The 72,089-nt window shown below is 43.7% G+C and overlaps 2 protein-coding genes across 7 annotated transcripts in view; one reads left to right on the forward strand and one right to left on the reverse strand.

Annotated features, from left to right (window-relative positions):
- The window catches only part of RBKS (ribokinase), a 107,905-nt gene extending 105,743 nt beyond the window's left edge, over positions 1 to 2,162 (forward strand). For 4 of the 5 annotated variants that reach the window (XM_056568592.1, XM_056568587.1, XM_056568588.1 and 1 more), the window contains one exon: positions 1,645 to 2,162. In XM_056568592.1, the coding sequence (XP_056424567.1) occupies positions 1,645 to 1,821 (177 nt within the window). In that variant the 3' untranslated portion in view covers positions 1,822 to 2,162. The remainder of the gene's footprint in view (positions 1 to 1,644) is intronic. The other variant, XR_008891744.1, reaches the window with a different exon arrangement.
- Positions 2,163 to 4,286: 2,124 nt separating this feature from the next.
- MRPL33 (mitochondrial ribosomal protein L33) lies at positions 4,287 to 19,054 on the reverse strand. Of its 2 annotated transcripts, none has more exons than XM_056568594.1 (4): positions 18,909 to 19,054; positions 8,220 to 8,238; positions 5,187 to 5,293; positions 4,287 to 4,568 (listed from the first exon to the last, which is right to left on the reverse strand). In XM_056568594.1, the coding sequence occupies exons 1-4, from the start codon at positions 18,967 to 18,969 to the stop codon at positions 4,519 to 4,521; spliced, it is 237 nt and encodes a 78-aa protein (XP_056424569.1). In that variant the 5' UTR covers positions 18,970 to 19,054; the 3' UTR covers positions 4,287 to 4,518. The 2 variants fall into 2 exon arrangements, with proteins under 2 accessions (XP_056424569.1, XP_056424570.1); XM_056568595.1 differs by lacking the exon at positions 18,909 to 19,054 and adding an exon at positions 10,250 to 10,428.
- Between the last annotated feature and the right edge of the window lie 53,035 nt (positions 19,055 to 72,089).

Below are 72,089 nucleotides of genomic sequence, written 5' to 3' on the forward strand. Positions count from 1 at the left end.
AGGCTTCCCTTTTGCAAAACTTCAACTCCCAGAATGTTGGACTATATAGTAGTATATAGAATAGGTCAATGTTTACCAACCAGGGGTGCCTCCAGCTGTTGCAAAACTAAAACTCCCAGCATGCCCGGACAGCCAAACACCTGTCTGCCTCCTCCAGAGGATCCACACTGATCAAGAATGGTAAATCAAGGCTTCCCTTTTGCAAAACTTCAACTCCCAGCATGTTGGACTATATAGTAGTATATAGAATAGGTCAATGTTTACCAACCAGGGGTGCCTCCAGCTGTTGCAAAACTAAAACTCCCAGAATGCCCGGATAGCCAAACACCTGTCTGCCTCCTCCAGAGGATCCACACTGATCAAGAATGGTAAATCAAGGCTTCCCTTTTGCAAAACTTCAACTCCCGGAATGTTGGACTAAATAGTAGTATATGGAATAGGTCAATGTTTACCAACCAGGGGTGCCTCCAGCTGTTGCAAAACTACAACTCCCAGCATGCCCGGACAGCCAAACACCTGTCTGCCTCCTCCAGAGGATCCACACTGATCAAGAATGGTAAATCAAGGCTTCCCTTTTGCAAAACTTCAACTCCCAGAATGTTGGACTATATAGTAGTATATAGAATAGGTCAATGTTTACCAACCAGGGGTGCCTCCAGCTGTTGCAAAACTAAAACTCCCAGCATGCCCGGACAGCCAAACACCTGTCTGCCTCCTCCAGAGGATCCACACTGATCAAGAATGGTAAATCAAGGCTTCCCTTTTGCAAAACTTCAACTCCCAGCATGTTGGACTATATAGTAGTATATAGAATAGGTCAATGTTTACCAACCAGGGGTGCCTCCAGCTGTTGCAAAACTAAAACTCCCAGAATGCCCGGATAGCCAAACACCTGTCTGCCTCCTCCAGAGGATCCACACTGATCAAGAATGGTAAATCAAGGCTTCCCTTTTGCAAAACTTCAACTCCCAGAATGTTGGACTATATAGTAGTATATAGAATAGGTCAATGTTTACCAACCAGGGGTGCCTCCAGCTGTTGCATAACTACAACTCCCAGCATGCCCGGACAGCCAAACACCTGTCTGCCTCCTCCAGAGGATCCACACTGATCAAGAATGGTAAATCAAGGCTTCCCTTTTGCTAAACTTAAACTCCCAGAATGTTGGACTATATAGTAGTATATAGAATAGGTCAATGTTTACCAACCAGGGGTGCCTCCAGCTGTTGCAAAGCTAAAACTCCCAGAATGCCCAGACAGCCAAACACCTGTCTGCCTCCTCCAGAGGATCCACACTGATCAAGAATGGTAAATCAAGGCTTCCCTTTTGCAAAACTTCATCTCCCAGAATATTGGACTATATAGTAGTATATTGTGTAGGTCAATGTTTACCAACCAGGGGTGCCTCCAGCTGTTGCAAAACTACAACTCCCAGCATGCCCGGACAGCCGTTGGCTGTCCGGGCATGCTGGGAGTTGTAGTTTTGCAACAGCTGGAGGCCCACCGTTTGCAGCCCACTGCCCTAGATGACTGCAGTCGGTGACCGCTCCTCACCGCCCTTTATATAGCGGCAGCAGACAGTCCGTCCATTGTCCTTTTTGTCGCGGCGTCTGCCCTCACACCTTCTTGTCTCTTTCCTCTCAGGGCGCCGGGGACAGCTTTATCGGGGCGCTGGCATTCTTCATAGCGCAATATCCTCAGCTGGGCATCGAAGAAATGGTGAAGAGGTCAAACCACATTGCGTCAGTGAGCGTCCAGACCGCGGGGACACAGACATCCTATCCCTATCGCAAGGACCTTCCTCAGGATATCTTCTCGTGAAGGAAGACGGTCCCGGGGGAGCCATGGCGAGCGGCAGACATCCACATAAGGAAACTCCTAAATACTGCGGTGCCCTGAGATGACCCCCAGAACTTACAATAAGGGGCGTTACCTCCCGCCATGACATATAGGGAAGCCCCTCCATTATTTCTAACGCCTCAATAAAAGCGTACCGGGTCCTATTCATCTCTAATAACAATATGGATGTCACTACCGTATGGCGCTACTATGGTGGCGCCATTCAGGATTTAAGAAAAGTTGGGTGACATTGTGGAAACGGTTGAAGGGGTACTCTGGTGGAACTTTTTTTTTTATTTTTATTTTTTTTTAAATCAACTGGTGTCATAAAGTAAAACAAATTTGTAAATGACTTCTATTAAAAAAATCTTAATCCTTCCAGTACTAATTAGCAGCTGTATGCTACAGAGGAAATTCTTTTTTTTTATTTATTTTCTGTCTTGACCACAGTGCTCTCTGCTGACACCTCTGTTCGAGTCAGGAACTGTCCAGAGCAGAAGAAAATCCGCATAGCAAACCTATGCTACTCTGGACAGTTCCTGACACGGACAGAGGTGTCAGCAGAGAGCACTGTGGACAAGACAAGAAAGAAATTTAAAAATAAAATGATTTCCTCTGTAGCATACAGCTGCTAAAAAGTACTGGAAGGGTAAAGATTTTTTTTTTTAATAGAAGCAATTTACAAATCTGTTTAACTTTCTGGCACCAGTTGATAAAAAATAAAATGTTTTCCACCGGAGTACCCCTTTAACATTCTACTTAAAGGGGAACTCCGGTGGAAAAAAAAATTGTTTTCAAATCAACTGGTGCAAGAAAGTTAAACAGATTTGTAAATTACTTTGATTTAAAAATCTAAATCCTTCCAGTACTCATCAGCTGCTGTATACTACAGATACATTTGTGAAGTTCTTTCCAGCCTGACCTCAGTGCTCTCTGCTGACACCTCTGTCCATGTCAGGAACTGTCCAGAGCAGGAGAGGTTTGCTATAGGGATTTGCTCCTACTCTGGATAGTTGCTTAAATGGACAGAGGTGTCAGCAGAGAGCACTGTGGTCAGACAGAAAAGAAATTCACAAATTTCTCTGTAGTATACAGCAGCTGATAAGTAATGGAAGGATTAAGATTTTTTAATAGAAGTAATTTACAAATCTGTTTAGCTTTCTGGCACCAGTTGATTTGAAAATATTTGTTTTCAACTTGTTTCCACCGGAGTTCCCCTTTAATTTAAAAAAATAAATATATAGGGAGCAATAGTGACACCAAGAGGCCACATTATGTATTACACCGCATTTATCTGTATAATTAAAAAAACTAAATACATATTTTAGTCATTAATTTATTTATTTCTTTTGCGCCAATGTTATTCTGCAGTGCAGTGACTGTCATCAGTCCCATTGGGGCCACAAAGTATAAATTATTCAGTATAGATTTGTGTAGTTTAAAAGATAACCGTGAGAACATGAAGAGAATAGTTCAGAGCAGCTCAGGATCATGGTTGGAACACTCTAAACCAGTGTTTCCCAACAAGTGTGCCTCCAGCTGTTGCAAAACTACAACTCCCAGCATGCCCGGACAGCCTTTGGCTGTCCGGGCATGCTGGGAGTTGTAGTTTTGCAACAGCTGGAGGCACACTTGTTGGGAAACACTGCTCAGAGCATTGTTATAGGTCTCCCATCCACTGCCCAAAACATAATACCTGCTGCTTAGCATACTGGGAATTGTAGTTTTGCAACACCTGGAGGCACACTGGTTGAAATACACTGTTTTAAAGGGGTACTCCACTGGAAATCTTTTTTAAATCAACTGGTGCCAGAAAGTTAAACAGATTTGTAAATTACTTCTATTTAAAAATCTTAATCCTTCCAGTACTTATTAGCTGCTATATTCTCCACAGGAAGTTCTTTTCTTTTTGAATTTCCTTTCTGTCTGACCACAGTGCTCTCTGCTGACATCTCTGTCCATTTTAGGAACTGTCCAGAGCAGGAGAGGTTTGCTATGGTGATTTGCTTGTACTCTGGACAGTTCCCAAAATGGACAGAGGTGTCAGCAGAGAGCACTGTGGTCAGACAGAATTTTAATTCAAAAAGAAAAACTTCCTGTGGAGAATATAGCAGCTGATAAGTACTGGAAGGATTAAGATTTTTAAATAGAAGTAATTTACAAATCTGTTTAACTTCCTGGCACCAGTTGATTAAAAAATAAATAAATAAATAAAAAAAAGTTTTCCAGTGGAGTACCCCTTTAAGCATTGCTGTTTGTCTCCCATCGACTGCCCAGACCATGATATCTTCTGCTTAGCATGCTGGGAGTTGTAGTTTTGCAACAGCTGGAGATAGTCTGGTTGGGTCAAGGGGATTTCCTATTACAGTATATTGCCCAACCAGGGTGCCTCCAGCTGTTACAAAACTACAATACCCACAGCCCAATGGGACCACCATACAAAAAGGTAGAAACATTTTTGCTTTATTAACAATGAACATTAGACAAAATAAAGAACATTCTGGAATTTTCAGCGAGTATTGTTCAGATCCTTCAGGAGCAGCGCTCACGATCCGAGCTCAGCAGAGCGGCCCCGGGGCCCCGCTCACAGGACACAGCCGCCAGGTCCTCAGCATTGTCCCAGCAGCTGATCCTCACCCGTGCCGCACTCCTCCTTTTCCTCTATTTACTGCGCAGCCATTAGATGCTGCGGATTTTCCTCTTTTCGTTGAACAGGACGTGTTGTTTTACTGCAAGAAAGAGAAAGAGGATTGTGAAGATTCTGCAGAGAAAACCTGACTGATCCCGCACAATGAAGTTATCGCCATCCGAGCAGCAATTTTACCAATGTATAGAGAACACTACAGTAACTTCTTGGTATAGATGTATTAATTGCCCAGATCCTTTAAAGGGGTACTCCACTCCTCAGCGTTCAGAACATTTAGTTCGGAAAGCTGGGTGCAGGCTTCAGGGGTTGCCACGTCACGCCCTGCCCCCTCATTGCAAGTCTTTGGGAGTGTGACGGCCGTCACACCCCCTCCCATAGACTTGCATTGAGGGGGCGGGGTGTGATGTAACAAGGGGGGATTGCCGACCCCCCAAGCCCGCACCTAGCGTTCGGTACTAAATGTTCTGAATGCTGGGGAGTGGAGTACCCCTTTAAGAAGGGTTCACAAGGGAATATCATACAAGGGAATCTGCTGGTAAAATGGTGACATGAGCCAGATCCTCTGCACCCGATGCTGCACAGGATTTCAGTAATTAAAAAGAATAAAGTGAATATTGATCACACACACTATGAAATCTGAATTCTATAAGCCGTCTGTGCACTACCCCAACCCCAATACAGATACAAGGAATAAACGCACCTATAGGGTCATATTTCCTCAAGATGAGCTTGTCTTTTGCTTTATTCCTCCGAGTGTTGAAGGTGTAACCAGTTCCTGCAGCACTCATCATCTGTACCAAGACCACCCTGCGCAGAAGATGGAGAAGATACGTGACATTACTTATCCTGTACTGATCCTGAGTTATATCCTGTATTATACCCCAGAGCTGTACTCACTATTCTGCTGGTGAGGTCACTGTGTATATACATTACATTACTTATCCTGTACTGATCCTCAGTTATATCCTGTATTATACCCCAGAGCTGTACTCACTATTCTGCTGGTGAGGTCACTGTGTACATACATTACTTATCCTGTACTGATCCTGAGTTATATCCTGTATTATACTCCAGAGCTGTACTCACTATTCTGCTGGTGAGGTGACTGTGTATATACATTACATTACTTATCCTGTACTGATCCTGAGTTATATCCTGTATTATACTCCAGAGCTGTACTCACTATTCTGCTGGTGAGGTCACTGTGTACATACATTACATTACTTATCCTGTACTGATCCTGAGTTATATCCTGTATTATATTCCAGAGCTGTACTCACTATTCTGCTGGTGAGATCACTGTCTACATACATTACATTACTTATCCTGTACTGATCCTGAGTTATATCCTGTATTATACTCCAGAGCTGTACTCACTATTCTGCTGGTGAGGTCACTGTGTATATACATTACATTACTTATCCTGTACTGATCCTCAGTTATATCCTGTATTATACCCCAGAGCTGTACTCACTATTCTGCTGGTGAGGTCACTGTGTACATACATTACTTATCCTGTACTGATCCTGAGTTATATCCTGTATTATACTCCAGAGCTGTACTCACTATTCTGCTGGTGAGGTGACTGTGTATATACATTACATTACTTATCCTGTACTGATCCTGAGTTATATCCTGTATTATACTCCAGAGCTGTACTCACTATTCTGCTGGTGAGGTCACTGTGTACATACATTACATTACTTATCCTGTACTGATCCTGAGTTATATCCTGTATTATATTCCAGAGCTGTACTCACTATTCTGCTGGTGAGATCACTGTCTACATACATTACATTACTTATCCTGTACTGATCCTGAGTTATATCCTGTATTATACTCCAGAGCTGTACTCACTATTCTGCTGGTGAGGTCACTGTGTATATACATTACATTACTTATCCTGTACTGATCCTCAGTTATATCCTGTATTATACCCCAGAGCTGTACTCACTATTCTGCTGGTGAGGTCACTGTGTACATACATTACATTACTTATCCTGTATTGATCCTGAGTTATATCCTGTATTATACCCCAGAGCTGTACTCACTATTCTGCTGGTGAGGTCACTGTGTACATACATTACTTATCCTGTACTGATCCTGAGTTATATCCTGTATTATACTCCAGAGCTGTACTCACTATTCTGCTGGTGAGGTCACTGTGTACATACATTACATTACTTATCCTTTACTGATCCTGAGTTATATCCTGTATTATACTCCAGAGCTGTACTCACTATTCTGCTGGTGAGGTCACTGTGCACATACATTACATTACTTATCCTGTACTGATCCTGAGTTATATCCTGTATTATACCCCAGAGCTGTACTCACTATTCTTCTGGTGAGGTCACTGTACATACATTACATTACTTATCCTGTACTGATCCTGAGTTATATCCTGTATTATACCCCAGAGCTGTACTCACTATTCTGCTGGTGAGGTCACTGTGTACATACATTACATTACTTATCCTGTACTGATCCTGAGTTATATCCTGTATTATACTCCAGAGCTGTACTCACTATTCTGCTGGTGAGATCACAGTGTATATACATTACATTACTTATCCTGTACTGATCCTGAGTTATATCCTGTATTATACTCCAGAGCTGTACTCACTATTCTGCTGGTGAGGTCACTGTGTACATACATTACATTACTTATCCTGTATTGATCCTGAGTTATATCCTGTATTATACCCCAGAGCTGTACTCACTATTCTGCTGGTGAGGTCACTGTGTACATACATTACTTATCCTGTACTGATCCTGAGTTATATCCTGTATTATACTCCAGAGCTGTACTCACTATTCTGCTGGTGAGGTCACTGTGTACATACATTACATTACTTATCCTGTACTGATCCTGAGTTATATCCTGTATTATACCCCAGAGCTGTACTCACTATTCTGCTGGTGAGATCACAGTGTATATACATTACATTACTTATCCTGTACTGATCCTGAGTTATATCCTGTATTATACTCCAGAGCTGTACTCACTATTCTGCTGGTGAGGTCACTGTGTACATACATTACATTACTTATCCTGTACTGATCCTGAGTTATATCCTGTATTATACCCCAGAGCTGTACTCACTATTCTGCTGGTGAGGTCACTGTGTACATACATTACATTACTTATCCTGTATTGATCCTGAGTTATATCCTGTATTATACCCCAGAGCTGTACTCACTATTCTGCTGGTGAGGTCACTGTGTACATACATTACTTATCCTGTACTGATCCTGAGTTATATCCTGTATTATACTCCAGAGCTGTACTCACTATTCTGCTGGTGAGGTCACTGTGTACATACATTACATTACTTATCCTGTACTGATCCTGAGTTATATCCTGTATTATACCCCAGAGCTGAACTCACTATTCTGCTGGTGGGGTCACTGTGCCTGTATAATATAATCATTCCTATCTTGAGTATTTATAGAAGATGAACAGTAAATCCTATAGGTTCCTGGTAAATGATCATCGTTGAGCTCTTTCCCTATATTCAGAGGAGAAAATCCACTAAAGTGTATGGGATTTACTAAAAGAACCAGGTGTCCCCATGGTGACTAATCCTGGGACTCCAAGCCGGCTCCAGAGATGAACCCCCCCCCCCTCCCCTCCTCCACTCAATGTGACCAACCCCAGGATGATGATTTCGGGGGCGATGTGGTCAGGGGGGTCAGTATTCGGTCATACTGTGATACCCGTTCCACTTACTTGGATTTTCCTTTGGCAACTGCATCGGGAAGAAAAGAGAGAAAAGGGTTAATATAGAATATATACGACAAGGGCCCCATATACCCTATTCTGGGGCCACATACCACAACCCGACTACTTATACACTACTACTCCCAACAAGGTAGCGACCAATTCCCATCATAATCCACACATACTACAATACCCCACTGACACCACTCTAATACCCCAGTGACACCCCCACAATACCTCACTGACACCCCCCACGACCCTCTAATACCTCACTGACACCCCCATACTCCTCTAATACCTCACTGACACCCTCACACCCCTCTAATACCTCACTGACACCCCCACACCCCTCTAATACCTCACTGACACCCTCACACCCCTCTAATACCTCACTGACACCCCCATACTCCTCTAATACCTCACTGACACCCCCATACTCCTCTAATACCTCACTGACACCCCCATACTCCTCTAATACCTCACTGACACCCCCATACCCCTCTAATACCTCACTAACACCCCCATACTCCTCTAATACCTCACTGACACCCCCATACTCCTCTAATACCTCACTGACACCCCCATACTCCTCTAATACCTCACGGACACCCCCATACTCCTCTAATACCTCACTGACACCCCCATACTCCTCTAATACCTCACTGACACCCCCATACTCCTCTAATACCTCACTGACACCCCCATACTCCTCTAATACCTCACTGACACCCCCATACTCCTCTAATACCTCACTGACACCCCCATACTCCTCTAATACCTCACTGACACCCCCATACTCCTCTAATACCTCACTGACACCCCCATACTCCTCTAATACCTCACTGACACCCCCATACTCCTCTAATACCTCACGGACACCCCCATACTCCTCTAATACCTCACTGACACCCCCATACTCCTCTAATACCTCACTGACACCCCCATACTCCTCTAATACCTCACTGACACCCCCATACTCCTCTAATACCTCACTGACACCCCCATACTCCTCTAATACCTCACTGACACCCCCATACTCCTCTAATACCTCACTGACACCCCCATACTCCTCTAATACCTCACTGACACCCCCATACTCCTCTAATACCTCACTGACACCCCCATACTCCTCTAATACCTCACTGACACCCCCATACTCCTCTAATACCTCACTGACACCCCCATACTCCTCTAATACCTCACTGACACCCCCATACTCCTCTAATACCTCACTGACACCCCCATACTCCTCTAATACCTCACTGACACCCCCATACTCCTCTAATACCTCACTGACACCCCCTTCACCCCTCTAATACCTCACTGACACCCCCTTCACCCCTCTAATACCTCACTGACACCCCCTTCACCCCTCTAATACCTCACTGACACCCCTCTAATACGCCGCTGACACCCCCTTCACCCCTCTAGTACCTCACTGACACCCCTCTAATACGCCGCTGACACCCCCTCACCCCTCTAATACCTCACTGACACCCCCATACTCCTCTAATACCTCACTGACACCCCCATACCCCTCTAATACCTCACTGACACCCCCATACCCCTCTAATACCTCACTGACACCCCCATACTCCTCTAATACCTCACTGACACCCCCATACCCCTCTAATACCTCACTGACACCCCCATACCCCACTGACACCCCCATACTCCTCTACTACCTCACTGACACCCCCTTCACCCCTCTAGTACCTCACTGCCACCCCTCTAATACGCCGCTGACACCCCCATTCCCCTCTAATACCTCACTGACACCCCCATACTCCTCTAATACGCCGCTGACACCCCCATACTCCTCTAATACCTCACTGCCACCCCTCTAATACGCCGCTGACACCCCCATTCCCCTCTAATACCTCACTGACACCCCCATACTCCTCTAATACCTCACTGACACCCCCATACTCCTCTAATACGCCGCTGACACCCCCATACTCCTCTAATACCTCACTGACACCCCTCTAATACGCCGCTGACACCCCCTCACCCCTTTTATACTCAGTCATCTCACTCACAGTTCACACAAGTGAGGAACATGTCTGCAGCTGCAGCACAAGGGCAGCAGATCCCGCGGGGTCACTTCCGGCACCTCCGCTCTTCATCTCCGGGTCATCTTTATCAGGAGCTACGAGTTTGGGCTCCAAGAAAATGGCGGCTGCCTGGGACGTCTCTGCTCTCTAGTACCTGAACAGAGCCGCGGATTGAGAGATGGAGAGGGAAGAGAATAGAGGGGAAGAGAGGAGAGTAACGACTGGAAGGGAATGTCTGCAAGTGACCGGTGTGTGAGATTATATGAGGAGATTCATTCACTGTGTGGGGAGAGAATCCATTAACCTCTTCATTACTTTCTCTCATACAAAAGGTCCCAGCTTTATTTATTGTAGGTTAAGGGCTTGTTTTTTCCTGGACTAGTTTTTATTTGGGCTTCATGAGTGATGTGACTATCGGGATCAATAATGTTACATTTGTTATAAGATGAATTGGAAATGTTTAAAAAAAATTATATATTTTTATGCATTTCAAACCGTGTTTTTTAAAGTTTATTAATGGCCTCATGGGGATTAAAATTGGAATAATGCCCGTAATCAGAGATCAGACCAAAACTGTATGTTTAACCCTTCAGTAGTAAGGGAATGATGTAACACGCCTGTGGTGTGGTTAGTAGGAGGTGCAGGTACTTATAGAAAAGATACAGGTGAATGTCATAATTACGGGCGCACTCGCTATTTAAATCTGAGAGCTTCGGGGTGCGCCCTAGGAGGCAGGGGCACGCGCGTCGGAGCTGGAAGAGGACGGAAGGGACAGCAGAGAGCGGACATGAGTGAGGGGCTGGAATTCGCATGCAGGCGCATCCCACAATGCGATTCCCGGCCCCGCTGGCTGAGGAGGGCAGAGAAGGAAAGTGCTCATGGCCAGCATGTCTGTCAAGATACTAAAAAACAGCATCCCTTAGAAAACCCTCAAACAATTTACATACAACGGAGGTTAAACTAACAGGCCTATAATTCTTAGGGTCACTTTTTGACCCCTTTTTAAATATTGACACCACATTTACCATGCACCAGTCCTGGGGAACAGTCCCTGTCATTATAGAGTCCCTGAATATTAAAAATAGGGGTCTGTCTATTACATTACTTAATTCCTTTAGAACACTGTGGTGAATGCCATCTGGACCTGGCGATTAGTCTATTTAGATTTTTTGTAGGTGGCACTGTACTTCTTCCTGGGTTAGACAGGAGACCTGTACTTCTTCCTGGGTTAGACAGGTGACCTGTACTTCTTCCTGGGTTAAACAGGAGACCTGTACTTCTTCCTGGGTTAGACAAGTGACCTGTACTTGGGAGTTTACCTTATCTCGCTGTATTTCACCTGGAATTTCATTTTCCTCAGTGAATACAGTGGAGAAGAATTTGTTTAATATATTTGCTTTTACTGATCCCCGTCTATAATTTCCTCCCCAAGGGCCTACACTTTCATTTTTTACCTTTTTGCTATTTATATAGTTAAAGAACATTTTGGGGTTAGTTTTATTCTCTTTGGCAATGAGTCTTTCTGTCTCTATTTTTGCGGCTTTAAATTTTCTAAATTTTTCTCTATAGCTTTTTAATGCTTCTTCACTGTCGTCCTCTTTTAGTAGTTTAAATGCTTTATTTTTGTCATTTATTGCCCCCTTAACATTTTTATTTATCCATATTGGTTTTCTTTTATTTCTGACCCTTTTATTCCCATAAGGTATATACCTCTTACAGTGAGAATTGAAAATATTCTTAAAAGTCTCCCATTTAGTGTCAGTATTCTTGTTTTTGAGGACACTATCCCATTTTATATTGTTAAGGACTTTTCTGAGTTGACCAATCTTTGCCTTTCTAAAGTTCATTGTTTTTGTGGCCCCTCGAGAGATTCCCTTATTGAAGAACAAGTTATAATGTATTATATTATGGTCACTATTTCCTAGGTGTCCTTCTACTTGCACACTAGTTACTCTGTCAGTTCTGTGGGTTAATATTAAGTCTAGTAGGGCGCCCCCTCTGGTCAGGTCTGTTGGTTAATAATAAGTCTAGTAGGGTGCCCCCTCTGGTCGGGCCCTTCACCATTTGGGACAGATAATTGTCTTTAGTTATAGTCAGAAACATAGTTACATAGTTAGTACGGTCGAAAAAAGACATATGTCCATCAAGTTCAACCAGGGAATTAAGGGGTAGGGGTGTGGCGCGATATTGGGGAAGGGATGGGATTTTATATTTCTTCATAAGCATTAATGTTATTTTGTTCCAGGAATGTATCTAATCCTGTTTTAAAGCTGTTAATTGTTCCTGCTGTGACCAGTTCCTGAGGTAGACCGTTCCATAAATTCACAGTCCTCACGGTAAAGAAGGCGTGTCGCCCCTTTAGACTAAACCTTTTCTTCTCCAGACGGAGGGAGTGCCCCCTCGTCCTTTGGGGGGGTTTAACCTGGAACAGTTTTTCTCCATATTTTTTGTATGGGCCATTAATATACTTATATACGTTTATCATATCCCCCCTTAAACGTCTCTTCTCAAGACTAAACAATTGTAACTCCTTTAATCGCTCCTCATAGCTAAGATGTTCCATGCCCCATATTAGTTTAGTCGCGCGTCTCTGCACCCTTTCCAACTCTGCAGTGTCCCTTTTATGGACAGGTGCCCAAAACTGCATATTCCAGGTGAGGCCGTACCAATGCTTTATAAAGGGGGAGTATTATGTCCCTATCCCTTGAGTCCATGCCTCTTTTGATACATGACAATATCCTGCCGGCTTTGGAAGCAGCAGCCTGACATTGTGCTATTCTGTAGTCTGTGATCTACAAGTCACCCAGATCCTTCTCTACCAGTGACTCTGACAGTTTAATCCCCCCTAAGACATACGATGCTGCAGGTTATTAGTATACACTGCTCCCCTCTATATACACAGCCCCCCCTCTATATACACAGCCCCCCTCTATATACACAGCCCCCCTAAGACATACGACGCTGCAGGTTATTAGTACCCAGATGCATAACTTTACATTTATCCACATTGAACCTCATTTGCCAAGTGGAGGCCCAGACACTTAGTCTATCCAAGTCATCTTGTAACTTATACACATCCTCTATAGACTGTACCCCCCCTCTATATACACAGCCCCCCTCTATAGACACATCCTCTATAGACTGTACCGTGCTACAAAGCTTGGTGTCATCTGCAAAGATAGAAACAGAGCAGTTATTACCATCCTCTATATATACACAGCCCCCCTCTATATACACAGCCCCCCCTCTATATACACAGCCCCCCCTCTATATACAGAGCTGTTAATACCATCCTCTATATCATTGATAAATAAATTAAACAACAGCGGTCCCAGTACTGAACCTTGGGGTACACCACTAATAACCGGGGACCAATCAGAGTACGAATCATTGACCACCACTCTCTGGGTACGATCCATGAGCCAGTGTTCAATCCAGTTACAAACTAAAATTTCCAAACCCAAAGACCTTAACTTACCTGTCAGACGTCTATGAGGGACAGTATCAAACGCTTTAGCAAAATCCAGAAACACTATATCCACAGCCATTCCTCTATATACATAGCCCCCCCTCTATATACACAGCCCCCCTCTATATACAGAGCCCCCCTCTATATACACAGCCCCCCTCTATATCCACAGCCATTCCTCTATATACATAGCCCCCCCTCTATATACACAGCCCCCCTCTATATACACAGCCCCCCTCTATATACAGAGCCCCCCTCTATATACACAGCCCCCCTCTATATCCACAGCCATTCCTCTATATACATAGCCCCCCTCTATATACACAGCCCCCCCCTCTATATACACAGCCATTCCTCTGTATACAGAGCCCCCCCTCTATATACACAGCCCCCCTCTATATACACAGCCCCCCTCTATATACACAGCCCCCCCTCTATATCCACAGCCATTCCTCTGTCAAGGCTTCTACTCACCTCTTCATAAAAGCAAATTAGATTGGTGACAACTTCTATCCTTAGTAAACCCATGCTGGCTATCACTTATAATACTATTATCCCCTATGTATTCCTGTATGTAATCCCTTATAAGTCCTTCAAACAATTTACCCACAATGCACGTTAAACTTACCGGTCTATAGTTTCCTGGGGAAGACCTAGAGCCCTTTTTGAAGATTGGCACCACATTCGCCTTGCGCCAGTCCCTTGGCACAATACCAGAAACCAGAGAATCTCTAAATATCATGAACAGGGGTACAGATATTACTGAACTTACCTCTCTAAGAACTCTTGGGTGTAGTCCATCCGGTCCTGGGGATTTGCTTACATTTATATCACTTAACTTACCTTGTACCATCTCTACATTAAGCCAGTTCAATACATTATATGATGTGTTACCAGCACTGACCTGTACATGATGTGTTACCAGCACTGACCTGTACATGATGTGTTACCAGCACTGACCTGGCCAATGTCAGCTTCTTCTTCCTTAGTATATACAGAACTAAAGAACCCATTCAGTAGCTCCGCCTTCTCTTGATCGCCCGTGACAACCTCCCCATTATCATTATTAAGGGGTCCTACATGCTCTGTCCTTGTTTTTTTTGCATTTATATATCTAAAAAAATATTTAGGATTAGTTTTGCTTTCTTTGGCCACCTGTCTCTCGTTTAGAATTTTTGCTGTTTTTATTAAATTTTTACAGATTTTATTAAGCTCTTTGTACTGTTTAAATGTTATCGCTGACCCATCAGATTTGAATCTTTTGAAGGCTATTTTTTTGTTGTTTATTGCTCTTTTAACATAATTTGTCAGCCATGTAGGATATAGTTTTAATCGTTTATATTTGTTCCCCTTTGGTATATATTTAGCTTTATAGTTATTTAGAGTTGATTTAAAGATGTCCCATTTACCTTCTGTATCAGTATTTGACAACACCTCCCCCCAGTCTATGTCCTGTAGTGCAGATCTCAGCCCAGGGAAATTTGCCTTTTTAAAGTTAGATGTTTTTGCCTTCCCCGTCTGTCTTCCTTTATGAGATTCTCAGGTCTCAGTCTCCAGTTTATATCAGGATAAAGTCTCCATTATTATCACCTTGTTCTGATTTGTGTTTATTTGCCTCAGTAATTGATCTTCTGCCTCTTCCATTATATTTGGAGGTTTATAGCTTATAACCCTATCAGGATTTTTCTATTTCTATCTCCATATATTTCTACCCATAATGACTCTACATTATTGTTCCCTCCCGTATATCCTCCTGCGAGTTAGACTCGATTTCAAATACAGACAAACTCCTCCCCCTTTCCGTTTTGTCCGATCCTTCCTGAATAGACTATAACCCTGTATGTTACCGCCCAGTCACAGCGATTGTCCAACCAAGTCTCTGTTATACCCGCTATGTCATAATTCTCCTCAGACATAATTCTCCTCAGACATAATTCTCCTCAGACATAATTCTCCTCAGACATAATTCTCCTCAGACATAATTCTCCTCAGACATAATTCTCCTCAGACATAATTCTCCTCAGACATAATTCTCCTCAGACATAATTCTCCTCAGACATAATTCTCCTCAGACATAATTCTCCTCAGACATAATTCTCCTCAGACATAATTCTCCTCAGACATAATTCTCCTCAGACATAATTCTCCTCAGACATAATCCTCCTCAGACTCCAGGTCATCTGTTTTATTGGACAGACTTCTGGCATTAGTCAACATGCAATTCAATGGTGTATGTTTTTTCTTCCCTATGAAGCCTATCCCTAATAACTATTCTAACCCCCCCCCCCCCGCTTCTATCCCTATTAACTATTCTAACCCCTCCCTACCTTGTAGATTCCTTCACCCCCCCAGTCCCTAGTTTAAACACTCCTCCACCCTTCTAGCCATCTTCTCCCCAAGCACAGCGCTCCCTCCCCATTGAGGTGCAGCCCGTCCCTACGGTAGAGCCGGTAACCGACAGCGAAGTCAGCCCAGTTCTCCATGAACCCAAACCCTTCCTTCCTCCACCAGCTTCTGAGCCACTTGTTTACCTCCCTGATCTCCCGCTGCCTCTCTGGTGCGGCTCGTGGTACAGGGAATATTTCAGAAAATACTACCTTGGAGGTCCTTGCCTTAAGCTTGCAGTCTAAGTCCCTGAAACCATTTTTAAGGACACTCCACCTACCTCTTACTTTGTCATTGGTGCCAATATGTACCATGACTGCTGGGTCATTTCCAGCCCCACCCAGCAACCTGTCAACCCGATCCGCGATATGCCGAACTCGTGCGCCAGGAAGACAACACACTGTTCGGCGATCCCGGTCTTTGTGACAGATTGCCCTGTCTGTCCCCCTAATAATTGAGTCCCCCACTACCAGTACCTGTCTGGCCTGCCCTGCTCTCCTCCCTCCCTCCTTACTGGAGCAGACACCCCCCTGGCGGTCAGAGGCAGTATCTTGCTGCAGTACCGCTAGCTCTGAAATGACATCCCCCTCATCTGCCGAACGGGCAAACTTGTTGGGGTGTGCCAGTTCAGGACTAGCCTCCCTGACACTTTTCCCTCTATCCCGTTTTCTAACTGTAACCCAGCTAACTGCCTGACTGTCCTGCCCCTCCGTCCCACTATGCTCCCCCACCTCTACCCCAGAGAGTATTTGCTCAGTTGTCAATGCGTCTCAGTGTTGCCAGTTGCTCCTCTAGATCCAGGATCTGGGCTTCCAAATGAACAACTCGCACACATCGCGCACAACAAGATGCATCCTCAAACTGCTGTTCAAGGATTGCATACATTGCGCAAGATGTACACTGGACTGCATTTTCCAACATGGAGGCCATCTAGTTATGGGGATTTCACAGATTAACAGCCAAAAACAGACAGTAAATATTAGAATTAAGTTCTCAGTAAACCCCCCCCCCCTCCCACCTGTGAGTTTAAAGTCTCTACAGTGTAAGAAAAATAACCCTCACAGCGATCTCAAACTCCTGCTTTACAACTCTCTTTCAGCTGCCCCTCTTCCAAAGCAACACTCAGACAGTGTACACTCAGAACTGAGTCCCAAACTAAGATTTAAGCACCTGTGACCAATCTACCCCTCCACCTAGAGGGAGAGTAGAGAAAAAAAGTGAAAAGGCTGTTTAAAATTCTATCAGTGATCCCTCTATGTGCAAATGTAAGTACTCACACAAGTCACTCCAACTCCACAGATTCACTCCGCACCGCAGATATCTCCTGTTTTACAATTCTCTTTCAGCTGCCTCTCTTCCAAAGCCACACTCAGACAGAGCACGCCATAGATTTAGATACATAACTCAGTTGGCCAGTGTTTTCAGTCCAGGATTCCTCCAGCTGTTGTAGAACTACAACTCCCAGCATGCCCTGACAGCCAAAAGCTAACCAAGTATGCCAGGAGTTGTAACTCTGCAACAGCTGAAGGATCACTGGTTGGGAAACACTGCAATAGACAGTATCACACATCATAGGTTTAGATACACAACTCTTTAGACAGTATCACACATCATAGGTTTAGATACACAACTCAGTATACAGTATCACACATCATGGGTTTAGATACACAACTCAGTAGACAGTATCACACATCATAGGTTTAGATACACCACTCAGTAGACAGCATCACACATCATAGGTTTAGATACACCACTCAGTAGACAGTATCACACATCATAGGTTTAGATACACAACTCAGTATACAGTATCACACATCATGGGTTTAGATACACAACTCAGTAGACAGTATCACACATCATAGGTTTAGATACACCACTCAGTAGACAGCATCACACATCATAGGTTTAGATACACCACTCAGTAGACAGTATTACACATTATAGGTTTAGATACACAACTCAGTAGACAGTATTACACATCATAGGTTTAGATACACAACTCAGTAGACAGTATCACACATCATAGGTTTAGATACACAACTCAGTAGACAGTATCACACATCATAGGTTTAGATACACCACTCAGTAGACAGTATCACACAATAGGGGGAGATTTATCAAAACCCGTCCAGAGGAAAAGTTGCTGAGTTGCCCATAGCAACCAATCAGATCGCTTCTTTCATTTTTCAGAGGCCTTTTCAAAAGTGAAAGACGCGACCTGATTGGTTGCTATGGGCAACTCAGCAACTTTTCCTCAGGACAGGTTTTGATAAATCTTCCCATTAAAGGTTTAGATACATAACTCGGTGGACAGTATCACACATCATGGGTTTAGATACATAACTCAGTAAACAGTATCACACATTGAAGATTTAGATACATAGCTAGTATTCAAGTGTTTCCTATCAAGTATTCAAGTGTTTCCTATCAAGATACCTCCAGCTGTTGCAAAACTACAACTCCCAGCTTTGTTCGCTGTCCGGGCATGCTGGTAGTTGTAGTTTTGCAATAGCTGGAGGCACACTGGTTAGGAAACACTGATATAACAGGAGTAACAATCATGGCAGCCCCTCAGTTCACCCCTTGGTTGCCATGACAACCCATCAGCACCCTGTGATTGTTGGAGGGTCACCCGGGTGACGTAGGGGCTGAACAGCAGGGATCAGAGTTATCCCCGATCTTGGCCTTTGCCATATATCCCCGGCCATACATGGACGGCGACTGTTGCTAAGGGGTTAAGAACGTGTGATTTTTTTTTGTCGCTTCCAGTGTTTTTCCTTTTATCCTCACTTGTTTTTCGTTTGTGCAGAATCGGCGGTGGGATCGGCGCCCGTTGTCGTCGCTGACTCATCGCTTCCCTGACATTTGCAGCGTCTGATGTCACCTCCAGCACGAAGTGAGAAGTGATCCGGCAAAAAAAGTGCAACGTCACTCACCGGAATACGGCGAATAAAGGAGAAGGTAAAAGGGGGGCAAGCGCACATCCAGTTCCCTAATACCGGGGGCCTGTGGTAACCGTCAGCATGTGGGCAGCATCATGTGACGTACGGACAGGGGGGACGGGGACGGGTGACCTTTCCTACAGCCCACCCCCCACCCCCCTTTTCCTCATTCTTTCTGCTTCATCACATTTTATGTTTATTTCACAATAAAGACGAGAAACTGAGCAATGACGACTACAGCGGGGGCAGCGCAAAAGTTTACTACACACCCTGCCGGGAGCTCGGGTTTAACACCTCATATTCCAGCGCCTGTATCCTTTTTATTCCTACCATGATTTTGTGTTTTTTTTTTTTTAAACTACGTTTCCGCTTGATTTTTTTTTCTTGCAAAAAACACCACAAAAAAAGCCACAAATGCTTTTTTTTTTTTTGTGTAAAAACGCTGCAAAAGTGATTTATGAAATGCCAAATCCACTTGAATCAATAGGGTAAAGGAAACGGAATGCAAGGAGTTAAACCTGAGGTCCTGACAGGGTGTGTAAACTTTTGCGCCAACCCCCCTCCCCCCCCCCCCCCAAAGTCTTCATCATCCAGGTTCTTTGTTTCCTTTGACATTTTTCACTCATCTTTGGTGTTTTTACTTTGAATATAGGCTCATGGCCAGTTTTTCTAATTTGTAGCACGCTGAGACTATGGTGTTTTTGTGTGTTTTTTTTTTGGAAAGACTCTTCATGTTTCTCTCCCATAGAAGTCTATGGGAGCAAAAAAAATTAAAAAAAAAGTTATAAAAAAAAAAACGCCACGTGGGTTTGTTCTGGCTTATTTTTTCACCATTTCTTTAACGGAAATAAATAAGTCACATGATGAAAGAATCATGTGACTTGTTATGATATAAAGGCCATAGGCAGAAAAAATGGCCAAGAAAAAAAAACGCTATTTTTGAAAAAAAAACGCTATTTTTGAAAAAAAAACAACGCCACAAAAACTGCACGTTTGGAGCTCAAAATGACAGGTCAGGTTTTTGTGGAATTCTTTTTTTTTTTCTTTTAAGGACAAAAAAAGGCCAGGGAAAAACAAAAAAAAAACTAGTGGAAACTTAGCCTTGGGGTACGTTCACACGAGCGGGCCCACAGCGAATTTTACACTGCGGATCTGCCGCTAAAGGACCGCTGCATGTGGCTTTACATGTGCCTGCTTGGAGCGGCATTACACCGCTATGAGCAGACACACTGAAGTGATTTGCAAGTCGCCACCCATGGGCGGTGTACTCGCACACATCGCGGCCGCTCCCCCTGCCCAATGAGCTAGGCCGAGAGCTGCCGCAAGGCAACTCACACATCCCAGTGTGTCTGCTCATAGCGGCGTATTGCCACTCCGAGCAGTCACATGTAAAGCCACCATGCGGCGGTCCTTCAGCGGCGGATCCGCACCATAAAATACGCTGTGGGTCCGCTCGTGTGAACGTACCCTTAGACACTCTATTTGAGGTGAATATACTATTGTTAATTAATATTATGGGGAAATTGGTGAAAAAAAAAGGGAAACACCAATGGGGTTTTTTATGATTTTATTTTCTCTCCTCAGCTCTACCAAACATTAAAAGTATGTTGTTAGATTTCTTCTATGGGCGATCATGGGTAAAATAACACCGTATGTGTATTTCTTAAAGGGGTACTCCGCCCCTAGACATCTTATCCCCCTATCCAAGTATAGGGGCGGAGGCTCGTGACATCACGGCCACACCTCGCTTGTGATGTCACGGCCACGGCCCCTCAATGCAAGTCTATGGGAGGGGGCGTGACGGCCGTCACGCCCCCTCCCATAGACTTGCATTGAGGGGACGTGGACGTGAAGTCACGAGCAGGACATGGCCGTGTCAGGAGCCTCCGCCTCTATCCTTTGGATAGGGAATAAGATGTCTAGGGGTGGAGTACCCTTTTAAACTCCTAAGGAAAAAAAAAATATTTGTGGGGCAAAATAAAAAAAATGAAACATTTTGCTAATTTTTGGGACTTCTGTTTTTACGCAGAGCACTTCTTGGCAAAAATGACACCTTACCTTAATTCTGTAGGTCTATACAATTACAGTAATAACCAATTTATATAAGGTTTGTTTTATTGTACTATTTAAAAAAATTATTGTAACCTTTTTGTACAAAAATTTATATGCTCAAAATGATTTTGTCGGCACCATTTTGGTTTTGTTGGGACTTTTGATCGCTTTTTATAAAAAAAAAAATTTTGGTATATGAGGTGACCAAAAATACACAATTCTGAACTATGTTTTTTTTTGTAATTTTTTTTTTTACCTGTACACCATTGACCCCGCGGTTAATATTTTATATAATTTTTTTGATATTTTGTACATTTAGACACATTTTTGTGTCTTGACCTACAGCATGATCACATTGCGCAAATAACAGTTCTGTAATGAGTTACTGACACATCCGGCTCTGCTCCATCTCTGTGACAGCTCCAGCACCTCAGGCTCACAGTCAGTGAATTTTCTCGACTTTCACTCCGGGAAATAATGATAGACATTAAATCCTGAGCTCTCAGCTGTAGTGTGTGGGATGCAGGTACCAGCGGCTTCGCCTCCACGTAGCGGTGTTTCCATGACATCACACGGCGCTCAGAATAGCCTCAGCCCATTCATAATAACAGAGAGATCAGCAATGGCAGATGTGCTGGAGGCCTGTATACACACACACATAATGGAGCTCACACATGCCTTTATTTCATTCACATCCTTACTGTAACCCCTTCATCACTGGAACGTTCACATTATTAATAAAAAGGCATATTGTTACAAGATGATGACATTGTATATAAAAATAAATACATTGCATAATACTGCTCCTATATACAAGAATATAACTACTATAATGGCAAGTAGAAATGAAGGTAGACGGACGACTCACCCAGGTAGCAAAAATATCTTCTTTATTCAAGGCTTGCAGCTTAAAATAACAGCAGGTTCAGGGGGGTCTGTCAGCAGGAACGCAGGGCTGTGGAGTGCAACGACCGTATCGCTTCGGACTGAAGCTTCTTCCGGCCTCCAACCGTTGGAGGCCGGAAGAAGCTTCAGTCCGAAGCGATACGGTCGTTGCACTCCACAGCCCTGCGTTCCTGCTGACAGACCCCCCTGAACCTGCTGTTATTTTAAGCTGCAAGCCTTGAATAAAGAAGATATTTTTGCTACCTGGGTGAGTCGTCCGTCTACCTTCATTTCTACTTGCCATTGTATGAAAGACTTTGTCCTTTATAGACGTAGACGCTCCCCATAGCACCTAGTACAGCAGGTCACATACCCCGGATAGTCCGGACAGGATAATTTGACTCACAGTCGAGTAGACAGTGCCTGGTGCTCCTCTCTTTATTACAATAACTACTATAATACTGCTCCTATATACAAGAATATAACTACTATAATACTGCTCCTATATACAAGAATATAACTACTATAATACTGCTCCTATATACAAGAATATAACTACTATAATACTGTCTCCTATATACAAGAATATAACTACTATAATACTGTCCCCTATATACAAGAATATAACTACTATAATACTGTCCCCTATATACAAGAATATAACTACTATAATACTGCTCCTATATACAAGAATATAACTACTATAATACTGTCCCCTATATACAAGAATATAACTACTATAATACTGTCCCCTATATACAAGAATATAACTACTATAATACTGCCCCTATATACAAGAATATAACTACTATAATACTGCTCCTATATACAAGAATATAACTACTATAATACTGCCTCCTATATACAAGAATATAACTACTATAATACTGCTCCTATATACAAGAATATAACTACTATAATACTGCCCCCTATATATACAAGAATATAACTACTATAATACTGCTCCTATGTCTGGGTTATTGGGGCAGTATTGGTGTCTGACAGGTTTATTATCGGTCACAGCTCCAGGATAGATATTATTATAGTTCAGTCCTGGTCTCCGGCCATCAGGTGTCGGGTTCTCACTTTCCTGTTACACGGATCTGTTCTGTAGACACTGGCATTAAATAGCGTAAAGTGCGGACGCCAAGTTTCCGCCCTGGGTGTATCTGGCGTGTGATCGTCGCTGATGTCATGAGCTGAGGATGTGGGTAACCCTGCGGGCTCATGTTTACGGGCTGTTGACCTCCATCACTGCAGCACTGACGTCACCGGTGGGACTGGGGTGTATTGCACTTGGATGTCAATTCTTGGGATGGTCTCGGAGGTGTCGGGGGGGTCTCATTCGGCATCGGGGAGGGTGGGGGTCAGTAAGTGCCTGTAAGTGTTATGTTAATTCCCAGAATCCTCTCTGGTTGCCAAAAGAACGTCATGGAGCCAGACGGCAGAGAGCTGGGAATTTCACAGACAAATACAAAGGTGTAAAGTCAGAGATCAGAGGGAGGGGGGAGACCCTCAGACTCGGTGTACGTACACTGTTTGCTTACACTCTTTAGTGTGTACGTGTGCCAAATTTATCAACAGATTGCACACCAGTGAATCTTTTTAGCTAAAATAAGGAGAGTCCGCTGAGCCCAGCCCATGACATGTAAGTGATGCATAGCATGTATAGTATACAGGGGTGCATAGCATCACTACTTACCTCCACCTGTCGTATAGAATACTATACTATAAACTGTACTGAAGCAAAAAAAAAAAATGGCGGAAAATTCGGGGAACCCCACACATTTTTTTCTCATCAATAAAATAATTAAAATTAAAACGTGTGTGATTCCCTGTATTTTCCTTTTAAGCCAGATACCAACCAAGCAGCAGCAGCCTGAGGATACCAGGGTGGGCGAGTACTATTGTTATTGGCTCTCCCCAGCCTGTTACTGCCTAAACCCAGGAATGACATTTTTGACACACTCGGCCTGTTGGTATCCTCTCAATAAATTAATTTAAATAAAAATGTGTGTGGTTCCCCGTATTTTCCTTCTAAGCCAGATACCAACCAAGCAGCAGCAGCCTGATGATACCAGGGTGGGCGAGTACTATTGTTATTGGCCCTTCCCAGCCTGTTACTGCCTAGACCCGGAACGCCATTTTTGCTCTCGGCCTGTTGGTATCGGCTCTTCCCGGTACCTCTGTAGTGGTGGGAACTGGGGAAATATTTGGCAATTAGTGCTAGCTAATATCGCTGTTGGGGATAATGCTAATCCCCGGCTTAGTAATGAACTTTGTCTTTAAGATGGCTTCAACTACTCAGCCTGTAAAGTAAATTTTAAAAAACATGACACGTTTTTAAAGGAAAAAAAATTAATTTATACAAAAAAACATTAACCATTTTATTTAAAAATAAAAACAAAAAAACGTCATGTCAGGTCATTGACATAGTTCCCGGATCCGAAGTAGCCCTCTGCATACATCGATCTGTAACGAAAAGACAAGAAAAAACACAAAAAAAAATGGGTTAGTACATATATTGAACTTTCCCCAGGGGAGAGCGCCCTATAGAATGGCAGAATTATACTTTAACCTCTTAAGGACCTAGGACGTATGGGTACGTCCTGGGTCCCGGTCCTGCGATATAACGCAGGGTCACACGGTGACTCCGCATCATATCGCGGCGGGCCCGGCGTCATAGTGAAGCCGGGACCCGCCTCTAATAGCGCGCGGCACTGATCGCGCTATTAACCCTTTAGCCGTGCGCTCAAAGTTGGAGCCGCGCGGCTAAAAACTAAAGTAAAAGTGCCCGGCTAGCTCAGGGAGCTGTTCGGGATCGCTGCGGTGTAATCGCGGCATCCCGAACAGCTGTAGCACAGGAGGAAGGTCTCTTACCTTCTCCTGTGCTGTCCGATCGCTGAATGACTGCTCAGTGCCTGAGATCCAGGCTTGAGCACTCAATCGCCGAAAACACTGATTGATCCATTCCTATGGAGATGCATCAATCAGTGTTAAAGATCAGTACATGCAATGTTATAGCCCCCCCTATAGGAGCTATAATATTGCATAAGAAAAGTGTAAAAAAATCATTAACCCTTTCAATTATCCCTTCCCCTAATAAAAGTTTGAATCACCCGGCATTTCCAAGAATAAAAAAACTGTGTAAATAAAAATAAGCATATGTGGTATCGCCTCGTGCGGAAATGTCCGAATTATAAAAATATACCACTTTTTAAACCGCACGTTCAATGGCGTATGCGCAAAAAAATTCCAAAGTAGCGCATTTTGATCACTTTTTATACCACAAAAAAGTGAATAAAAAGTGATCAAAAAGTCTGATCAGAACAAAAAGGGTAATGCTAAAAACTTCAGATCACGGCGCAAAAAAATGAGCCCTCATAGCGCCCTGAACACAGAAAAATAAAAAAGTTATAGGGGTCTGAAGATGACCATTTTAAACGTATACCGTACATTTTCCTGCATGTATTCATGATTTTTTTCTGAAGTGATACAAATTCAAACCTATATAAGTAGGGGATCATTTTAACCGTATGGACCTACAGAATAAAGATAAGGTGTCATTTTTTCCAAAAAATGTACTGCGTAAAAACGGAAGCCCCCAAAACTTACAAAATAGTGTTTTTTCATCAATTTTGTCGCACATTGATTTTTTTCCCCCGTTTCACCATAGATTTTTGGGTAAAGTGACTAATGTCACTGCAAAGTAGAATTAGTGATGCAAAAAATAAGCCATCATATAGAATTTTAGGTGAAAATTTTAAAGAGTTATGATTTTTTAAAGTTAAGGAGGAAAAATTGAAAATGAAAAAATGGAAAAAGCCCGGGTCCTTAACCTGAGTACGTCCTTGGTGACCCCGCATCATATCACAGTGGACCCGGCGTCATAGTGAAGCCGGGACCCGCCGCCAATAGCGCGCGGCACTGATCGCGGTGCCGCGCGCTATTAACCCTTTAGCCCCTCGCTCAAAGCTGAGCCACATGGCTAAAAGTGAAAGTAAAAAGTGCCGGTTAGCTCAGTGGGCTGTTCGGGATAGCCGCGGCGAAATCGCGGCATCCCGAACAGCTTACAGGACAGCCGGAGGGTCCCTACCTGCCTCCTCGCTGTCTGATCGCCGAATGACTGCTCAGTGCCTGAGATCCAGACATGAGCAGTCAAGCGGCAGAATCATTGATCCATGGTTTCCTATGAGAAACCACAGATCAATGTAAAAGATCAGTGTGTGCAGTGTTATAGGTCCCTATGGGAGCTATAACACTGCAAAAAAAAAAAGTGAATACAGATCATTTAACTCCTCCCTTATTAAAAGTTTTTGAATCACCCCCCTTTTCCCATAAAAAAAACCACAGTGTAAATAAAAATAAACATATATGGTATCGCCGCGTGTGGAAATGTCCGAATTATAAAAATATATTGTTAATTAAACCGCACAGTCAATGGCGTACGTGCAAAAAATTCCAAAGTCCAAAATAGTGCATTTTTGGTCACTTTTTATATCATGAAAAAACGAATAAAAAGCGATCAATAAGTCCTATCAATGCAAAAATGGTACCGATAAAAACTTCAGATCACGGCGCAAAAAATGAGCCTTCATACCGCCCCAAACGCGGAAAAATAAAAAAGTTATAGGGGTCAGAATATGACAATTTTAAACATATACATTTTCCTGCATGTAGTTATGATTTTTTCCAGAAGTCCGACAAAATCAAACCTGTATAAGTAGGGGATCATTTTAATCGTATGGACCTAAAGAATAAAGAGAAGGGGTTATTTTTACCGAAAAATGTACTACGTAGAAACGTAGGCCCCAAAAGTTACAAAACTGCGTTTTTTTTTCCCAATTTTGTCTCACAATGATTTTTTTTTTCCGTTTCACCGTCGATTTTTGGGCAAAATGACTGAAGTCATTACGAAGTAGAATTGGTGCCGCAAAAAATAAGCCATTTTTATGGATTTTTAGGTGCAAAATTGAAAGCTTATGATTTTTTAAAGGCAAGGAGCAAAAAAGTGCAAAAACGGAAAAACCCCCGGTCCTTAATCCCTTAACGACGCAGGACGTATATTTACATCCTGCGCGCCGCGATCCCGCATCATATTGCGTCGGTCCCGGCGCTCATCAACGGCCGGGACCCGCGGCTAATACCACACATCGCCGATCGCGACGATGTGCGGTATTAACCCTTTAGAAGCGGCGGTCAAAGCTGACCGCCACTTCTAAAGTGAAAGTGACACGGCTGCTCAGTCGGGCTGTTCGGGACCGCCGCGGTGAAATCGCGGCGTCCCGAACAGCTTACAAGACACCGGGAGGGCCCTTACCTGCCTCCTCGGTGTCCGATCGGCGAATGACTGCTCCGTGCCTGAGATCCAGGCAGGAGCAGTCAGGCGCCGATAACACTGATCACAGGCATGTTAATACACGCCAGTGATCTGTGCAAGAGATCAGTGTGTGCAGTGTTATAGGTCCCTATGGGATAACAATGATCAGTATAAGAGATCAGTGTGTGCAGTGTTATAGGTCCCTATGGGATAACAACGATCAGTATAAGAGATCAGTGTGTGCAGTGTTATAGGTCCCTATGGGATAACAATGATCAGCATAGGAGATCAGTGTGTGCAGTGTTATAGGTCCCTATGGGATAACAATGATCAGCATAGGAGATCAGTGTGTGCAGTGTCCCTATGGGACCTATAACACTGCAAAAAAAAAGTGTTAATAAGGGTCATTTAACCCCTTCCCTAATAAAAGTTTGAATCACCCCCCTTTTCCCCTAAAAAAAATAAAACAGTGTAAAAAAATAAATAAATAAACACATGTGGTATCGCCGCGTGCGTAAATGTCCGAACTATAAAAATATATCATTAATTAAACTGCACGGTCAATGGCGTACGCGCAAAAAAATTCCAAAGTCAAAAAAAGCGCATTTTTGGTCACTTTTCATACCATTAAAAAATGAATAAAAAGTGATCAAAAAGTCCGATCAAAACAAAAATCATATCGATAAAAACTTCAGATCACGGCGCAAAAAATGAGTCCTCATACCGCCCCATACACGGAAAAATAAAAAAGTTATAGGGGTCAGAAGATGATAATTTTAAACATATAAATTTTCCTGCATGTAGTTATGATTTTTTCCAGAAGTGCGACAAAATCAAACCTATGTAAGTAGGGGATCATTTTAATCGTATGGACCTACAGAATAATGATAACGTGTAATTTTTACCGAAATATGCACTGCGTAGAAACGGAAGCCCCCAAAAGTTACAAAATGGCGTTTTTTCTTGTCGCACAATGATTTTTTTTTCTGTTTCGCCGTGCATTTTTGGGTAAAATGACTAATGTCACTGCAAAGAAGAATTGGCGACGCAAAAAATAAGCCATCATATGGATTTTTAGGTGGAAAATTGAAAGGGTTATGATTTTTAAAAGGTAAGGAGGAAAAAATGAAAGTGCAAAAACTGAAAAACCCTGAGTACTTAAGGGGTTAAAGGGGTACTCCAGTGGAAAACTTTTTTTTTTTTTAAATCAACTGGTGCCAGAAAGTTAAACAGATTTGTAAATGACTTCTATTAAAAAATCTTAATCCTTCCAGTACTTTTTAGCGGCTGTATACTACAGAGGAAATTCTTTACTTTTTAGATTTCTCTGATGTCATAACCACAGTGCTCTCTTCTGACCTCTGCTTTCCATTTTAGGAAATGTCCAGAGCAGGAGAAAATCCCCATAGAAAACATATGCTGCTCTGGACAGTTCCTAAAATGGACAGAGGTGTCAGCAGAGAGCACTGTGGTCATGACATCAGGGAAATCTAATTCATTTTAATAGAAGTAATTTACAAATCTGTTTAACTTTCTGGCACCAGTGGATTTAAGAAAAAAAAGTTTTCCACGGGAGTACCCCTTTAAAGCTATGTTCACACAGTGTATTAAATTAAAAGTCTATGAAAGAGTGGATAAAAAAATCGCATCTGAATTCAATAGGGCTGTCTTTCCCAATGAGGGTCCCCCCAGCTGTTGCAAAACTACAACCCCCAGCATGCTAAGCAGCAGGTATCATGGTCTGGGCAGTAGATGGGAGACCAACAGCAATGCTCAGAGCAGTGTTTCCCAACCAGTGTGCCTCCAGCTGTTGCAAAACTACAACCCCCAGCATGCTAAGCAGCAGGTATCATGGTCTGGGCAGTAGATGGGAGACCAACAGCAATGCTCAGAGCAGTGTTTCCCAACCAGTGTGCCTCCAGCTGTTGCAAAACTACAACCCCCAGCATGCTAAGCAGCAGGTATCATGGTCTGGGCAGTAGATGGGAGACCAACAACAATGCTCAGAGCAGTGTTTCCCAACCAGTGTGCCTCCAGCTGTTGCAAAACTACAACCCCCAGCATGCTAAGCAGCAGGTATCATGGTCTGGGCAGTAGATGGGAGACCAACAACAATGCTCAGAGCAGTGTTTCCCAACCAGTGTGCCTCCAGCTGTTGCAAAACTACAACCCCCAGCATGCTAAGCAGCAGGTATCATGGTCTGGGCAGTAGATGGGAGACCAACAACAATGCTCAGAGCAGTGTTTCTCAACCAGTGTGCCCCCAGCTGTCGCAAAACTACAACTCCCAGCATGCCCGGAGAGCCAACGGCTGTCCGAGCATGCTGGGAGTTGTAGTTTTGCAACATCCGAAGGTCCACAGTTTGAAGTCCACTGGTCTATAGTATGATTCCCAGGTTATCTTGGAGCATTCAGCAAAGACGGAGTTAACCGACGCGTTCCTGCTCTGGTTTTTTTCCACCTCCCGCTCGCTCGCTGACGATGAGAAGTCGCTATTTCTGGAAACTCGTTATTTCTCGCTGTGATTTTATTTTTCTCCTTTCTATTTTGGGCTCTGAGGTAAATTGTGACATAGATCTCCCCCACAGTGACAGATGTCGTACTCCTCAGATCCTCAGCACCCAACCCCCCCCCCCCCCCCCCATTAGGCCCTGTGAGGTAATTGTGACGCAACGTGACTGGTCGCTACACAACAAGAACGGATGGAGGAATAGAGATGAATAGAGGGGGGCACCAGAGCGGCAGAGTAAAAAATGACTGAAAAATCCTGTTACGATTTTGTTGCGTTTATTTTTTTATTTTTTTTTGAAGCACAATAATTATTTTTATTGTTATAATAATAATAATTTTTTATTATTATTGTTTAGTTATTATTTTTGCTTGCATAGTACAGCCTAGTATTATCAGATAATAATGTAGAGCTTCTTGTGCATGCCTTGTGCTTACCTATTTTAGCTGATGTGGCTTTTTCGGTCATTTTGATTCAATTTCATAACAGAAAACTGCTGTCACGATTCGGCTGGCAGGAGGTGGATCCTCTGTGCCAGAGAGGGATTGGCGTGGACCGTGCTGGTGGACCGGTTCTAAGTTGCTACTGGTATTCACCAGAGCCCGCCGCAAAGCGGGATGGTCTTGCAGCGGCGGTAGCAACCAGGTCGTATCCACCAGCAACGGCTCAACCTCTCTGACTGCTGAAGATAGGCGCGGTACAAGGGAGTAGACAAGAGCAAGGTCGGACGTAGCAGAAGGTCAGGGCAGGCAGCAAGGATCGTAGTCAGGGGCAACGGCAGGAGGTCTGGAACACAGGCTAGGAACACACAAGGAAACGCTTTCACTAGGCACAATGGCAACAAGATCCGGCGAGGGAGTGCAGGGGAAGTGAGGTATAAATAGGGAGTGCACAGGTGAACACACTAATTAAGCCAACTGCGCCAATCAGTGGCGCAGTGGCCCTTTAAATCGCAGAGACCCGGCGCGCGCGCGCCCTAAGGAGCGGGGCCACGCGCGCCGGGACAGGACCGACGGAGAGCGAGTCAGGTACGGGAGCCGGGGTGCGCATCGCGAGCGGGCGCTACCCCCATCGCGAATCGCATCCCGGCTGGGAGAGGTATCGCAGCGCACCCGGTCAGCAGGTCTGACTGGGGCGCTGCAATTGCGAGGATGTTGCGAGCGCTCCGGGGAGGAGCGGGGACCCGGAGCGCTCGGCGTAACAACTGCGCTGTAGTACAAGGGAAAGGAAGAGAGCATTAGAGGGAGTGGGGAAGGAAGAGAGTATGGGATTGAATGGAGAAGGAAGAGAATATGAGAGGGAGTGGGGAAGAGAGGGTATGAGAGGGAATGGAGAAGGAAGAGTATGAGAGGGAGCGGGAAAGGAAGAGAGTATGAGAGGGAGTGGGGAAGGAAGAGAGTATGAGAGGGAGTAGGGAAGATAGAGTATGAGAGGGAGTGGGAAAGGAAGAGAGTATGAGAGGGAGTGGGGAAGGAAGAGAGTATGGGAGGGAATGGAGAAGGAAGAGAATATGAGAGGGAGTGGGGAAGAGAGAGTATGAGAGGGAATGGAGAAGGAAGAGTATGAGAGAGTGGGAAAGGAAGAGAGTATGAGAGGGAGTGGGGAAGGAAGAGAGTATGAGAGGGAGTGGGGAAGAGAGAGTATGAGAGGGAGTGGGAAAGGAAGAGAGTATGAGAGGGAATGGAGAAGGAAGAGTATGAGAGGGAGTGTGAAAGGAAGAGAGTATGAGAGGGAGTGGGGAAGGAAGAGAGTGTGAGAGGGAGTGGAAAAGAGAGAGTATGAGAGGGAGTGGAGAAGGGAGAGAGTATTAGAGGAAGTGGAGAAGGGAGAGAGTATTAGAGGAAGTGGAGAAGGGAGAGAAAATTAAAGGGAGTGGAGAAGGAAGAGAATATGAGAGGGAGTGGGGAAGAGAGAGTATGAGAGGGAGTGGGGAAGAAAGAGACAGTATAAGAGGGAGTGGGTAAGGAAGAGTATGAGAGGGAGTGGGGAAGAAAGAGTATGAGAGGGAGTGGGTAAGGAAGAGAGTATGAGAGGGAGTGGGGAAGAGAGAGTATGAGAGCGTGTGGGAAAGGAAGAAAGAATCAAAGGAAGTGGGAAAGAGAGTATGAGAGGAAGTGGAGGAGGGAGAGAGTATTAGAGGAAGTGGAGAAGGGAGAGAAGATTAAAGGGAGTGGAGAAGGAAGAGAGTATGAGAGGGAGTGGGGAAGAAAGTGTATGAGAGGGAGTGGGGAAGAGAGAGACTGTATAAGAGGGAATGGGTAAGGAAGAGAGTATGAGAGGGAGTGGAGAAGAAAAAGAGTATGAGAGGGAGTGGGTAAGGAAGAGAGTTTGAGAGGGAGTGGGGAAGAGAGTATGAGAGGGTGTGGGAAAGGAAGAAAGAATCAAAGGAAGTGGGAAAGAGAGTATGAGAGGAAGTGGAGAAGGGAGAGAGTATTAGAGGAAGTGGAGAAGGGAGAGAAGATTAAAGGGAGTGGAGAAGGAAGAGAGTATGAGAGGGAGTGGGGAAGAGAGTGTATGAGAGGGAGTGGGGAAGAGAGAGACAGTATAAGAGGGAATGGGTAAGGAAGAGAGTATGAGAGGGAGTGGAGAAGAAAAAGAGTATGAGAGGGAGTGGGTAAGGAAGAGAGTATGAGAGGGAGTGGGGAAGAGAGAGTATGAGAGGGAGTGGGAAAGGAAGAGAGTATGAGAGGGAATGGAGAAGGAAGAGAATATGGGAGAGAGTGGGGAAGGAAGAGAGTATGAGAGGGAGTGGGGAAGGAAGAGAGTATGAGAGGGAGTGGGGAAGGGAGAGAGTATGAGAAGAAGTGGGAAAGTGAGAGAGTATGAGAGGGAGTGGGTGTCATGACCAGGGGTGGACAGGGAGAGTGAGCCCTAAACTGACCCTAGAAAAACTCTCCCTGCCTACCTGCCCATCCACCCTAAATGGTCGACAACTTGGAGCTGGTCCCTCCCTGCGCTAAAGTGCAATGGGCGTAAAAAAACAAATAATATAATTCATAGTCGGTCACAGGCCAAAAACATAACGGGAAAACTACCAAACAAGCAGATATACTATACAGAATATAAACACAACAAACAGGGCAAAATATTGTGTACTAACAAACAGTTCAGAAACCGGAATCCAGATAAACGGCAGACATGAACAAAGAACAAGACAATTTATAGAAGAAGTATACAGCAGAAGAGATACAGGGGATGAACGGAAGAACTGAGTGCCAAACACCAAACTGATCAGGAACATAGAACACAGTATGTAGTCACTGTATGGAGGTATTATTCAGTCACAGTATGGAGGTATTATTCAGTCACTGTATGGAGGTATTATTCAGTCACTGTATGGAGGTATTATTCAGTCACAGTATGGAGGTATTATTCAGTCACAGTATGGAGGTATTATTCAGTCACAGTATGGAGGTATTATTCAGTCACAGTATGGCGGTATTATTCAGTCACAGTATGGAGGTATTATTCAGTCACAGTATGGAGGTATTATTCAGTCACAGTATGGAGGTATTATTCAGTCACTGTATGGAGGTATTATTCAGTCACTGTATGGAGGTATTGTTCAGTCACAGTATGGAGGTATTATTCAGTCACAGTATGGAGGTATTATTCAGTCACTGTATGGAGGTATTATTCAGTCACTGTATGGAGGTATTATTTAGTCACTGTATGGAGGTATTATTCAGTCACTGTATGGAGATATTATTCAGTCACTGTATGGAGGTATTATTCAGTCACTGTATGGAGGTATTATTCAGTCACTGTATGGAGGTATTATTCAGTCACTGTATGGAGGTATTATTCAGTCACAGTATGGAGGTATTATTCAGTCACTGTATGGAGGTATTATTCAGTCACAGTATGGAGGTATTATTCAGTCACAGTATGGAGGTATTATTCAGTCACAGTATGGAGGTATTATTCAGTCACTCTATGGAGGTATTATTCAGTCACTGTATGGAGGTATTATTCAGTCACTGTGTGGAGGTATTATTCAGTCACTGTATAGAAGTATTATTCAGTCACAATATGGAGGTATTATTCAGTCACTGTATGGAGATATTATTCAGTCACTGTATAGAAGTATTATTCAGTCACTGTATGGAGGTATTATTCAGTCGCTGTATGGAGGTATTATTCAGTCACTGTATGGAGGTATTATTCAGTCACTGTATGGAGGTATTATTCAGTCACAGTATGGAGGTATTATTCAGTCACAGTATGGAGGTATTATTCAGTCACAGTATGGAGGTATTATTCAGTCACAGTATGGAGGTATTATTCAGTCACAGTATGGAGGTATTATTCAGTCACAGTATGGAGGTGTTATTCAGTCACAGAATGGAGGTATTATTCAGTCACAGCATGGAGGTATTATTCAGTCACAGTATGGAGGTATTATTCAGTCACAGTATGGAGGTATTATTCAGTCACAGAATGGAGGTATTATTCAGTCACTGTATGGAGGTATTATTCCGTTACTACATGGAGGTATTATTCAGTCACAGTATGGAGGTATTATTCAGTCACAGTATGGAGGTATTATTCTGTCACAGTATGGAGGTATTATTCAGTCACTGTATGGAGGTATTATTCACTCACAGTATGGAGGTATTATTCAGTCACAGTATGTAGGTATTATTCAGTCACAGTATAGAGGTATTATTCAGTCACTGTATGGAGGTATTATTTAGTCACAGTATGGAGGTATTATTCCGTTACTATATAGAGGTATTATTCTGTCACAGTATGGAGGTATTATTCTGTCACAGTATGGAGGTATTATTCTGTCACAGTATGGAGGTATTATTCAGTCACTCTATGGAGGTATTATTCAGTCACAGTATGGAGGTATTATTCAGTCACTGTATGGAGATATTATTCAGTCACAGTATGGAGGTATTATTCAGTCACTGTATGGAGGTATTATTCAGTCACTGTATGGAGGTATTATTCAGTCACTGTATGGAGGTATTATTCAGTCACTGTATGGAGATATTATTCAGTCACAGTATGGAGGTATTATTCAGTCACTCTATGGAGGTATTATTCAGTCACAGTATGGCGGTATTATTCAGTCACTGTATGGAGGTATTATTCAGTCACTGTGTGGAGGTATTATTCAGTCACTGTATAGAAGTATTATTCAGTCACAATATGGAGGTATTATTCAGTCACTGTATGGAGATATTATTCAGTCACTGTATAGAAGTATTATTCAGTCACTGTATGGAGGTATTATTCAGTCGCTGTATGGAGGTATTATTCAGTCACTGTATGGAGGTATTATTCAGTCACTGTATGGAGGTATTATTCAGTCACAGTATGGAGGTATTATTCAGTCACAGTATGGAGGTATTATTCAGTCACAGTATGGAGGTATTATTCAGTCACAGTATGGAGGTATTATTCAGTCACAGTATGGAGGTGTTATTCAGTCACAGAATGGAGGTATTATTCAGTCACAGCATGGAGGTATTATTCAGTCACAGTATGGAGGTATTATTCAGTCACAGTATGGAGGTATTATTCAGTCACAGAATGGAGGTATTATTCAGTCACTGTATGGAGGTATTATTCCGTTACTACATGGAGGTATTATTCTGTCACAGTATGGAGGTATTATTCAGTCACTGTATGGAGGTATTATTCACTCACAGTATGGAGGTATTATTCAGTCACAGTATGTAGGTATTATTCAGTCACAGTATAGAGGTATTATTCAGTCACTGTATGGAGGTATTATTTAGTCACAGTATGGAGGTATTATTCCGTTACTATATAGAGGTATTATTCTGTCACAGTATGGAGGTATTATTCTGTCACAGTATGGAGGTATTATTCTGTCACAGTATGGAGGTATTATTCAGTCACTCTATGGAGGTATTATTCAGTCACAGTATGGAGGTATTATTCAGTCACTGTATGGAGATATTATTCAGTCACAGTATGGAGGTATTATTCAGTCACTGTATGGAGGTATTATTCAGTCACTGTATGGAGGTATTATTCAGTCACTGTATGGAGGTATTATTCAGTCACTGTATGGATGTATTATTCAGTCACTGTATGAAGGTATTATTCAGTCACAGTATGGAGGTATTATTCAGTTACAGTATGGAGGTATTATTCAGTCACAGTATGGAGGTATTATTCAATCACTGTTTGGAGGTATTATTCAGTCACAGTATGGAGGTATTATTCAGTCACTGTATGGAGGTATTATTCAGTCACTGTGTGGAGGTATTATTCAGTCACTGTATGGAGGTATTATTCAGTCACTGTATGGAGGTATTATTCAGTCACTATATGGAGGTATTATTCAGTCACAGTATGGAGGTTTTATTCAGTCACTGTATGGAGGTATTATTCAGTCACTGTATGGAGGTATTATTCAGTCACAGTATGGAGGTATTATTCAGTCACTGTATGGAGGTATTATTTAGTCACAGTATGGAGGTATTATTCAGTCACAGTATGGAGGTATTATTCAGTCACAGTATGGAGGTATTATTCAGTCACAGTATGGCGGTATTATTCAGTCACTGTATGGAGGTATTATTCAGTCACAGTATGGAGGTATTATTCAGTCACAGTATGGAGGTATTATTCAGTCACTGTATAGAAGTATTATTCAGTCACTGTATGGAGGTATTATTCAGTCACAGTATGGAGGTATTATTCAATCACAGTATGGAGGTATTATTCAATCACTGTATGGAGGTATTATTCAGTCACAATATGGAGGTATTATTCAGTCACAGTATGGAGGTATTATTCAGTCACAGTATGGAGGTATTATTCAGTCACAGTATGGAGGTATTATTCAGTCACAGTATGGAGGTATTATTCAGTCACTGTATGGAGGTATTATTCAGTCACAGTATGGAGGTATTATTCAGTCACTGTATGGAGGTATTATTCAGTCACTGTATGGAGGTATTATTCAGTCACAGTATGGCGGTATTATTCAGTCACTGTATGGAGGTATTATTCAGTCACAGTATGGAGGTATTATTCAGTCACAGTATGGAGGTATTATTCAGTCACTGTATGGAGGTATTATTCAGTCACAGTATGGAGGTATTATTCAGTCACTGTATGGAGGTATTATTCAGTCACTGTATGGAGGTATTATTCAGTCACAGTATGGCGGTATTATTCAGTCACTGTATGGAGGTATTATTCAGTCACAGTATGGAGGTATTATTCAGTCACAGTATGGAGGTATTATTCAGTCACTGTATGGAGGTATTATTCAGTTACAGTATGGAGGTATTATTCAGTCACTGTATGGAGGTATTATTCAGTCACAGTATGGAGGTATTATTCAGTCACAGTATGGAGGTGTTATTCAGTCACAGTATGGAGGTATTATTCAGTCACAGTATGGAGGTATTATTCAGTCACTGTATAGAAGTATTATTCAGTCACAGTATGGAGGTATTATTCAGTCACAATATGGAGGTATTATTCAGTCACAGTATGGAGGTATTATTCAGTCACTGTATGGAGGTATTATTCAGTCACTGTATGGAGGTATAATTCAGTCACTGTATGGAGGTATTATTCCATTACTATATAGAGGTATTATTCAGTCACAGTATGGAGGTATTATTCAGTCACAGTATGGAGGTATTATTCAGTCACTGTATGGAGGTATTATTCCGTTACTACATGGAGGTATTATTCTGTCACAGTATGGAGGTATTATTCAGTCACTGTATGGAGGTATTATTCACTCACAGTATGGAGGTATTATTCAGTCACAGTATGTAGGTATTATTCAGTCACAGTATAGAGGTATTATTCAGTCACTGTATGGAGGTATTATTTAGTCACAGTATGGAGGTATTATTCCGTTACTATATAGAGGTATTATTCTGTCACAGTATGGAGGTATTATTCTGTCACAGTATGGAGGTATTATTCTGTCACAGTATGGAGGTATTATTCAGTCACTCTATGGAGGTATTATTCAGTCACAGTATGGAGGTATTATTCAGTCACTGTATGGAGGTATTATTCAGTCACAGTATGGAGGTATTATTCAGTCACTGTATGGAGGTATTATTCAGTCACTGTATGGAGGTATTATTCAGTCACTGTATGGAGGTATTATTCAGTCACTGTATGGATGTATTATTCAGTCACTGTATGAAGGTATTATTCAGTCACAGTATGGAGGTATTATTCAGTTACAGTATGGAGGTATTATTCAGTCACAGTATGGAGGTATTATTCAATCACTGTTTGGAGGTATTATTCAGTCACAGTATGGAGGTATTATTCAGTCACTGTATGGAGGTATTATTCAGTCACTGTGTGGAGGTATTATTCAGTCACTGTATGGAGGTATTATTCAGTCACTGTATGGAGGTATTATTCAGTCACTATATGGAGGTATTATTCAGTCACAGTATGGAGGTTTTATTCAGTCACTGTATGGAGGTATTATTCAGTCACTGTATGGAGGTATTATTCAGTCACAGTATGGAGGTATTATTCAGTCACTGTATGGAGGTATTATTTAGTCACAGTATGGAGGTATTATTCAGTCACAGTATGGAGGTATTATTCAGTCACAGTATGGAGGTATTATTCAGTCACAGTATGGAGGTATTATTCAGTCACTGTATAGAAGTATTATTCAGTCACAGTATGGCGGTATTATTCAGTCACTGTATGGAGGTATTATTCAGTCACAGTATGGAGGTATTATTCAGTCACAGTATGGAGGTATTATTCAGTCACTGTATAGAAGTATTATTCAGTCACTGTATGGAGGTATTATTCAGTCACAGTATGGAGGTATTATTCAATCACAGTATGGAGGTATTATTCAATCACTGTATGGAGGTATTATTCAGTCACAATATGGAGGTATTATTCAGTCACAGTATGGAGGTATTATTCAGTCACAGTATGGAGGTATTATTCAGTCACAGTATGGCGGTATTATTCAGTCACTGTATGGAGGTATTATTCAGTCACAGTATGGAGGTATTATTCAGTCACAGTATGGAGGTATTATTCAGTCACTGTATAGAAGTATTATTCAGTCACTGTATGGAGGTATTATTCAGTCACAGTATGGAGGTATTATTCAATCACAGTATGGAGGTATTATTCAATCACTGTATGGAGGTATTATTCAGTCACAATATGGAGGTATTATTCAGTCACAGTATGGAGGTATTATTCAGTCACAGTATGGAGGTATTATTCAGTCACAGTATGGAGGTATTATTCAGTCACAGTATGGAGGTATTATTCAGTCACTGTATGGAGGTATTATTCAGTCACAGTATGGAGGTATTATTCAGTCACTGTATGGAGGTATTATTCAGTCACTGTATGGAGGTATTATTCAGTCACAGTATGGCGGTATTATTCAGTCACTGTATGGAGGTATTATTCAGTCACAGTATGGAGGTATTATTCAGTCACAGTATGGAGGTATTATTCAGTCACTGTATGGAGGTATTATTCAGTCACAGTATGGAGGTTTTATTCAGTCACTGTATGGAGGTATTATTCAGTCACTGTATGGAGGTATTATTCAGTCACAGTATGGAGGTATTATTCAGTCACTGTATGGAGGTATTATTTAGTCACAGTATGGAGGTATTATTCAGTCACAGTATGGAGGTATTATTCAGTCACAGTATGGAGGTATTATTCAGTCACAGTATGGAGGTATTATTCAGTCACTGTATAGAAGTATTATTCAGTCACAGTATGGCGGTATTATTCAGTCACTGTATGGAGGTATTATTCAGTCACAGTATGGAGGTATTATTCAGTCACAGTATGGAGGTATTATTCAGTCACTGTATAGAAGTATTATTCAGTCACTGTATGGAGGTATTATTCAGTCACAGTATGGAGGTATTATTCAATCACAGTATGGAGGTATTATTCAATCACTGTATGGAGGTATTATTCAGTCACAATATGGAGGTATTATTCAGTCACAGTATGGAGGTATTATTCAGTCACAGTATGGAGGTATTATTCAGTCACAGTATGGAGGTATTATTCAGTCACAGTATGGAGATATTATTCAGTCACTGTATGGAGGTATTATTCAGTCACAGTATGGAGGTATTATTCAGTCACTGTATGGAGGTATTATTCAGTCACTGTATGGAGGTATTATTCAGTCACAGTATGGCGGTATTATTCAGTCACTGTATGGAGGTATTATTCAGTCACAGTATGGAGGTATTATTCAGTCACAGTATGGAGGTATTATTCAGTCACTGTATGGAGGTATTATTCAGTCACAGTATGGAGGTATTATTCAGTCACTGTATGGAGGTATTATTCTGTCACAGTATGGAGGTATTATTTAGTCACAGTATGGAGGTATTATTCAGTCACAGTATGGAGGTATTATTCAGTCACAGTATGGAGGTATTATTCAGTCACTGTATGGAGGTATTATTCTGTCACAGTATGGAGGTATTATTTAGTCACAGTATGGAGGTATTATTCCGTTACTATATAGAGGTATTATTTATTGGATAGAAGAAGTCTTTCTGCTGGGCAGGTCTCTTTCAGGACACAGGCCTATTACTGAAATCCTCTGTTTTTACTGGAAGGAAAGTCTAAAATTATTTTCTAAATTGCGGTAGAAGTCAGCGAGTCTACTTTCCTGCGAATTCCAGTGAAGATTTTAGTGAACTTTATGGTTTCCTCAGAAACACAAAAATAGGGCAAAACCTGCAAGTACTAAAAGTGTGGACGTCCTGCTCAGTTTTATTAGCGGAATGACAGAGCCATCTGGTGGTGAAGCTGTGGCATTACATGAAACTGATTTATTACCACAGGTACCTGAAGTGCTGTATCTAAGAATATTGTCTGTGATACAGTATGCTCAGTCAGGTATCTAAGCCTACCATGTGTTATACTGTCTGATGACCCTCTCTACCATAGCCCATCATGTGTGATACAGTCTACTGAGTGGTGTATCTAAACCTATGATGTGTGAATATGTCTTATGAGTTGTGTATCTAAACCTATGATGTGTGATACTGTCTACTGAGTGGTGTATCTAAACCTATGATGTGTGAATATGTCTTATGAGTTGTGTATCTAAACCTATGATGTGTGATACTGTCTACTGAGTGGTGTATCTAAACCTATGTTGTGTGATACTGTCTAGTGAGTTGTTTATCTAAACCTATGATGTGTGATACTGTCTACTGAGTGGTGTATCTAAACCTATGATGTGTGATACTGTCTACTGAGTGGTGTATCTAAACCTATGATGTGTGATACTGTATACTGAGTGGTGTATCTAAACCTATGATGTGTGATACTGTCTACTGAGTGGTGTATCTAAACCTATGATGTGTGATACTGTATACTGAGTGGTGTATCTAAACCTATGATGTGTGATACTGTCTACTGAGTTGTGTATCTAAACCTATGATGTGTGATACTGTATACTGAGTGGTGTATCTAAACCTATGATGTGTGAGACTGTCTACTGAGTTGTGTATCTAAACCTATGATGTGTGATACTGTATACTGAGTGGTGTATCTAAACCTATGATGTGTGAGACTGTCTACTGAGTTGTGTATCTAAACCTATGATGTGTGATACTGTCTTATGAGTTGTGTATCTAAACCTAGGATGTGTGATACTGTCTACTGAGTTGTGTATCTAAACCTATGATGTTTGATACTGTATACTGAGTGGTGTATCTAAACCTATGATGTGTGAGACTGTCTACTGAGTTGTGTATCTAAACCTATGATGTGTGATACTGTTTACTGAGTGGTGTATCTAAACCTATGATGTGTGAGACTGTCTACTGAGTTGTGTATCTAAACCTATGATGTGTGATACTGTCTTATGAGTTGTGTATCTAAACCTATGATGTGTGATACTGTCTAGTGAGTTGTTTATCTAAACCTATGATGTGTGTTACTGTCTACTGAGCCTGTGTATCTAAACCTATGATGTGTGATACTGTCTACTGAGTTGTGTATCTAAACCTATGATGTGTGCTACTGTCTACTGAGCCTGTGTATCTAAACCTATTATGTGTGATACTGTCTACTGAGTTGTGTATCTAAACCTATGATGTGTGATACTGTCTAGTGAGTTGTTTATCTAAACCTATGATGTGTGAGACTGTCTACTGAGTTGTGTATCTAAACCTATGATGTGTGATACTGTCTACTGAGTTGTGTATCTAAACCTATGATGTGTGCTACTGTCTACTGAGCCTGTGTATCTAAACCTATTATGTGTGATACTGTCTACTGAGTTGTGTATCTAAACCTATGATGTGTGATACTGTCTACTGAGTTGTGTATCTAAACCTATGATGTGTGATACTGTCTACTGAGTGGTGTATCTAAACCTATGATGTGTGATACTGTCTACTGAGTGGTGTATCTAAACCTATGATGTATGATACTGTCTACTGAGTGGTGTATCTAAACCTATGATGTGTGATACTGTCTACTGAGTTGTGTATCTAAACCTATGATGTGTGATACTGTCTACTGAGTTGTGTATCTAAACCTATGATGTGTGATACTGTCTACTGAGGGGTGTATCTAAACCTATGATGTGTGATACTGTCTACTGAGCCTGTGTATCTAACCATATCATGTGTGATACTGTCTACTGAGTTGGATTATCTAAGCTTATCATTTGTGATACAGTCTGGCTAGTTGTGTATCTAAACCTATGATTTGTGATACTGTCTTCTGATGTGTTGTCCAAACAGGGTGCGCTTCAGCTGTTGCAAAACTACAACTCCCAGCATGCCCGGACAGCCAAAGGCTGTCCGGGCATGCTGGAAGTTGTAGTTTTGAAACAGCTGGAGGCACCCTGGTTGGGAAACACTGGTCTGAGTTATGGTTCTGAATCAAGAATGTGTGATACTTTCTACTGAGTTGTGTATCTAAACCTATGATGTGTCATATGGTCAACAGAGTTATGTATCTAAGCCTATTTTGTGTAATGTACAAGGTGTATGTCCATGTGAACCTGATATCAGAAGACTGGACTATTATAAGGAATGGATGTATGAAGATAGGTTATATGTACGGCCTGGTCTCTACTGCCACCATGTGGTCATTTGTGGCATTACATCTCCTGATGACAATGAACTCTTCCCACTTTATGTCACATCATAATGGCTAAATGTTACATCACATGGCAAGATCTGTAGACTGGGGGTGATGAGACATTATAGACAGGTCAGGATCTGTGTCATCTACAGATCCCCATCACAGTGTCATCTACAGATCCCCATCACAGTGTCATCTACAGATCCCCCATAACAGCGTCATATACAGATCCCCATAACAGTGTGTCATCTACAGATCCCCCATAACAGTGTCATCTACAGATCCCCCATAACAGTGTCATCTACAGATCCTCCATAACAGTGTTTCATCTACAGATCCCCCCATAACAGTGTGTCATCTACAGATCCTCCATAACAGTGTCATCTACAGATCCCCCATAACAGTGTCATCTACAGATCCTCCATAACAGTGTTTCATCTACAGATCCCCCCATAACAGTGTGTCATCTACAGATCCTCCATAACAGTGTGTCATCTACAGATCCCCCCATAACAGTGTGTCATCTACAGATTCCCCCATAACAGTGTCATCTACAGATCCCCCATAACAGTGTCATCTACAGATCCCCCATAACAGTGTGTCATCTACAGATCCCCATAACAGTGTGTTATCTACAGATCCCCATAACAGTGTCATCTACAGATCCCCCATAACAGTGTCATCTACAGATCCCCCATAACAGTGTCATCTACAGATCCCCATAACAGTGTGTCATCTACAGATCCCCCATAACAGTGTCATCTACAGAACCCCATCAGTGTCATCTACAAATCCCTCATAACAGTGTCATCTACAGATCCCCATAACAGTGTCATCTACAGATCCCCATAACAGTGTCATCTACAGATCTCCCATAACAGTGTGTCATCTACAGATCCCCATAACAGTGTCATCTACAGATCCCCCATAACCGTGTCATCTACAGATCCCCCATAACAGTGTCATCTACAGATCCCCCATAACAGTGTCATCTACAGATCCCCCATAACCGTGTCATCTGCAGATCCCCATAACAGTGTCATCTGCAGATCCCCATAACAGTGTCATCTACAGATCCTCCATAACCGTGTGTCATCTACAGATCCCCATCACAGTGTCATCTACAGATCCCCCATAACAGTGTCATCTACAGATCCCCATAACAGTGTCATCTGCAGATCCCCATAACAGTGTGTCATCTACAGATCCCCATAACAGTGTCATCTACAGATCCCCATAACAGTGTCATCTACAGATCCCCATAACAGTGTCATCTACAGATACCCATAACAGTGTCATCTACAGATCCCCATAACAGTGTCATCTACAGATCCCCATAACAGTGTCATCTACAGATCCCCATAACAGTGTCATCTACAGATCCTCATAACAGTGTGTCATCTACAGATCCCCATAACAGTGTCATCTACAGATCCCCATAACAGTGTCATCTACAGATCCCCCATAACAGTGTGTCATCTACAGATCCCCCCATAACAGTGTGTCATCTACAGATCCCCCATAACGGTGTAATCTACAGATCCCCCATAACAGTGGGTCATCTACAGATCTCCCATAACAGTGTGTCATCTACAGATCCCCATAACAGTGTCATCTACAGATCTCCCATAACAGTGTGTCATCTACAGATCCCCCATAACAGTGTGTCATCTACAGATCCCCCATAACAGTGTGTCATCTACAGATCCCCCATAACAGTGTGTCATCTACAGATCCCCCCATAACAGTGTGTCATCTACAGATCCCCCATAACGGTGTGTCATCTACAGATCCCCCCATAACAATGTGTCATCTACAGATCCCCCATAACGGTGTCATCTACAGATCCCCCATAACAGTATGTCATCTACAGACCCCCCATAACAGTATCATCTACAGATCCTCCATAACAGTGTGTCATCTACAGATCCTCCATAACAGTGTGTCATCTACAGATCCCCCATAACAGTGTGTCATCTACAGATCCCCCATAACAGTGTGTCATCTACAGATCCCCCATAACAGTGTGGCATCTACAGATCCCCCATAACAGTGTGGCATCTTCAGATCCCCCATATCTATGTGTCATCTACAGATCCCCATAACAGTGTCATCTACAGATCCCCCATAACAGTGTGTCATCTACAGATCCCCCATAACAGTGTCATCTACAGATCCCCCATAAAAGTGTGTCATCTACAGATCCTCCATAACAGTGTGTCATCTACCGATCCCCCATAACAGTGTGTCATCTACCGATCCCTCATAACAGTGTGTCATCTACAGATCCCCCATAACAGTGTGTCATCTACAGATCCCCAATAACAGTGTGGCATCTACAGATCCCCCATAACAGTGTGTCATCTACAGATCCCCCATAACTATGTGTCATCTACAGATCCCCCATAACAGTGTGTCATCTACAGATCCCTCATAGCAGTGTGTCATCTACAGATCCCCCATAACAGTGTCATCTACAGATCCCCCATAACAGTGTCATCTACAGATCCCCCATAACAGTGTGTCATCTACAGATCCCCATAACAATGTGTCATCTACAGATCCCCCATATTAGTATGTCATCTACAGATCCCCCATAACAGTGTCGTCTACAGATCCCCCATAACAGTGTGTCATCTACAGATCCCCCATAACACTGTGTCATCTACAGATCCCCCATAACAGTGTGTCATCTACAGATCCCCCATAACAGTGTGTCATCTACAGATCCCCCATAACAGTGTCATCTACAGATCCCCCATAACAGTGTGTCATCTACAGATCCCCCATAACAGTGTCATCTACAGATCCCCCATAACAGTGTGTCATCTACAGATCCCCCATAACAGTGTCATCTACAGATCCCCCATAACAATGTGTCATTTACAGATCCCCCATAACAGTGTGTCATCTACAGATCCCCCATAACGGTGTCATCTACAGATCCCCCATAACAGTGTGTCATCTACAGATCCCCCATAACAGTGTCATCTACAGATCCCCCATAACAGTGTCATCTACAGATCCCCCATAACAGTATCATTTACAGATCCCCATAACAGTGTCATCTACAGATCCCCCATAACAGTGTCATCTACAGATCCCCCATAACAGTGTGTTATCTATAGATCCCCCATAACAGTATCATCTACAGATCCCCCATAACAGTGTCATCTACACATCCCGCATAACACTGTGTCATCTACAGTTCCCCCATAACAGTGTGTCATCTACAGATCCCCCATAACAGTGTCATCTACACATCCCGCATAACACTGTGTCATCTACAGAAATGTCCACAAAAGCTTCCAAAAACATTTAACCTGTGACACATTTTGCACAAGCTTTGCCCATATGAGAAGTAGGAGGCCAGATATGGGGTCACAGACGTCAGGTGACCATAAGGTCATGGTGGTGATCTATGAGGGTCCCAGTCTGGACTGGAAAAACTTCTACCCCACCTCTATTCTTTTGACACTTGGACAATCTAGAGATACTGGTCTAGGAGGACGGGCCGAACTTCCCAAGGTCATGTGACCATCGGCCCATTGCATTACATAAAGGTGAGGGCTACAGTGATCCTAAATGGCGTTATGTGAAAATCACAACAAAATTTCCAATATGACCAGAGAGTGTGAAAGAGCCCTGATCCGATGGGGACCGGAGGTTACATCACCCCCCCTACAGAAGGTTCCATGGAATCATCTCCCCCAGGGGGCATCATCACAAGGAAACACCTCAGCCCCCAGAGATGGGATCAGCCTGAAGCTGTTGTCTTATTAGAGGAATCACCCAGAGCCTGTGATCGGGGAGAATTACTCATCATCATCATCACCGTGGAGCATCTCCATGAAATTAAAGCGGTACTCCGGAGAATACATTTTTTTTTAATCAACTGGTGCCAGAACATTAAACACATTTGTAATTTACTTCTATTAAAAAATCTTAATCCTTCCAGTACTTATCAGCTGCTGTATAATACAGAGGAAGTTCTATTCTTTTTAAATTTAGTTTCTGTCTGACCGCAGTGCTCTCTGCTGACACCTCTGTCCATGTCAGGAACTGTCCAGAGCAGGAGAAAATCCAAACCTCTCCTGCTCTAGACAGTTCCTTACATGGACAGAGGTGTCAGCAGAGGGCACTGTGGTCAGACAGAAAAGAAATTCAAAAAGAAAAGAATTTCCTCTGTCGTATACATCTGGAGTACTGATAAGTACTGGAAGGATTAAGATTTTTTTTATAGATGTAATTTACAAATCTGTTTGGCACCAGTTGATAAAAAAAAAAAAAAAAGATTTTCATCAGAGTACACCTTTATGTTCTAATACAGTATTTCCCAACCAGGGTGTTGCAAAACTACAACTCCCAGCATGCTTAGCAGCAGGTGGCATGGTCTGGGTAGTGGATGGGAGACCAACAATGCTTAGAACAGTGTTCCCCAACCAGTGTGCTTCCAGCTGTTGCAAAACTACAACTCCCAGCATGCTAAGCAGCAGGTATCATGGTCCGGGTAGTGGATGGGAGACCAACAATGCTCAGAGCAGTGTTTCCCAACCGGTGTGCCTCCAACTGTTCCAATACTGCAACTCCCAGCATGCTAAGTAGCAGGTGGCATGGTCTGGATAGTGCATGGGAGACCAACAATGCTTAGAGCAGTGTGTTCCAACCAGCTGCTAAGCAGAAGGTGGAATGGTCTTTGCAGGGGATGGGAGACCTATAACAATCCTCAGAGCTGTGTTTTACAATCAGGGTGCATCCCCAGCTGTTGCAAAACTACAACTCCTAGCATGCCAAAGGCATGCTGGAAGTTGTAGTTTTGCAACAGCTGGAGACGCACCCTGGTTGGAAAACACTACTGTAATGCATCTGGGTACTAATAACCTGCATGCTTCGTATGTCTTAGGGGGGATTAAACTGGCAGAGTCACTGGTAGAGAAGGGTCTGGGTGACTTGTAGATCACAGACTACAGAATAGCACAATGTCAGGCTGCTGCTTCCAAAGCCGGCAGGATATTGTCATGTATCAAAAGAGGCACGGACTCAAGGGACAGGGACATAATACTCCCCCTTTATAAAGCATTGGTACGGCCTCACCTGGAATATGCTGTTCAGTTTTGGGCACCTGTCCATAAAAGGGACACTGCGGAGTTGGAAAGGGTGCAGAGACGCGCGACTAAACTAATATGGGGCATGGATCATCTTAGCTATGAGGAGCGATTAAAGGAGTTACAATTGTTTAGTCTTGAGAAGAGACGTTTAAGGGGGGATATGATAAATGTATATAAGTATATTAATGGCCCATACAAAAAATATGGAGAAAAACTGTTCCAGGTTAAACCCCCCCAAAGGACGAGGGGGCACTCCCTCCGTCTGGAGAAGAAAAAGTTTAGTCTAAAGGGGCGGCACGCCTTCTTTACCGTGAGGACTGTGAATTTATGGAACGGTCTACCTCAGGAACTGGTCACAGCAGGAACAATTAACAGCTTTAAAACAGGATTAGATACATTTATGGAACAAAATAACATTAATGCTTATGAAGAAATATAAAATCTCATCCCTTCCCCAATATCGCGCCACACCGCCACCCCTTAATTCCCTGGTTGAACTTGATGGACATATGTCTTTTTTCGACCATACTAACTATGTAACTATGGAACAACGCAGCTTCCTGACCATGAGGACATCACGGAATATTTGGGATAGACAGAGTCATTCTTGGGTAAGGGGCATCTCTTGGTTTTACTCAGGGGGTGCAGCCAAGCAAAGGTTCTTCTGTGCCATGTATCTGTATCAGCCATAGATGGCACAGCAGGACCTTTGTTTGGCCATACCCCCGAGGGTATTATTCTGGGCACTGTATTGTGTTGTTTGCACCAAATGCACACACTTGTAGGCACTATATAGCAGTAATATATGAGCACCATATGGCAGTATTATTATTTGAATAAAGGAAACGTTAATTAAACCATTTAAATATATATTTTCAGGTAATTTCACATCTTTATTTGCAAAAAGTGAGTGACTGTGGGCGTGGCAGGTTGTGGGAGTGGCCTAAGTCAATGGATTTTGTGCCTACAGACACCTGGTATGCAAATAAGGTACATGTTACTAGAAACTCCCATCATGCCGTAGGGAGGTGTTCCCCAATCTGTCCCTTTTCAGCTATTGTTAAACTACAACTCCCATCATGCCTTAAAGGGGTACTACCGTGGAAAACTTTTTTTTTTTTTAATCAACTGGTGCCAGAAAGTTAAACAGATTTGTAAATTACTTCTATTTAAAAATCTTAATCCTTCCAGTACTTTTTATGGGCTGTATACTACAGAGGAAATGCTTATCTTTTTAGATTTCTCTGATGTCATGACCACGGTGCTCTCTGCTGACCTCTGCTGTCTATTTTAGGTACTGTCCGGAGCAGCATATGTTTGCTATGGCGATTTTCTCCTGCTCTGGACAGTTCCTAAAATGGACAGCAGAGGTCAGCAGAGAGCACCGTGGTCATGACATCAGAGAAATCTAAAAAGATAAGCCTTTCCTCTGTAGTATACAGCCCATAAAAAGTACTGGAAGGATTAAGATTTTTAAATAGAAGTAATTTACAAATCTGTTTAACTTTCTGGCACCAGTTGATTTAAAAAAAAAAAAGTTTTCCACAGGAGTACCCCTTTAATGCAATGTCCCCCAACCTGTGGTTCTCCTGCTGTTTGCAAACTACAACTCCCATTGTTCTTTTGGGTAGTGTTTCCTGACCTGTTGCTTTTCAGCTGTTGCCAAACTAAAACCTCCATCCTTCCCTGGCAGCTGAGTTTGGCAACATTTGTACAATAGTTTTGTCACTGCATTATGGGAGTTGTAGTTTTGCATAACATTTGTAAGTTCGGCAACATTGTAGTTTTACATAATTTTGTCAGAGCATGATGGGAGCTGTAGTTTTGCAACAGCTGAAGGCACATTGGTTGGGAAACAATGCTCTATTAAATGTTATATCTTAGCACTGCTCTATAATGTCTTTCCTGCTGCCTCTGCTTATAAAGGAGTACAATAAAGATATAAGGAAGCAATATCTCCTCTTTTGTGTGTGCATTGTCTGGGAGTTGTAGTTTTGCAACAGCTGGAGGCACACTGGTTGGGAAACAATGCTCTAGTAAGTGTTATATCTGTGCCTAGCTTACACTGCTTAGCTTTGCTTTATAATGTCTTTTGTGCTGCTGCTTATAAAGGAGTACAATAGAGATATAAGTAAGCAGTATCTCCTCTTTTGTGTATGCAGTGTCTGTTAGTTGTAGTTTTGCAACAGCTGAAGGCACACTGGTTGACAAACAATGCGCTAGTAAGAGTTATATCTGCACCCTGCTTACACTGCTTAGCTTTGCTCTATAATGTCTTCCATGCTGCTGCTGCTTATAAAGGAGAACAATAGAGATATAAAGAAGCAGTATCTCCTCTGTTGTGTGTGCAGTGTATTGGAGTTGCAGATTTGCAACAGCAGGAGGCACACTGGTTGGGAAACAATGCTCTAATAAATGTTATATCTGGGCCCAGCTTACACTGCATAGTACTGCTCTATAATGTGTTCCATGCTGCCTTGCTTCTAAAGGAGTACAATAGCGATATAAGTAAGCAGTATCCCCTCTTGTGTGTGCAGTGTCTGGGAGTTGTATTTTTGCAACAGCTGGAGGCACCCTGGTTGGGAAACGCTGGATTAATCTATTGTGGAAGCTCAGATAACATTCACAGTAATAAGCCAGCAGAATTGTGAATGCAGTTCTTGTTTCTTTTTGCCCTTTGTTACTATATTAAGCAGCTTGTCCGTGAAAGCTCAGGATCCTTTCACCTGCCATGGAGATAGGGGACACAGCAGCTGGTCCCAGCGCAAATAATCCATCTAGGAAATTTAGGAACAGTTCAATAATTAAAAGTAAAGTAAATCCCGGCACTCTCCCTTGCTGATAATTAAGATTCTTTATACAAGCATAACATTGCACACAGTACAGCAGCACGCGTTCCGGCGTAAGCCTTTATCAACTGCAGAAGTAACACGCGGAACTGGCGCACTTTTATATACATCGAAGTTACAGCCAAATGCTGTAGCCGGCGTCGAGAGCTTGTTACATCATAGCTCCGCCCCCTCATGATGTCACGCCCTGCCCCCTCAATGCAAGTCTATGGGAGGGGGCGTGACGGCCGTCACACCCCCTCCCATAGACTTGCATTGAGGGGGCGGGGCGTGACGTCATGAAGGGTCGGGGTTATGACGTCACGAGCTCCCGTCGCCGGCTCCAGCGTCCCGAACAGTTTGTTCCAAATGCTGAGCAGCGTAGTACCCCTTTAACCCTCTTGGCTCCAGAATACCCAGCTTATGGATCCAATAGGCTTCTTTGCGAGCCAAAAGTTTTTTTTGACATCTCCACCACGTCTGGGTTGCATCACCTCATCGATTACCTGAAACTTGAGTTGTGCAATAGTTTTGTGGTGTGCCACGTGGGTGCGATGAGGTGTATGGGGCAGATGTTATTAACCTCTAAATGTTCGTGACGCCAGGGCGTGGTTTTCCTAAGTAACCACCTGAAGGTAGCTCTGCTATCCCTAAGTTAGGCAGGGTAATAATAGTCCAAGACCAGGTTAGGGTTAACGGTAGCTTTACTGAGGTAGACAGATGGTAACAGTCTTTACAGCTTGGCCAGGATCCCAGAGAGGTGGCCAGTAACACAGAAGGACCTCGCAGCTTGCTGGGACTTGCAGTGACTTTGACAGACTTTAGGACTATAATAGACTTGACTGGAGATGATGACAGCAGACAGAGATGACTTGACTTACTGACTTGTGGCTGTAATTTAGGCTTGAGGCCTCCAGATATGCTGGACACTGGATCTGAGACGTCTGGACTGGACTTGACCTCAGCAGAAAGTGAAACCCGAGAGAGATTGTAGTAGCTCCCCCTCTTATTGTAGTACCTCCCCCTCTTATTGTAGTACCTCCCCCTCTTATTGTAGTACCTCCCCCTCCTATTGTAGTACCTCCCCCTCTTATTCTAGTACCTCCCCCTCCTCTAAGGAGCCCATAGGCTAGCAGCGGGTCATCTGGTCACCTGGTGCTCTCTGGGTAACAAAACATGTGACTTTAACATATGACAACTTTATCATGTGATCATTAACCATGTGACCATCAATGGTCCTTTACACATAATATACAACTATACAGATCATAGGGGTACAATGCAGGTGAGCCCTGGGGACGTGCAGGGGCTCAACCTGACAGGACTGGGAGATGCATATCCCCTACTGGGACATCACAGAATGTCTTCTGTTGTGGAAGTGACAGGGTATTGCTAACAATACATTTTTGCAACGAATGTGAGATTTGTGCCGATTTATGCGGTCTACTACTCGCTGGGTGGTCTCCCTTACGTATAGGAGATCGCACAATAATTAACTAGGCCAATGTGCACTGTGCAGCAGAGCCGGCCCCTCTGTATACCAAGCTACTGAGCTGAGATAATGCTGCAGACTTAAAGGGGTACTCCACTGAAAACATATTTTTTTTTTAAATCAACTGGTGCCAGAAAGGTAAACAAATTTGTAAATTACTTCTATTTAAAAATCTTAATCTTTCCAGTACTTATCAGCTGCTGTGTGCTCCACAGGAAGTTCTTTTCTTTTTTGAATTTCCTTTCTGTTTGACCAGAGTGCTCTCTGCTGACACCTCTGTCCATGCCAGGAACTTCCAGAGTAGGAGCAAATCCCCATAGCAAACCTCTCCTGCTCTGGACAGTTCCTTAAATGGACAGAGGTGTCAGCAGAGAGCACTGTGGTCAGATAGAAAGGAAATTCAAAAAAGAAAAGAACTTCCTGTGTAGCATACAGCAGCTGATAAGTACTGGAAGGATTAAGATTTTTTAATAGAAGTAATTTACAAATCTGTATAACTTCCTGTCACCAGGTGATTTAAAAAAAAAAAAAAATGTTTTCCAGGGGAGTACCCCTTTAACTGCAGTACAACACACGAGAGTTGTACTTAGTGACACTCAGCTCTGCTACATCTGAACCTATACCAGAACGCAGAGATAACACCATTGGTGCCATGTTACAGCACTGATGGGATACTGGCTTGTACCTCATTTCCCATACAGGGCACAGTGGCAGGCAGTGTCATGTGCACCCTATGGCGGTGTAAGACATGGCACTATTATTTAAAGGCAGCATTCCTATAAAAAAAAAAAAAAAGAGATATCTTATCTCTAGAGCAGTGTTTCCAAACCATCGTGCCTCCAGCTGTTGCAAGACTACAACTTCCAGCATGCCCGGACAGCCAACGGCTGTCCGGGCATGCTGGGAGTTGTAGTTTTGCAACAGCTGGAGACACAAAGATTGTGAAACACTGCTTTAACGTGTGCTATCACCTTATGATGACTGGGGTCTGACCTCCGGGACCACCTGAGAATGAAAGGGCCACTGTGGTAGTATATTGCTGCAGACCCTGCCAGTCTGCCCTATTCAAATAATTAGGGCCACGTCAGTTTCCTGCACGGATGGGGAGCGTGGAGTGGCCCAGAGCAAATCGTGAGCTGTGGTAGCAGCTGGGGATATAATATGCTCCCTTAGAATAGTGCAAAAATAAGGGGAGGGAGGAGGGTAACAGATGTTAGCGAATGTATTCCCCAGGGCACACCCTCTTACGGGTTTCACTGCACAAGCGTAGCTTCCTCAGGCATTATGCTACGCTTGCACAGTGAAACGCGTTGCATCTTGGCTGAATAAAGCTTTTTTTATCTGAATCTACCTACCTGAAGCCTCTTTGTGCCGGTCAGCGCCTAAGAATTCCCTGTTATTTACGAAGTTCAATGGATTACACAAGTTCTCATGGGAAGGCTGCAGACAGATAGATAAATCTTCTTTTCTACATGTGTTAACCATCGTTGTGTATGTCGGTACACAACCGGAGCGGGTAAGAGACCACCTGGATCCCCGTCCCTGTCCGCCATCAGCACGTGTGAGTTTCCACAGGGAGCGCCTCTGCTTTGTATTTCCAGGGCACACCCTGGTATGGTATTCCTAATGCCAGCGGGGTTCCCATGATGCTGTGAAGTGCAGATAAAGCCGAGAGATCAGGAGTATAATGCACATGGGTTTCTTTACTGGGCGATCAAACGTTATCCATAAAATGGCAATTCAAATGCTTCGAAAACCGTTCTTGCAGTTAGCGGTGTGAGAGGCAGTTGAAGGGTTAACCCCATGCAGTGTGTTGTGCTGACTCTAGTGGTACACTCTTGGTTCTGTCTCCCCCGAAGGACAATGTTCACACTGGTTGGCTCCATAATGTGTGTCTTGCAGAAAGTGTAGTACTCCCTAAGGTTGAGCTGTAGTTTCCTATTGTAGTGCGCAGGTCTGAGCAGAGAGGTGATTTAGCAGCCACAATGTACTGGCCCTAACCTGGAGCCCCTGCATGTACAAGGTTCTTACAGGGCATCCATCCCTTTCCAGGCTAAAACTGGTGCTGGTCCTCCATCTTCAAGGGCCTCATGTTAAAGAGTACCTGTCATACCTGTTAAATGTTATAATCCTCCCAGGTCACTGCCCCCATCATGATAAACCACCCCCGGCCTTTATTTTTATTATTTGTTAGTTTTCTACCTTGATATTGCTCTGTATTTTCTGCCCAGTCTCAGATTCACAGACTGGGAAGGGGCGTTCCCCAGCAGGCGTGACATCATCTGAAGCCATACAGGGGAGAACTTCCTCCCTCACACTGCTACACACAGCCCAGAGCAGTTCAGTGTGAGATCAGCTATGATTGGCTAAGGCTGCCCACACACCCTCTCCTCCCCTTCCTATGTTTTAATTGTTTTTATTCTGTGTTCCTTGTATATATTTTTCTAAGATTCTCTAATTAATAAATCTTTGGTATGTGCCTTACAATGTGTTTTTGCTGGGGGCTTTAGTTAAACATTGGCAGCACCCAATGTGGATTGCTTAGGGGATTGAGCCCACTACCTGTGTGTTCAATGTGGGCAGTGTATAGCGCTGTTATTTGGGCAATATATGGCACTGTTATATGGCCAGTCTATGGTGCTGTTATGGGCTCTGTATGGCACAGTTACTGGGACAATGTATAGTGCTGTTATTTTGGCACTGTATGGAGCTGTTATATTGGCGCTGTATGGTGCTTATTTTTGGCACTGTATGGAGCTTTTATTTGGGCACTGTATGGAGCTTTTATTTGGGCACTTTATGGAGCTTTTATTTGGGCACTGTATGGAGCTTTTATCTGGGCACTGTATGGAGCTTTTATTTGGGCACTGTATGGAGCTTATTTTTGGTACTGTATGGAGCTTTTATTTGGGCGCTGTATGGAGCTTTTATTTGGGCACTGTATGGAGCTTTTATTTGGGCACTGTATGGAGCTTTTATTTGGGCACTGTATGGAGCTTTTATTTGGGCACTGTATGGAGCTTTTATTTGGGCACTGTATGGGGCTTTTATTTGGGCGCTGTATGGAGCTGTTATATTGGCACTGTATGGAGCTTTTATCTGGGCGCTGTATGGAGCTTTTATCTGGGCACTGTATGGAGCTTTTATTTGGGCACTGTATGGAGTTTTTTTCTGGGCACTGTATGGAGCTTTTATTTGGGCGCTGTATGGAGCTTTTATTTGGGCACTGTATGGAGCTTTTATTTGGGCACTGTATGGAGCTTATTTTTGGTACTGTATGGAGCTTTTATTTGGGCACTGTATGGAGCTTTTTCTGGGCACTGTATGGAGCTTTTATTTGGGCACTGTATGGAGCTTATTTTTGGTACTGTATGGAGCTTTTATTTGGGCACTGTATGGAGCTTATTTTTGGTACTGTATGGAGCTTTTATTTGGGCACTGTATGGAGCTTTTATCTGGGCACTGTATGGAGCTTTTATTTGGGCACTGTATGGAGCTTTTTTCTGGGCACTGTATGGAGCTTTTATCTGGGCACTGTATGGAGCTTTTATTTGGGAACTGTATGGAGCTTTTATCTGGGCACTGTATAGAGCTTTTATTTTGCACAGTATGGTGCATGCTGGGAATTTTGCAACAGCAGGTGGCACACTGTCTGGGAAACGCATCTTTAATCTGTTAGTAACTACATTCTGTGATAGCCTGAGGGAGCTATGTGATAGCCAGGGGGAGTAGGGTATATGGGGTGTAGCTGTGCGGTCACTAAGGGTGCTTTCTTAACCCTTTCTATTTGTGATGCCAGGGTGAGGGCTATTCTCTGTATGCTTGTCCTACCGCCACCTTTCCCAAAAGCGATAGGGAGATAGGAATTAATTGATTGTCCACAACCGGAGATTTGCAGAAACTTGTCGGAACTTTTACTGAAGATTTTAGGCAATAATGAACAGGAACAGTCCATATAACAAAGTCTATTAGAGCTTGACAAGTGGTTGGGACCTCGTGAGTCTATTGAGCTTAGGAAGGTAATTGTTGCAGTGATCCACTGGATTTAGGGGTTTAGATTCGATCCAGTAATCACGCTTGCTTTAGCGGGGATAGAGATTTTAACTCACGGTTTAGTTTAGGCTGAGGCCGGCAAGTTTTCTGGCCTAGCGTGTCTTTGAAAGTTGCGCAGATCCGTCCTGCTAGTCCGGCATCCACGAGAGCAGCAACCCAAGAGAGCATTGGCTACAGCTCCCTTATATGGGCAGGGGCTGGACTTAAAGGGTAGCTCCCACCATCTTTTATTTTTTTTTCTGTCCCTGCCTATTACCCATCTATCCCTAACCCCCTTCCTGCTTTTACATTTTTTTTTTTTACTATATTAAAATGGCTTTTTGTCTGCCTGGTAGTGTGCTCACTACCAGGCAGACTTCCCCAGCAGGCGTGACGTCACTGATGCTGTCACGATTCGGCTGGCAGGAGGTGGATCCTCTGTGTCAGAGAGGGATTGGCGTGGACCGTGCTAGTGGACCGGTTCTAAGCTGCTACTGGTTTTCACCAGAGCCCGCCGCAAAGCGGGATGGTCTTGCAGCGGCAGTAGCAACCAGGTCGTATCCGGTAGCAACGGCTCAACCTCTCTGACTGCTGAAGATAGGCGCGGTACAAGGGAGTAGACAGGAGCAAGGTCGGACGTAGCAGAAGGTCGGGGCAGGCAGCAAGGATCGTAGTCAATATGGCAATAGCAGGTGGTCAAGTACACAGTATGGACAAACACAGTAAACGCTTTCTCTAGGCACTAAGGTAACAAGATCCGGCAGGGGAGTGCAGGGGCAGTGATCAGATATAGTCTGGGAGCAGGTGGGAGCCAATTAAGCTAATTGGGCCAGGCACCAATCATTGGTGCACTGGCCCTTTAAGTCTCAGAGAGCTGGCGCGCGCGCGCCCTAGAGAGCGGAGCCGCGCGCGCCAGCACATGACAGCAGGGGACCGGGACGGGTAAGTGACCTGGGATGCGATTCGCGAGCGGGCGCGTCCCGCTGTGCGAATCGCATCCCCAACGGCCATGACAGTGCAGCGCTCCTGGTCAGCGGGACTGACCGGGGCGCTGCGGGGAGAGAGACGCCGCGAGCGCTCCGGGGAGGAGCGGGGACCCGGAGCGCTAGGCGTAACAGTACCCCCCCCCCTTAGGTCTCCCCTTTTCTTTGTCCGGTAACTGCCTCCCCTGGGATGAGGACACCGGGAAAGAATGGAGGGTTTCCTCAACGGCAGGCAGTACAGCAGGAGTGGGAATGGGGAGGGAGGGCAGAGGGCGAAGCCTGGCACAGGGCAGTGTGACACCAGGACGGGGGCCATGAGGAGGCACTGAGGCTTGCCTGACGGGACTGGGAGGGGGGGAGAGGCACTTCCTATGGCAGGCAGAGTCCCAGTTCTTGATCTCCCCGGTGGTCCAATCAAGGGTGGGAGAATGAAGCCGGAGCCATGGCAGACCGAGGAGGACCTCAGAGGTACAGTTGGGAAGGACAAAGAACTCAATGACTTTGTGATGGGGTCCAATACACATCAGGAGGGGTTCTGTGCGGTAACGCACGGTGCAATCCAACCTGACTCCGTTGACCGCGGAAATGTAGAGCGGCTTGACGAGACGGGTCACCGGGATGCGGAATTTATTTACCAAAGAATCCAGAATAAAATTCCCAGAGGCACCAGAGTCGAAGCAGGCCACGGCTGAGAGGGAGGAGTTGGCTGAAGGAGAAATCCGCACGGGCACCGTGAGACGTGGAGAAGCAGACTTTGAATCAAGAGACGCCACACCCACGTGAGCTGGGTGCGTGCGTGCGTTTCCCAGACGTGGAGGACGAATAGGGCAATCCACCAAGAAATGTTCGGTACTGGCACAGTACAGACAAAGATTTTCTTCCTTACGGCAATTCCTCTCTTCCTGGGTCAGGCGAGACCGATCCACTTGCATGGCCTCCTCGGCGGGAGGCCCAGGCGTAGATTGCAACGGAGACTGTGGGAGAGGTGCCCAGAGATCTAAGTCTTTTTCCTGGCGGAGCTCTTGATGTCTCTCAGAAAAACGCATGTCAATGCGGGTGGCCAAATGGATAAGTTCTTGCAGGTTGGCAGGAATCTCTCGTGCGGCCAGCACATCCTTCATGCGACTGGATAGGCCTTTTTTAAAGGTCGCGCAGAGAGCCTCGTTATTCCATGATAATTCGGAAGCAAGAGTACGAAATTGGATGGCGTACTCGCCCACTGAAGAATTACCCTGGACCAGGTTCAGCAGGGCAGTCTCGGCAGAAGAAGCTCGGGCAGGCTCCTCGAAGACACTACGGACCTCAGCGAAGAAGGACTGGACTGTGGCTGTGGCAGGATCATTGCGGTCCCAGAGCGGTGTGGCCCAAGACAAGGCCTTTCCAGAAAGAAGGCTCACTACGAACGCCACCTTAGACCGTTCTGTAGGAAACAAGTCCGACAACATCTCCATATGCAGGGAACATTGAGACAAAAATCCACGGCAGAGTCTAGAGTCCCCATCAAATTTGTCCGGCAGGGACAAGCGGAGGCTAGGAGCGGCCACTCGCTGCGGAGGAGGTGCAGGAGCTGGCGGAGCAGATGGTTGCTGCTGTAGCAGAGGCAGAAGTTGCGACTGAAGTTGCTGCACCATGGTGGACACTTCCGACAGCTGGTGAGTTAGATGGGCGATCTGTCGGGATTGCTGGGCGACCACCGTGGTGAGGTCAGAGACAGCTGGCAGGGGAACCTCAGCGGGATCCATGGCCGGATCTACTGTCACGATTCGGCTGGCAGGAGGTGGATCCTCTGTGTCAGAGAGGGATTGGCGTGGACCGTGCTAGTGGACCGGTTCTAAGCTGCTACTGGTTTTCACCAGAGCCCGCCGCAAAGCGGGATGGTCTTGCAGCGGCGGTAGTGACCAGGTCGTATCCACTAGCAACGGCTCAACCTCTCTGACTGCTGAAGATAGGCGCGGTACAAGGGAGTAGACAGGAGCAAGGTCGGACGTAGCAGAAGGTCGGGGCAGGCAGCAAGGATCATAGTCAATATGGCAATAGCAGGTGGTCAAGTACACAGTATGGACAAACACAGTAAACGCTTTCTCTAGGCACTAAGGCAACAAGATCCGGCAGGGGAGTGCAGGGGCAGTGATCAGATATAGTCTGGGAGCAGGTGGGAGCCAATTAAGCTAATTGGGCCAGGCACCAATCATTGGTGCACTGGCCCTTTAAGTCTCAGAGAGCTGGCGCGCGCGCGCCCTAGAGAGCGGAGCCACGCGCGCCAGCACATGACAGCAGGGGACCGGGACGGGTAAGTGACCTGGGATGCGATTCGCGAGCGGGCGCGTCCCGCTGTGCGAATCGCATCCCCAACGGCCATGACAGTGCAGCGCTCCTGGTCAGCGGGACTGACCGGGGCGCTGCGGGGAGATAGACGCCGCGAGCGCTCCGGGGAGGAGCGGGGACCCGGAGCGCTAGGCGTAACAGATGCCTGCTGGAGCCGACACTTCCGCCCTTAGTTCACTATACAGGGTGCCTCCAGCTGTTTCACCACTACAACTCACAGCTTGCCCTGACATCCACTGGCTGTCAGGGCATGCTGGGAGTTGTAGTGGTGAAACAGTTGAAGGCACCCTGTGGTGAAAACAATAACTTTGTGCAGAGCAGCGCTCCCCCCGAACCCCGCTACCCCCCCCCCCCATACCTCTAGTGCAGAGCGGCGGCGGCGGGTAGATGCTGGGAGGCGGGGCCGGCGTGTCAAGCACCTCACAGCGGCGCTCCCCCGAATCCCCCCCCCCCCCCATACCTCTAGTGCAGAGTGGCGGCGGCGTGTCAAGCCAGGGAGCCAATGCACTCTCAGCGCTCGCTCCCCCCTGTCTGATTGACAGGCAGGGAGCGAGCGCAGGCAGAATGAATTAGGACTGATGCCCGGCCAGCATCAGTCCGAATTCAGGCGTGACGTGACGCCAGCCTGCAGCCAGCCACTAGGAGGGAGACACCTAGTGGCCGGTTTTCAACAATAAAATAAACTATTTAGGAGCCATAACTATTTAAATTTCTCACCTACAGATCATATGAGGTTTTTTTTCTTATACGCCAACAACTGTACTTTGTAATGACGTCACTTATCTTACCTCAAAAACTAAAGTGAAGCCAAAGAAAAAAAATTATTTGTGGGGGCAAAAAAAAAAAAAAGGAATATTGCAAATATTAGGGAGTTTCATCTCTACACAGTGACATTTACAGCAACAATGACGCATTACCTTTATTCTGTGGGTCCATACGATTACAGGGATCCCCAATTTACATAAAGATTTTGTTTTATTTTATTACAAAAAGTTGTAACTTTATGTAAGAAAATCAGTTTTGTTATGATCATCTTCTGTCCCCTATAACTCTTATTTTTCCGTACACGCGGCTGTATGAGGGTCATTTTTTGTGCTGTGATCTGTAGTTTTTATCGGCACCATTCTTGTTTTCATGGGACACTTTGACTGCTTTTTATTCCTTTTTTCGGATATATGAAGTGACCAAAAATTTGCTATTCTGGAGCACAGCTCCTGAGTTGCTTCAAAGTCCCCTAGTGTGGCCAGGACGAACATGTTTGTCGTGGGTTGTCAAGGGGTTAAATGAGCACTTTTAAAGGGGTACTGCACTGCTCAGCGTTTGGAACAAACTGTTCCTTACACTGGAGACGGCGCCGGGTTCTCGTGATGTCATAGCCCCGCCCCCGCATGATGTCACACCCCGCCCCCTCAATGCAAGTCTATGGGAGGGACGTGACGGCTGTCACGCCCCCTCCCATAGACTTGCATTGAGGGGGCGGGGTGTGACGTCATGAGGGGCGGGGCTATGACATCACAAGTTCCTGGCCCCAGCTCCAGTGTAAGGAACAGTTTGTCGCAAACACTGAGCAGCGCAGTACCCCTTTAACCCCTTAAGGACCCGGGCTTTTTCCGTTTTTTTATTTTCAATTTTTCCTCCTTAACTTAAAAAAATCATAACTCTTTAAAATTTTCACCTAAAATTCTATATGATGGCTTATGTTTTGCGTCACTAATTCTACTTTGTAATGACATTAGTCATTTTACCCAAAAATCGACGGTGAAACGGGAAAAAAAATCAATGTGCGACAAAATTGATGAAAAAACACAATTTTGTAAGTTTTGGGGACTTCCGTTTTTATGCAGTACATTTTTGGGCAAAAATGATACCTGATATTTATTTTGTAGGCCCATACGGTTAAAATGATCCCCTACTTATATAGGTTTGATTTTGTATCACTTCAGAAAAAAATCATGAATACATGCAGGAAAATGTATACGTTTAAAATTGTCATATTCTGACCCCTATAACTTTTTTATTTTTTCGTGTTCAGGGCGCTATGAGGGCTCATTTTTTGCGCCGTGATCTGAAGTTTTTAGCGTTACCATTTTTGTTCTGATCAGACTTTTTGATCACTTTTTATTCACTTTTTTGTGGTATAAAAAGTGATAAAAAATGCGCTATTTTGGACTCTGGAATTTTTTTGCGCGTACGCCATTGAACGTGCGGTTTAAAAAGTGGTATATTTTTATAATTCGGACATTTCCGCATGCGGCGATACCACATATGTTTATTTTAATTTTTATTTACACTGTGTTTTTTTTATTCTTGGAAATGCCGGGTGATTCAAACTTTTATTAGGGGAAGGGATAATTGAAAGGGTTAATGATTTTTTTACACTTTTCTTATGCAGTATTATAGCTCCTATAGGGGGGGGCTATAAAATTGCATGTACTGATCTTTTACACTGATTGATCCATCTCCATAGGGATGCACCAATCAGTGTTTTCGGCGATCGGACTGCAGGAAGGAAGGTAGGAAGACCTCCTCCTGTGCTACAGCTGTTCGGGATGCCGCCATTATACCGCGACGATCCCGAACAGCTCCCTGAGCTAACCGGCAACTTTCACTTTCGTTTTTAGCTGCGCTGCTCAGATTTGAGTGCGCGGCTAAAGGGTTAATAGCGCGCAGCACAGCGATCAGTGCCGCGCGCTATTAGAGGCGGGTCCCGGCGTCATAATGAAGCCGGGACCCGCCTCTAATAGCGCGCGGCACTGATCGCTGTGCTGCGCGCTATTAACCCTTTAGCCGCGCACTCAAATCTGAGCCGCGATATGATGCGGGGTCACCGTTTGACCCCACGTTATATCGCAGGTCCTTAAGAGGTTAAGTAAGCAGTGAACAAAATTAATTTTGCAATATATCTTATGAGAGAAAAATGCCTCTCTCTCTTCTTATTAGGTCCCTTTTTCCCCTTCCTAAACTGGTAAAATCTGTTTCCAGACTCAACAGCTCACTAAGGGATCAGTTACAGCTGCTCATTGAAATCTATAAAGAAGAGGAGGAGAAACATAGACACAAAGAGGCACCTGAGAGCTTTAATACAGTGTTTCTGAACCAGTGTGCTTCCAGCTGTTGCAAAACTACAACTCCCAGCATGCAAAAGCTGTTGGCACCCTGGTTGGAAAATAGCGTACTAGACAGTATCCCACATTATAGGTTTAGATAACCCAACTCATTAGACCGTAACACACACAAAAGTTTAGATACACAACTCAGTAGACAGTATCCCATGTTTAGTTTAGGTACTCAACTAGCCAGACAGTGTCACAAATGATAGGCTCAGATAAACCTACTCTGTAAACAGTATCACACATCATAGGTTTAGATACACAACTCAGTAGACAATATCACACATTCATACTGTAGGTTTAGATACACAACTTAGCAGGCAGTATGACAAATGATAGGATTAGATGCACAACTCAGTAGACAGTCACAGTATCACACATTATAGGTTTAGATACATTACTTAACAGTGCCAGTTACTTAACAGTAACAGTTATGATAAAGAAGGCCAAAAGACAGTATAACACATGGTAGGCTTAGATACCGGACTAAGCATACTGTATCACAGTTTTTTTTTAGATACAGCACCTCTGGTGTGCACTGTTCCTGTGCTAATAAATCATTGTCATGCAATGCCACAGCTTCACCACCAGATGGCTCTATCATGTGTTTTAAACGTATTGGAGGCACACTGGTGGAGAAACACTGCTCTAGTAAGTTATAGCTGTGCTCAGCTTACACTGCTCATCATTGCTCTATAATGTCCTCCATGCTGCTGCTGCTTATGAAGGTATACAATATACACTGTATACACAGTGTATGGGAGACATTATAGTAGATAGTCTACACCCTCCAGCTCAGAAACCGAAAATTAGAAATGGAGCCGGCAGAGGGAAAAAAATGATAAAAAGTGCCATATGTAAGCTAAATAATGGCAAGAAATAGTGCTGCTACTCATGTGCACACAGTAAATGGAATATTTTGTTGAAAGATTAGTGACTATTAAAGTTATTAGCCTCTGGATATGAGGTCCCTTCCTACACTACTGTAGTTTGTTACAATGTATCAGATAAAACTTTGTGATCTAAGTGCAACATCCGGTCTATCCTTCTGATACCTATGTGGGCACTGACACATTGTTACAAACTGCCAGCGAGAAATAACAAAGTCCATGAAAAAGAACTTATTTATACTTTATTAACCGAAACGTAATAATGTCGTAAAAATATAATGGGCCATAGAGAAGTGGTGAAGGGCTGGCACCGGGCGCAGGGGAGGACTGAGCAGGTATATAAACATGTCCGACCATTCTGTCTGGTAACTCGGAGTCACTGTGTGAGGATCGGAGACGTTCAGGTGGAGAAATAATTTCATGGAAAACACCCAGAAAGGTTCCAGGATGTGATGGAAGATACGGACATTACACTACGGAGAGAAAGTCAGTGAACCCATTGAAGTTACCTGAATAGTAGTTATGTTCTTGTATATAGGAGCAGTATTATAGTAGTTATATTCTTGTATATAGGAGCAGTATTATAGTAGTTATATTCTTGTATATAGGAGCAGTATTATAGTAGTTATATTCTTGTATATAGGAGCAGTATTATAGTAGTTATATTCTTGTATATAGGAGCAGTATTATAGTAGTTATATTCTTGTATATAGGAGCAGTATTATAGTAGTTATATTCTTGTATATAGGAACAGTATTATAGTAGTTATATTCTTATATATAGGGGCAGTATTATAGTAGTTATATTCTTGTATATAGGAGCAGTATTATAGTAGTTATGTTCTTGTATATAGGAGCAGTATTATAGTAGTTATATTCTTGTATATAGGAGCAGTATTATAGTAGTTATATTCTTGTATATAGGGGCAGTATTATAGTAGTTATATTCTTGTATATAGGAGCAGTATTATAGTAGTTATGTTCTTGTATATAGGAGCAGTATTATAGTAGTTATATTCTTGTATATAGGAGCAGTATTATAGTAGTTATATTCTTGTATATAGGAGGCAGTATTATAGTAGTTATATTCTTGTATATAGGAGCAGTATTATAGTAGTTATATTCTTGTATATAGGAGCAGTATTATAGTAGTTATATTCTTGTATATAGGAGGCAGTATTATAGTAGTTATATTCTTGTATATAGGAGCAGTATTATAGTAGTTATATTCTTGTATATAGGAGCAGTATTATAGTAGTTATATTATTGTATATAGGAGGCAGTATTATAGTAGTTATATTCTTGTATATAGGAGCAGTATTATAGTAGTTATGTTCTTGTATATAGGAGCAGTATTATAGTAGTTATATTCTTGTATATAGGAGCAGTATTATAGTAGTTATATTCTTGTATATAGGAGCAGTATTATAGTAGTTATATTCTTGTATATAGGGGCAGTATTATAGTAGTTATATTCTTGTATATAGGGGCAGTATTATAGTAGTTATATTCTTGTATATAGGGGCAGTATTATAGTAGTTATATTCTTGTATATAGGGGCAGTATTATAGTAGTTATATTCTTGTATATAGGAGCAGTATTATAGTAGTTATATTCTTGTATATAGGGGCAGTATTATAGTAGTTATATTCTTGTATATAGAAGCAGTATTATAGTAGTTATATTCTTGTATATAGGAGCAGTATTATAGTAGTTATATTCTTGTATATAGGAGCAGTATTATAACAGTTATATTTTTGTATATAGGAGCAGTATTATAGTAGTTATATTCTTGTATATAGGAGCAGTATTATAGTAGTTATATTCTTGTATATAGGAGGAGTATTATAGTAGTTATATTCTTGTATATAGGAGCAGTATTATAGTAGTTATATTCTTGTATATAGGAGCAGTATTATAGTAGTTATATTCTTGTATATAGGAGCAGTATTAGAGTAGTTATATTCTTGTATATAGAAGCAGTATTAGAGTAGTTATATTCTTGTATATAGGAGCAGTGTTATAGTAGTTATATTCTTGTATATATGAGCATTATTATAGTAGTTATATTCTTGTATATAGGAGGCAGTATTATAGTAGTTATATTCTTGTATATAGGGGCAGTATTATAGTAGTTATATTCTTGTATATAGGGGCAGTATTATAGTAGTTATATTCTTGTATATAGGAGCAGTATTATAGTAGTTATATTCTTGTATATAGGGGCAGTATTATAGTAGTTATATTCTTGTATATAGGAGCAGTATTATAGTAGTTATATTCTTGTATATAGGAGCAGTATTATAGTAGTTATATTCTTGTATATAGGAGCAGTATTATAGTAGGTATATTCTTGTATATAGGAGCAGTATTATAGTAGTTATATTCTTGTATATAGGAGCAGTATTATAGTAGTTATATTCTTGTATATAGGAGGCAGTATTATAGTAGTTATATTCTTGTATATAGGAGGCAATTTTTATTTTTAAAAACAAACAGAAAAAATACAGTTCTTTCGACCAAAATTACCAAAACAACAATCAAGTATTAAACATCATACTCTTCTATACAAAAGAAACTTAATAATGTTAACTTAGATATAAACTATTGCCTTTAAAGGTGAAGAAAATAAATAAATAACAACACAAAAGCATCATAAAGGTAAAACTTAATCTATATATACATTTCTCCATAATTTTAGGTTTTCCCTGTCCCTCCTGACCTCCAAACACTTTATCCACCTCAATTCTGTCAGGATCAGGTCCACTGCTCTTCTGTCATGAAAGGGTTCACTAAACATGGAGACGCGGGTCCTGGTGTGCCAATGATAATATTTAATGACGGTGATGATTATATACATGGTCTCTCGGTCAATGCCACTTACACTAGATGGTACCCCATAGATGATATCTGGGTATTTTAAGGACTGTAGTCTCGGGATCTTTAGCCTTTGGGATATTTCCTGCCATATGTGTCGCCCTCCCCAGCACTCCAATATAAAATGCGCCATTGTCTCCTCCTCCTGACACCCCAGGGGACACTGGCGATCCGACACACTCAGGTATCTTAAATTTCCCCTGACAAACAATTTCCCATGTAAGGATAGCCAGGCGATGTCATGGAACTTTATGGGTAGCCTCACACTATTCAGGAGTCTCAGACTGTCCTGTAAGATGGCGGTTGTACAGTCCTTCAGAGCTGGTTGTAAATAGAAGAATGTCCTACACACCCTGATATAAAGCTCTTTATGGATCTTACTCTCTATATAGGACTTCTCAATACGCCATCTCTTCAAACATCTGAGCCCGTATTCCAGGTACGGGGGGAGGTAGTCACGTGTCCATCTCCCCCTCTTGAGACTGCCGCCTCGCACCCAAGACTCTGCAAAAGGCAATATCCAGTCCCTGATACTATTCGCCCACAGGGAGCTGTTGTTTGAGTCCAGGCAACCAAAATTAACTTTTAGAAACATGGAGTCAAAGAACACCCTTGGATTCAGCATATCCAACCCACCCTCTCTCCTCTGTAGGTAGGTGATCCCTCTTTTTATTGGGTTCAACCTGTTCCCCCAAAATAGTTGGAAGAACAGACTAAAGAGCCGAGCGGAGAAACATTCTGGCAAAGGAAAAACGACAGAGACATATAAGAAGACGGGGACCAGGTAAGTCTTCAACATTGTAACCCTTTCTCTATAGGTCAGCCTCCAGTTCTTCCATCGCTGAACCTTTGCATTTCCGGTTTCCAACTTCTCTTCCCAATTTAGTTTGGCATTATCGTCCCTCCCGAATTTGACCCCTAAGATTTTAATATAGGTGGAGGCTCTCACAAATTGGGGCAGATCAAAGTCTGGAACAGTATCGGATACCCAGAGAGCTTGACTCTTCTCAAGGTTGACCAGAGACCCCGAGGCCTCCGAGTAACTTCTGATGGCCATAGACAACATCTCCACCTCATGAGGCTCAGATATCACTACAGTCACATCATCCGCATAGGCAACAACACTCAGGGGTAGGCAGTGGGGGACTGGCACCCCCTGAAAACCACACTCCTGCAGTGACCTCAGAAACGGGTCTAAGGCGAATACATACAGCAGCGGACTCAGTGGGCAACCTTGTCTCACCCCCGCCTCAACCCTGAAGGTGTCACCCTGCCAACCATTGATCAGAGGAAAGCTCTCGGCCTCACAATACAAAGTCTTCAGCCAATCGATGAATTGTCCCGGAATACCGTACTTTGACAAAGTGGCCCATAGATACTCATGATCTACTCTGTCAAAGGCTTTAGCCTGGTCAAGACTGACAACATATCTCCCACACCTCAGGGCTTTACATCTCTCAAACATCTCCCTTATGGAGATCACTGCCCCAGAGATGTTCCGCCCTTTTACTGTGCCATACTGACAGCCTGCCAACAGTGCCGGGGACAGACAAACTAACCTAGAAAACAGGATTTTTGCCAGAATCTTTCTGTCGACATTCAAGAGGGCAATTGGCCTCCAGTTCTTGATGTCACTCGGCTCTTTACCTTTAGACAGCAGAATCAGCGAGGACACTCTCATGGATGGAGGCATCAGGTGACTTTCTAGACAATTTGTGTAAACATCCACGAGGATTGGAGCCAAGAGGTCTCTGAATGTCTTATAGAATTCTGCTGTTATCCCATCTGGACCTGGTGCCTTCTTCAGATGTAACTTATCAATGGCCTCTTTGACCTCCGCCACCGTCAATTCTGCTGTCAAAGGAGAAAAGTCCAAATCATTAGTATCAGGGAGCGGAGTTGTCTCCAAGAATTGGGTCATCTTGTCTCTATCCAAAACCTTCCTCTGAAACAAGTCAGCATAGTAAGATCTCACCACCCCCAGGATACCCTCCCGAGATTCCTGCAAAACACCCTGGGAGTCAATGAGACCGGTGACAGATTTATTTGCCACCTGCTCCCGGCAATTCTCAAAGGGATCAGGAGACCCTAAGGACCCATAATCCCGTTCAAGAACCAGGGAGGTATACCTGCTGTACTGATACTGCCTTATCTCAGATTTCAGCCGGTCTATCCTTTGTTGGTCCCCACCCGCCGAATATAGTGACTCCAATTCTTTCCGCAGCTTGAGATACTGGTCATACTTACTCCTCCCCTTTTTAAAAGACAGTCTCTTTAAGAGGGTTCTGATCTCATCCTTGACATCCTCCCACCAGGCGGCCATATCATCATAGAAGTCCACTCTATCTAGCTGGCTCTGTATGAGAGAATGAACACCTTCCTGAACATGCAGATCTTGCACAAGACTAGAATTGAGCTTCCAGAGCCCCCTTCCAATATCTGGGCGGTCTGTGACACCAAGATGGAAAACTAAGGCCATATGGTCTGAATAAGGGACAGTTTTCTCATTCCTCTCACTAACCATTTCTGAAGGACTCACGAACGCCATGTCAATCCTACTGCTCCTATCAGAACAAGAATATGTGAGCTTTGGCTTTCTTCCACCCTGTGTGAAGACATCACTCAGACCGGCCTGCAATATTATATTATTAAGGACCCTGGAGTCCCTGGCCACCGCTCTACCTGAGGACCTGTCACCTGATGTCCTAGTGATCCCCGGCCATTATAACAGGAACAGATGTGAATAGAAATGGTTTTACCTCAGTGAATAGCTGGATCCTTTCTGCCACTGTCTGTGGGCCATATATATTTATCATCCGTAGCCTTCTACCATGGATAGTGACCTCCAGAATCAGACACCTACCCATGACGACCTCTGTCATCCTATGTACAGTCACATCCTTGGTGGTAAACAAAATGGCCACTCCGGCATATGGCTCCACAGCCAGTGACCAGAAAGAGGGACCAGACGTCCATTCCCTCTCAGCCTCATGTAGGTGCCCCAATGTAGTCAGGCGCGTCTCCTGTAAGAAGATGACATCTGGGTCCACATATTGTAGATGGTCATAAACTATGTGTCGTGTCCTCACTTTAATACTGTTTACATTACTAGAAAGAACCCTTAAAGTAAACCCAGCCATTACAAGGTAACACAAGGAGAAGAGCAGAGACCTGACCCCCATCATCACAAGTCAGAATCTGAGTCTCGCTGTCCACCACCTGTCTCCATGTCTGACTCTATGTTATCTTTCACAGTCCGGGGTTTCCTTTTTATTGGTGGTTGGTCCCTGGTGTCACCATCACATTCACCTTCCATTCTTTTTATCTCAGTGTCCAAATCACCGTCAGACTCTGTCAGAACCTCGTATCTATTGGACACCATCATCACTCCTGCCCTGTTGTCAGCCCTTTTCTTCACACCAGTATTGTTCTCTCCCTCAGGCCTGCGGGAGGACTTGTCTTTTTTCCTCCTTATAGTTTGCTGCATCCTATTCCCCTCAGACACAGAAGAGGACACCCCCGGCTGCTGCTGGTCTTGTGGCACAACCTCCATGTCCCCCTGTGTGTTCTCTGACTGCTGAGGTTCTGGTGTTGTGTTGCTTAAACCCTGCTGGACCTCCTGTATGGTCAGTACAGGGCCTGATATTAAATCCTCCTCCTCTACAGCCTCTGCCCCCGCCACAAGGTCCTCATCAGGAAGCTCCCGGCAGATGTTGTGCCAGGCATTGGGACAGTCCCGGTGAGGGTGACCAGTCTCACCACACAGGTTACACTTAACAATAGTACAGGTATTTGCCAGATGCCCAGGTTTGCCACATTTGAAACACTTTCTGGGCTGACCGGGGTAGAAACAAACGCCCTTTTCCCTCCCAATGAAGAAGGAGTTGGGCAGATGTTGTGTGATGTTCCCGTGTTGGCGCAGCTTCACCAGGACCTTCCACCCTCCAGTCCAGATACCGTCATCATCTCTGTTCTTGGTGAGATCAGACACCAGATCACAATGTCTGCGGAGCCACATCACAATGTCCTGGGGGGGGGAACAGCTTCATTCCAGAAGATGATATTGATGATGACGGTATCTGGCTTGGATATGGGAATAAAACTAAATTTACTCCACCCATCCTTGTCTCTGAACCTGGGGAAGTTTGACCAGAACCTATCCAGATTAGACATGAGCTTAAAGCTGACATCATAGCCCTATCTATCTGGAAGGTTTATTACAGCCAAGATGTCTGCTGGCACAAACCCCATCTGATGGCACAGGAGCTCCCTCACCACAAACCTCCTATCTGGAAGGTCCTCCTTGGCACCTCTGTGCCGAAATCTCACCACGTTCCTCCTTTTAAATGCCTGGCCAGTGTAATTAGCGCTGGAGGTGAATGATGGAGCACCACGGCTCCAGGCATTTCTGGGAGGAACCTGGCGGGTACCTGCGTCCTGTCTTACAGGGTTGGGGTCTACTCTAGGGGGCCCTGCCACAGCTGCTGTACTTGTAGGTAAAGGGGGGAAATCCTGCACATTATTGTGTACAACATCACCTGCCCCATCCACCTCTTTGTCATCATCAGATAATAATACATCCCACACAGATTGTGCACCCCCTCCAGCCACCGACCCCTCAGGAACATCACAGCCCGCACCCCCAGTCCGTGCCCCAACATTATCACAGTCCTTACCCCCAGTCCGTGCCCCAACATTATCACAGTCCTCACCCCCAGTCCGTGCCCCAACATCATCACAGTCCTCACCCCCAGTCCGTGCCCCAACATTAGAGCTCTGCTCCATCACCCCATCACCTTCATACACTGGTAAATGTCCACTGTCCTCCTCATGTACTGGGTCCTCTGGGACTTGTGGTTCCTCTGCTGATATGAGAACTCCAGACTCTTGCTCAGGAACAGCTGCAGGTCTTGGAGGTTGCTGTTCCCCATTCCCATGCGTATGCTGATCCTGGAAGGTGAAACTTGCCGGCTGTATTATGGGCCTTGTCACCTGCTGGGGCTCATCTGGGGTGATGGCAGGTACCACATGCGATCTGGCCTTTGGCTCAAAACTCAGCTGGTACTGGGAAAAGCGCTCCTGGTTCCTATAGGACTCCGCCACTGGTCCCATCCTCTCCAGTATAGAGTCCATCTCGCTCACTATGGTGGCCAGTTCCGTGCTTAGTGCATACAGTTTGTTGTCATGCATAGTCTTGTATTGTGGATTTGCTGTCTTTAGTTTATATACACAGTCAATCTGCATTTGCAGCATTTGTTTTTGGTGCTTCAGCTCCTCCATCCTCCTCACCAGTGCAGGGATCTCCTCCGCCAGCTGTAGCTCTGGTGCCCGGGTGGTCTCTTTGCCCTGCTGGAGGGGTCTGGACAGTCTCTCAGGCTGGGTGAACACAGTGGAGCCATCGCTGGCTGGATCTCCTGAGGCCCGGCCACATACATTAGGGTCTGGGGCAGGAACAGTTTTGCTAACACCCTGAGATTTCCCAGGTGTCACCTCCATAGACTTTTCAGTATTATTGTTC

Source organism: Hyla sarda, chromosome 3, assembly GCF_029499605.1.
Source record: "Hyla sarda isolate aHylSar1 chromosome 3, aHylSar1.hap1, whole genome shotgun sequence".
In the NCBI taxonomy this organism is placed as follows: domain Eukaryota; kingdom Metazoa; phylum Chordata; class Amphibia; order Anura; family Hylidae; genus Hyla; species Hyla sarda.

Coding starts and splice junctions, on each gene's coding strand:
- MRPL33 (XM_056568594.1), bottom strand. CDS start 18,969: ATGAGTCAGCGACGACAACGGGCGCCGATCCCACCGCCGATTCTGCAC. Junction 4,569..5,186: donor GAGGAAATATGACCCTATAG/GTGCGTTTATTC, acceptor TCTTTCTTGCAG/TAAAACAACACGTCCTGTTC.